At 25.9% G+C, this 59853-nt stretch overlaps 8 protein-coding genes across 8 annotated transcripts in view; 4 read left to right on the top strand and 4 right to left on the bottom strand.

The window, feature by feature from the left end:
- Positions 1 to 8260: 8260 nt before the first annotated feature.
- Positions 8261 to 8467, top strand: OCT59_014662 (uncharacterized protein; the record flags this gene model as incomplete). The annotated part of the gene is made up of 1 exon (XM_066150166.1): positions 8261 to 8467. The coding sequence occupies one exon, from the start codon at positions 8261 to 8263 to the stop codon at positions 8465 to 8467; it is 207 nt and encodes a 68-aa protein (XP_066002360.1).
- Positions 8468 to 8741: 274 nt separating this feature from the next.
- On the top strand, positions 8742 to 9188 carry OCT59_014661 (uncharacterized protein; the record flags this gene model as incomplete). Its single annotated transcript, XM_066150165.1, has 1 exon — positions 8742 to 9188. The coding sequence occupies one exon, from the start codon at positions 8742 to 8744 to the stop codon at positions 9186 to 9188; it is 447 nt and encodes a 148-aa protein (XP_066002359.1).
- Positions 9189 to 11739: 2551 nt separating this feature from the next.
- On the top strand, positions 11740 to 15417 carry OCT59_014660 (uncharacterized protein; the record flags this gene model as incomplete). Its single annotated transcript, XM_066150164.1, has 3 exons — positions 11740 to 13218; positions 13292 to 13931; positions 14099 to 15417. 3 exons carry the CDS (start codon positions 11740 to 11742, stop codon positions 15415 to 15417), a joined length of 3438 nt encoding a protein of 1145 aa, XP_066002358.1.
- Positions 15418 to 19944: 4527 nt separating this feature from the next.
- Positions 19945 to 20157, bottom strand: OCT59_014659 (uncharacterized protein; the record flags this gene model as incomplete). Its single annotated transcript, XM_066150163.1, has 1 exon — positions 19945 to 20157. One exon carries the CDS (start codon positions 20155 to 20157, stop codon positions 19945 to 19947), a length of 213 nt encoding a protein of 70 aa, XP_066002357.1.
- An 813-nt stretch (positions 20158 to 20970) lies between these two features.
- On the bottom strand, positions 20971 to 21300 carry OCT59_014658 (uncharacterized protein; the record flags this gene model as incomplete). Its single annotated transcript, XM_066150162.1, has 1 exon — positions 20971 to 21300. The coding sequence occupies one exon, from the start codon at positions 21298 to 21300 to the stop codon at positions 20971 to 20973; it is 330 nt and encodes a 109-aa protein (XP_066002356.1).
- Positions 21301 to 23414: 2114 nt separating this feature from the next.
- On the top strand, positions 23415 to 25180 carry OCT59_014657 (uncharacterized protein; the record flags this gene model as incomplete). The annotated part of the gene is made up of 3 exons (XM_066150161.1): positions 23415 to 24394; positions 24476 to 24585; positions 25011 to 25180. The coding sequence occupies 3 exons, from the start codon at positions 23415 to 23417 to the stop codon at positions 25178 to 25180; spliced, it is 1260 nt and encodes a 419-aa protein (XP_066002355.1).
- Positions 25181 to 33669: 8489 nt separating this feature from the next.
- OCT59_014656 (uncharacterized protein) lies at positions 33670 to 35752 on the bottom strand. The gene is made up of 5 exons (XM_066150160.1): positions 35439 to 35752; positions 34586 to 35351; positions 34446 to 34514; positions 34272 to 34377; positions 33670 to 34206 (listed from the first exon to the last, which is right to left on the bottom strand). The coding sequence occupies exons 1-5, from the start codon at positions 35540 to 35542 to the stop codon at positions 34061 to 34063; spliced, it is 1191 nt and encodes a 396-aa protein (XP_066002354.1). The 5' UTR covers positions 35543 to 35752; the 3' UTR covers positions 33670 to 34060.
- A 20015-nt stretch (positions 35753 to 55767) lies between these two features.
- Positions 55768 to 59853, bottom strand: part of OCT59_014655 (uncharacterized protein) — a gene marked incomplete at both ends in the record, with an annotated part of 4893 nt that continues 807 nt past the window's right edge. Inside the window, 7 exons of the mRNA XM_025333499.2 lie at positions 55768 to 56143; positions 56246 to 56542; positions 56626 to 56725; positions 56809 to 56833; positions 56917 to 57657; positions 57759 to 57787; positions 57863 to 59853. The exon at positions 57863 to 59853 is cut by the window's right edge and continues 646 nt beyond it. Of these exons, the coding sequence (XP_025190086.2) occupies positions 55768 to 56143; positions 56246 to 56542; positions 56626 to 56725; positions 56809 to 56833; positions 56917 to 57657; positions 57759 to 57787; positions 57863 to 59853 (3559 nt within the window). The remainder of the gene's footprint in view (positions 56144 to 56245; positions 56543 to 56625; positions 56726 to 56808; positions 56834 to 56916; positions 57658 to 57758; positions 57788 to 57862) is intronic.

Below are 59853 nucleotides of genomic sequence, written 5' to 3'. Positions count from 1 at the left end.
GCGTGAAATCCACAATTTTTTTTATGTTGAATACGCCAACATAAATATTTTTTCCCAAACTCGCATTAAATTTTAATTGAAATATTTAATTTTGTTAATTTTTAAGAAAATCAAATCGCCTTTCGCGCATTTATGGAAAAAAAAACTGATTGTATAATACAAGTCCTTGTCTTCTTGCATATATTCATTCTTTGTCTATTGTCTATGCAATAAATAACTATTGATATGAACTTCTAAAGATATTATAATAGAATAAAGTTTATAATTATTTAAAAGTAGGGTTGCATACAAGCGCGTTTTAAAGTTTTTTTTTCAAACAACGAAAAATATTTGTATGACAAAAAAATTGTCGAATTGGTTGTTATGTAGATTTTTGTAGATTTTAGTCGTAGATGAATTTCTTTATAGAATATTAATTGTTTTGCATAATATCTTAATTCATTATTGGTCAGACAATGGCAATATTTTTTTTATTACATGTTTTTGTTTTTACAATTTGAATATTGCGTGTTGTATCACAAAAAGTTCCAACGAAAAGTAGCACGAAAATCACTTCGTTTTCAAATAACTAAAAAACTACGTCACAAAAGATACGAATATGACGTTTTTATATTTTTTTTTAATAATAATCTTATTTAGAGACAAAATAGGTATTCGGTGTAATAGTGTAATAATATAAATCATCAGCTGTTACTTTAATGTTTTCCATTTTTAGAAAATTCCAAGATATTAGACAATAAAAGTTTTATCTTATTTTTTTTCATTTTCACTTTTTTTAAATAGATTTCCTGAACAATTTATAAATAATTCTGTCGTATGTTTTATGTATTTATGTTTTAAAGATACTGTAATTTTCTCAATTCTTAAATAAAAAAATAATAATTTTATTATTCAAGTTATGAGATTCTTATTTTACTGGATCAGTTCCGGTAAACGTGAAGTATCGATATTTTATATTTTTTGTCCGTAAATTCTTCAATTATCAAGAATTATCTCAAATAAAGAGGCTGCATATTAAATCTCTTGGTAATACCTCCTTAAAAATATAGGTAAATATGAATTATAATTTATTAATTTTTAAAGGGTATGGCATTATTTACATATTTAGATAATTAGAAGTTCGCTTATGTTTGAATGCAAGGTTTAGGGTTAGATTAGAGTCCTTATTATCATACCCTTCTATGTTTAACTCTTACCGCTTTATATATATACAAGATATCGAATTTTTTTTACGTAAAAGAACGCTAATATGGTTATTGAGAGCTAAAGTGTTAATCATACTAAGAACGTGTTGTTATGGAACGCCTAAATAATAAGAAATTCGAGATTCATAGTTCTGATGATTTATAATTAAATTGATTTATATATTTTATTATCGAATACTTACGAAAAATTTCTCCTTTCAAATTTTAGATCCATAAATGATTATTTACCTTCATTCAATACGAATATTAAGATATGTATTCAAAGATTTAAGTTTATTATGATTTTATGAAGCGAAATTCGATATAATGGAACCATCCGTTCCATTAGTTAAATTTGTCAAAAAATCCGTTATATCGAGAAATTCGTTATATTATGATCATCCGTTCCAGACCCCAATTCCGATACATCAAGACTTTACTTATGTTCCGTTATATCATGGTTCCGGTATATCGAATTTCACAGTGTATTTATTTTTATTTATTATAATTAATTATTAATTATTATTCATATTTTCCTTTTATTTTGCAGTTCGAGATATATTCAACGGTTAGTACTTTTTCATGCGCTCTGTATGTTCATTTTTTATTATTTATTTTAATTTGTACATCATATTCTTAGTAAGCGCATCTTTATTATCTTTTAATCTTATTTCTTTTTTTCTTTTAACAATGCTTAAATTATTTGTTTTGTTATGAATGAAGAAAAGATACTGATAATCTTTCTCCGTTTATATTTGATTTTTAGATTTACCAAATATTTACATCTTTTGAATGTTTAAATCATTCCATTTTAATTTAAGGTTTGTTATAGAATTACGATTTACATTATTACATAACCATAAAAATTTGGTTATACGGTAACATTTGATAAAAATGGTACAGTTTTTTTTTAACTACTTTTCTTTTTTTAAAAAATTTCACAATACAGATTTTCTCCTAAATTTACATTTATTAAAAAAGAGCTCCGGTTTACAGATGAAATTGGTATACTTAACAAATCGTCATTATATTTTTCAACTTGGCGATCGCGATTTGACAAAAAAAATAGTAAAAATAACGGTACGTAATACAATGAATGAAAGGATAAAGACTTAAAGATGTAAAAAAAAAAACAATCCATTAATATTAACCATCACATTAATATTAACCATCAAAAAAAAAGTAGGAACTACGTCAAGTAATACAACAAGATCTGGTGAATGTGTTCAGAAAAACGAACATTTTTGCGGCGCAGTGATATTATCTCGTGATAACCAACATTGACTGTAGAAGCGGTTTTGTTGTTTCTTATTGGTAATGTTTTTAAATTATTATATAATCCATTATCTTGCAAATATAACCGATATTAATGGTTGTCATATATTTTATTTTAATTTCACTTTATTATGATTTTTCAGTTAACCTTCCTTGTACCGTATTGTATAATTTTACCGCACAGTACGCAATATTCTGTGTAATATTACATATACTAGATCAATTAACAAATAGCTATGATCAAAGGTAATTTGAAATTATTTAATTATTTAACAGTTTTGAAAAAAAAAAGAAATTATAAAGTCTATATTTGCTCAGACTTCATAGCAAGAGAAAGCCGATTATAATGAAATAAAACGAGGCTTAAATTCTACTCCTTCAACTTTTGATCATTTTTGATATAATTAATACTTACTCAAAATTCATTACTTCCTTAGGATATACCAGGATCCGAACAAATATTAAACAATTCCTGCTCAGACAAATAAAAACATTGAAATAACTACCAAAATGGTTAGCTTGATGGGACGCTACAGAAATATTCGCTGTTTCATGATATCTTTTAAAAAATTACAAATAACTTTATATATTTAAAACAAACGACTGTTAAGATCCTATATTTAAGTACAAGAACTATCAAGTACACCTTTTATTTTATTATGTAAGTCCATTAATTTATTTTCAAAAAAAAAAATGTAAAGAAAATAAGGCGCATTTTAAAGTAATGACTAATGTATTAAAAGTTCTCTTTAATTATTAAAAAATTCCAATAATTTTTTTTTTTTTTGAAATTTCAGATGTAAAAGTAATTAAAATATTAAATATTAGTTCAACTGATTATTGAAAAAAAACCATTACTAAATTTTTATATATTTATTTATTTAGAATATAATTTCTTATAATTAATATACTGGTATTTAATAAAAAAAGAAATATATATTTTAGAATTAAAAAATTTTTTGGTTTATACATTATAATTTATATAATTTTATTTTTTTCATTTAATAAATCAATTTATTCAAATTTATTAATAATTTCATTAAATTTATTAAATATTTATATATATATATATTATATTATATTATTATACAGTATAATTTTTAAAATTATATATATACAGTATATAAGTAATAGTGATTTACCAACTAAAATAAATAATTTTTTAAATAAAGAAATTAGCTAGTTTAAATTATATGTAAATATTATCTTGTAATTTAACAAGAAAAAAAAAATTATATTTCCCTTTTTTGCATAACTTTATTAAGATTACCCATTTTTTAAAAAATCCTGGTATGAAAACTTATGCACTTACTATATACTATAAAAAACCTTATATTGACCACTTACAAGTTTTTTTAATATATCAAAAATGAAATTATTATGTCATTTTTGACTTTTATATATAACATATTATAGGGGTATAATATAATACAATACGATAAAAAACAAAATCCTTATTTAAAAATTTTAAAATATAATAATTAATAAAAATTAATATATAAAATAAATAATAAATTAAAAGTCAAAAATACTTTATTATATTGGAAGTTATTTTTTTATATTTAAATAAAGTTATTTAATTATTTATAAAATTTGGTAAAATTAATTTTATTTTATAAAAATGTAAAATTTAAAATTTCTGAAATTTTTATAATTTTTAAAATTTTTATAATCTAAAAAGTAATAATACTTTTTTAATAACAGCTGTATATAAGGTTGCCTGCCTAAACCTCTTCAAAATTCTACGATTAATTTCTCCAAGATTTTACTATAGGTTTATTATAGTTTTGGCAAGGTTTCAGCAGTTTCAGCATTTATAATAAGTTTCGTCAGGTTTCGCTTTTCTCCAGAGTTTCGCTAACTTTTTAATAAGACTTTCATATAGTTTTAGCAAAGTTTTGCTATTTCGGCATTTCACCAACTTGCCAAAACCCCCTAGTTTCTCCAGCAACCTTAGCTGTATATTTATTAAAAACAAGTTAAAGCTATATATTATAATTGTCATCCCATTTTGAAATCTCATGTATATACAGTTAGACATAAGGTTGCGGGCTAAACTGGTTTTTAAATTTGGCAAAACGTCTAAACCTCAGTTTTGTTAATTTTTTTATAAGAGTTTATTATAGTTTTGTCATTTCATATGATTTTTATAGTCAAGTTTTGCCAAATTTTTATTAATATTTTAATATAGTTTTGTCAAGTTTCACGTTTACTATGGGGTTTCACCGCAACCTTAGTCAGGCAGTTATAAAGCTATATAGGTATAGTATCATTTATAATAAACTTTATCTTAGTCCTTTATAATCTCTGTAGTTTAAGTTAAGTTTAATAAACTACAAAATTAATTCTAATATAGATATTATAAAAAATATTAAAAACAAAAAGTAATATAAAGAGTCAAACTTTTACAGGGTTTTTTCATCCATTAGCAAAATGGTATACAAATAATCAGATTCAATACTTTTTATCTTAGGCTTTATTTACAAATAGATGTACTTATCTGAAAAAATATAATATAAATAGCTAATATATTCTGAAATGGAAATTCATAAATATGAGAAAACAGAGTCTTTCTGATACTTTATAATTCTATAACTATAGTAATCTATCTAATTTCAAGTGAATACGCCAGATTTAACTGATTACGCTTTTAAGTAATTTAATATTTTAATTTTAATAATTTTCTACTGATCAACTTGAATTAATAAAAATTAAAAATTAAAATCTACCAATCCCATTAGCAGTCCTTCTAATTAAGCCAATCTATATAAATTTAAAAAAAGTTAAATAATATTAAACTTTTAGCCCAGATGATCAATATTTTAATATCTTCAATTTTTTCAAAAGAAAACTAAAAGTAAAAATACTGAAATTTCAGAAAAAAAGAAAAAATTAAAAAACAAAAAGAAAAGTCATAATTAAAGATGCTTGTCAAAACTACTTTTTCAAAATTTTAGTTTAGTCAAATTTAATCTAAAACTATTTTTTATAATAAATTTAATTAGTTAAACTATTTTTATATTTTTTTTAAAACTAATTATAATTTAGAAAAGTTTTAGATTTACTAATTTTTTTATTAAAAATAAAGTTTTTAAATTTCAGATTTTTGAATTTTATTGTTAAATAAGTTTTAGATAGCAATACTAATCATAATTTTCAGAAAACTTTGAAAAAAAAACTGAATAAAGATACCAAATCTCCATCTATTACTACAACTTTTCAAATGATAATTAATAATAAAGAAAAAGCCCACTTTCTAAATAACCACTTCTATTTCAACTGGTATTTTCTAGAAAAACCTTTGTAATACTTTTAAAGATAAAGAAACTAATGAAAAAACTTTACACCAATGCAGAATTTAAAGCTCAGTTGCTAGTATATAATTATTATGATAATGGTCAATTAGTCATCTATATATAATAATAGTCTAAAATTTAAAATTTTATTTATTTATATTATATAACTTATTTTTAAAATACTTTGTTAAAATATAATAATTGTTGTGTAAACAGCAAAATTTTTTTTTTACTATATTACATGAAATTTTTGTGGATTTTTATGGAATTTTTGTAAAATCCATAAAAATTACATGAAAACTAATCTGAAATTTTATGTTTTTATTATTGCTACTTATTAAAATTATCCAACTTTAACCCATAATATTAATTAAAATTCTTATTAAATTTTATAAAATAACCTAATAGAAATGTTCACTATATATTACTCTATCATTTTATCAGTTTAGTTTTTTCTTTTTACTATTTAATTTACAATTGAAGTCACAGTGTAGTTTATAAGTAACCACTATCATATAACTTTCAAAAATCCAGTAGAAGAAAAACTTTACAGAAGTAAAATTACCTTTGGTAAAAACTGCTTCAAGTTAAGTAATTTCATTAAAACTAGAAATTAAAAGTCCATTTAAATTTTAAAAGAATTTTAAGAAATTTATAAAATCAAAAGCATTTTACAACTATTTAAGTAAGAAAAACTAAGTTTTTCCTTCAGAAATTTTTACTAAAAAAATGGTCAAGTAATTAGTAGATAAGAAATATAGTCCAAAAGTAATAATTGATTAACTAATTTTAAATAATAATATAAATTAAAAAATGATATATTAAATTAAAATATAAAGATATTTAATAAAATTTGAATAATTTTTGATGATTACATCCTTCTGGGTAAATATAGCTCATAATAATTTGTTTGTATGATATATAAACTTAATATCAATAAAGCATATATAAATTATTAAAAAATAAATAAATAAATAAAATAAAATTTAAATAAAATTATTAGTTATAAAAATCTTATGATATAAATTAATAAAAAATTAATTTAAAATAAAAGTATTATTAAATTTTATTACAATTAAAATTTTAATTGTTTAAAGTGTAGCAGTAGTATAGTAAAGAACTATTTATTATACAGAATTAAATAAATTTATAGTACTGGTTTAACTCATGTATTTTTCCTTCCTTTAATTTCACTTATATCACTATATATAATTTAGCTCTTACTTATTTTCTTTTATATTTTATATCACATTTTTTAAACAATACATTTTATACCATTTTTGTAGCTATTTATGTTTTTCTAGTAAATATGTTATTAGAACCCCGAATATTACATATACAACTCAGTGGCAACTTTTTTGCAGATTGACCTAAATTTCACAAAAAAAAAAATCAGTTTTTTGCGATTATCTTGGCATCCAGTGGTCCAATTTGTACAAAAATTTTTTTGTTTTGTAGCTCTCATCAAGCTCTACAAAATAAAAAAATCCGCATGAATCAGATTACTGGATACCGAGATAATCGCAAAAAACGTAAAATAAAAAAAAGAGCAAATTAGGTCTTTTTTGGCAAAAAGTCAGTTGTGAGTTCTATAAGAGATGTCCAGGGTCCTATGTTTATTTTAATTTTATTTAAATCCTATTCTAATTACTTTTTTTTTAATCTCATTAAAAGTAGTAATTTTATTAAAAAATTAAATTTTATATACAGTCAACTTTCTTTATAGTCACACATTTGGGACAGTCCATATTTGGTGATTATAAAGAGATGTGACTATATAAAAAATTTCTTATATTTGTATATCATAATTCCAGCCAAAAATTAACATAATTTTAGCCAGAATTATACTTAAAACTTTATTGTATCGTAACTTCGCCAATATTAATCGTAGAGAAATGATCTTACCGCCATTCGATTCGTCTTGATGAGACGGTTCTAATGGTATAAAATACGTCGAACTCCAATCACTAGATTAATTTCCAAAATTAAAAAGATATTAATGGTTTTTGTGTAATAACTCTGCCAAAATTGATCCTAGAAAGACGATCTTACTACTATTCGATTCGTCTTGATGAGACGAATCTAATGGTATAAAATACATCGAAATCCAATCACTAGATCAATTTCCAAAATTAAAAAATATTAAATGGTTTTTAAGTAATAACTCCGTCAATATTGATCACAGAGAGATGAGCTTACCGCCATTCGATTCGTCTCGATGAGGCGATTCCAACGAGCTATAAATCGTCTTTTTACAATCACTAGGTACCGAGAAATCTAGCAAAATGTTAAATGGCGCAGTAAACGTAAATCAAGAAATATTATAATGCCGATGTTTAACATTTTGTTGAATAACTCGTCAGCCAGTGATCGGAAAAGGATAAAACTAAAAGATTAAAACAACTCTCTCCCGTTGCCCTCACGACAATTTTTACATAAAAATAAAATAATTTTTTTCAAAGTTTTTTATTAATTTTTCTTTTATTTTTATCCTTCCTCTGGCCTATGGCCTCTTCTTATGACTTCTCAACTTTGAGTTGGGATGAAGTTCTTTCTAAACTTCGCGAAGTTGAGGACCTTTGCGCTAAGTGCGCCCTTAAACAAGAAACTCTTTTTGCTCGTTACAACTCTCTTCCTGACAACTCTTCCGCCAAGTCACGTGCTTACCTCGCTTTTGGCCCCCGCCCGCCTGCTAGACGACTCTCTTTCTGAACAAAAACGCCTTTTACACTTGCGCTTGGACTCTCTTTCGTCTACTGCGGATTCAAAAAAGGATTTCGCTATCCCCCCTGTTGACGATCATCCATCACATGATGATCCAATGAATGATGATCTACCTCCTCTTCCATTAGCTATTTGGGGAACTGGCTTCTAAACACGAGGCTGATCCTATATCATCTTAGATTTATGTCCTTCTACACGATGCACCAATCGTTTACGCCCTTCACGGCGTACTCCTAAATTTCTTTGTAAACACGTATCCTCTATGATTTCCCCTGCATCCTTTAAGCGCGCACAGAAAATTAAAACTAAATTGTCTTTTGCGCGTTTGGTTTTATCCCCTTCTACAATACGTTTATTGGTTCCACCTTTACCACGTCCTTCTGAGCCTAAGAATTCTTTTCAAAATAATTTTCCGGATTCCTCTCTTATTACTTCCCAAATTTCAGCTTTAGTAGATACCGCTGATTATGACAATATCGTTCCTCCTCTAGCTTCTCCGGTCCTTTCTTTAAATAGTATTCCTGCGGAAATTTTTCCTGCGACTTCTGCTTCAGCCTTCCCTCATGATCACACACAGTGTTCACCTTACACTTTCACAATACGTACCATCCTGGATGGACAGATACGTCCTACTCGAAATGTTGGCTCTAACCGTTTATATTCTATTCGACGAGGCAACTGTTACTTCCTTTTGGACTCCTACTCCTGATTCGGATAATTGTTATTCGATTCATACCAATTCTCCTCTTCTTTCAACTACTGATCCCTTTCAATTTACATCTGATCGTCCTTCTCCTAACTTAAAATTTATTTTATCAAAATTTTTAACCTTTTTCTTTTACCGACAAAACCGTATTCCCTCTTATGCTCGACGTAAATATTTTAATAGATTACGCCAGCTTTTATTAACACAACGTGTTACCTCTCTTGCTCGTTGGTCATCTTCTCATCGTAATAATAGACGTACTCGTACTTTTATTCAATTTCGATATCATCAATCTTGCTTTTACCTTGGCCTTTATTTTGGTTGTCCGTTTTGCAAGACACCTGCTGCCTATGTTATGTCTCAATTTCGTCATGCTTGTCATATTCACGACAAAAAACTTGTTCACACTCCTCCCCTCTTCTTCCCCTCCTTTCAGTTTACCTTGTAACCGTGTGTCTAAAAGACATGCTGATGGTTTTTATAAAGACGTAACTTCCCGACGCCTAGGAATTTCCTACTGCAAATCTTATGCTTTTCACCATGTTCTTGAGGACGACAATGGTTCACTTTCTGCACGAACTCTTATCTCATATTCTGCTCACCAATCCATCTCCCACCCTACGAAGAAACAACTTGCCCGTCAAGTACGCCATAAAGACCTTTTATCAGACCGGAGTAAATTTTCACGACATGTTGTTCACCCCGATCTTCTTGACTCTTCTATGTGGATGGCTACTAAGGATCCTGCTATAGTCATTCCTCCTACCTCCTATAATTTGACTATGTCTACTACTGATTACTCAATTGTTCAGAATATACGTAATCTTGTATCCTCGCGTTCTGATGTTTCCTTCTGTTTGAAAGAACGTTCACATCAATCTTCAGTTGCATTCGTTTCTTCTAAGTTTACGGGTTCTATCCAAAAAGTGATTTTGAATCCCTCTTCTGTAGTTGCAAGTCATTTTATTACTAACAAACCCACCTCTGGTCCTTTTGTTGGTCCAAACTGCCCTGTTATTGATTATCAAGATTTCAAAACTCTTGGCTTTAGTCGTTCCATTATTGATATGGTCCGAAGGATACTCTCGAATAGTGCTTCCATTTATGTACCTTCTCACAATTTCCTCTGGTTATTAATTTCCAAGCACAATACTTCTTCGGTATCAAAGAAGTATCTTCGCGATGCCATCCAATCTGTTATCACCAAATCGGCCTCCTCTTCAACATTTTCACAATTTTGGAACAGTGATACACGGTTTTCTTTCAAACTAGGTCGTGTTAAACCTTGTGATATCTTATCATTATTGGATGTTTGTGCACGCTTGGTTTGATTCGCATCCATCCTGCTCCTTCTGATTTTCGATCACAGTGGGTTTTACCCGCTGATTTTGTTCATCCTACTTTCTTAATGCGCTAATTGTGCTAGTTCCCTTTTAATTAATTACTTTCTTTTACTTTCTTTTAATCATCTTCCCTTTTTCACTTCTTTTATGCTTATTTTAAGCTTTCCTATTTCCCTTCTCTTTATGAATACAAATTTTATCATTCTGTATCGGAAATTTATATACAGCGCTTTAGCGATTGATGAATTTACTTTATTGAATTACAAATTTTTACAACATTTTATGTCAGCCAGAATTTACACATAAAACTTCGGTTAAAGATTAATTCGACTAGCTTGCTAGTGTGTTCTTTTCCATGCTTGGGAGGAATCGCAGGGTATCTCGGCTGCTTCCAAATTACGTGGCCCTTCTACAAATTCTTTCCCTAATACTACTTCTCCACAACAACGTAACTCTTCTTTGGCGTCAGTTTCTCAGGATTCCTGGATTTCTTGGATATCCTCTTCTATAATTCGGGGTGGATCTTGGATCTCGCACTTGGATTTTCTGCGCCGCTTAACAGTTCAACCTCTTAGGATTTCTTTCTGGTAACGGACTGGATTTTTGGATGTTGGATAGTTGACTCACACTGGCCTTCGGGTAAAGTTGGGGTATGCGATTCTGTAATAGTTCAGTTTTTCTTTGCTTTAATTTTATTTTAGTTTAGATTTCTTTACTTGTATGAGTCGTGAAGCTACTCTTTTTATTTTTTATTAGTTTATTTTCTTATTTCTGTAATATTGTTCGATCACTTTTCGAAGTCCAAAGTATAAATAAAAGATAAAGTCATAAGACTGTTTGCACAAGGAAAAGGATAAAACTACCACCATTCGATTCGTCTCAGTGAGACGATTCTAACAAGCTATCAGTCGGTATGCATGTCACAATTATGCAGAGCAAATAATTTTATTAGTGTGATAAAAAATGATCGACATAGTGCATTTACTATAGATTTACTATATAATCATATAAAAATCATTAAAATACCGTGACTTCATTTTATATTTACGCCAATAAAATCTTTTGTACTACAAATTCTGAGTACATTTCATGGTAGATGAGATCGAAATCTATCATTTTGAAGTAATTTTAAGTTCATATTCTTCGTTTAAGAAAAGAATCTCAGGTACTTAAAATCCCCAATTTTGTGACGACCTTTTTACAATTTCAATATGGAAGCTGTTCCAGAGTTTATAAACCTTACAGACAATGATAACGCCTTGCTTGAAGAGTTTTTAAAAGATAATGAAGAAGAATTATTAGAATATGACGAAGCATTTTTAGAGCAATTAATAAACCAAGAAGATCCGAGATTATTAAATGCTGAGGTTGACAATTCAATTTTAATGCAACAGTTATTTGATATTCAAGAAAATAAACAAAAGTCCAATATATTTCACGCTAAAAGTTTTATTCAAGCATGTAAAACTGTCCAAAATGAAGAAATAGATGAATGCAGTTCTGAAAGTGATACCGAAATAGAAGATGAAAATATTGATTATGAGTCGCAAGAAGAAAATGAATCAGAAACACATGAGAATGAATCGCATATCATGGATGAAATATTATCAACTCCACTTTCGTCATGTGTAATTATTGATACTATTAATGGAAAATTGCAAACTTGTGGTATAAATAGCAAAAAGAATATTTCTCAATTAGTAGGAACTTGGCAAATTGATACAGATAACGCAACTAAATTTTTAGACGGAAAAATTAATTTAGGTGTATGTATGTCACATTTCAATTATGATCAAAAAAACCATAGTAACCAGGCTAAACAATTAAGAAAAACGGAAGATAGTATAATTCATAAAAGGAGATGCTTATTTTGTGGGAAGAATTATTTTTTTTTTAGTCGTGGAATGAATTGCCGTCAACATTCTTGGAATGTCTTTAACAGAAATATACAAGTAGCTTGTAATGGACAATTCAGTTGTAATGCACTCGAGGCATGTCCAAATATATCTAATTTAGTTAAAGAGGAGTTTCCAAATTCCCGGTATATATGCTGCAGCTGTTTTGAAATTAATGGAGGACATCTTCACCAAAAAAGTGGTTCGGGAAAACCTAAATTCAGTTGTGTAAATTCAGGATTGCATAATGAAGATTATAATAAGATGCTCATAGCGTTAGCAAATTGGCTTTTTCATGTTGCAAAAAAAGAGAGTGAGGAAAAGAAAAAAATTATTCTTACGCATATGCTAAATACTGCATTCCATTTTCTTCAAGATGTATTTCTACCAAAAAGTGCTAAAAATATTTCCAACAATTTCGAATTTATTAGTAATTTTGATGAAGTTCGTCGATTATCATTATCTTCTATCAATTCCTTTACCACAACAAGCACAGAATTAGATCAAAATAATACTCAATTACCTACTCTTTTTGCGTTTCAAATTCTTCTAAAAATGAATAAAATTTCAAATATATATTCCCATTTCTCTGAATTGCATATTTCTGATGCACAATGGCCTGATGTAGGAAAAAAATTAGCAGAACGTATTTGGAAGTCACGAAAAGAACTGAACGAAAATAAAACTGAAATTCAAAATCCGGCATCTCTTGAAAATTACCATTCAGCTTTTCCATCATATTTAACCGGTTTTTTTGGAAATCTGTGCAAAGAAATTTTTAAAAAAAAATTAAAGGTATCAAATATTAAATTAAAATCCCGAAACAAGCTACCAAAACAACTCAATGAACAACAATTGACAAAAACAGTTACTTTTTTTTAATTCAGTATTAATAGAAATTGCATTTCCAGGTTTACGCGTTTGGTTTACTCAAGTACTTGCAAGTCTTAGTCGAAAACCAAAACTTATTCAACAATTTTGGCGCCTTCTTTCTACTTTGCAAATAAGTGGACATACAGATAGTCAAGAAAGAAGGCTAGAAAAAACTCGAATGAAATCTATAGATCCATGTCAACGTCTTAATAAAAGTGAAAATGCTTGGAATTTAGCTGTCATTGATAACATAGATTTCAAGGAAGCAACTTTTAGATATGGAAATATCTTTGACACAACACGTACCAGTACACATGCCACACTTCGAATGGTTTTTCAGCACCAAATGCCATTCAATTTACATGAAAATAAGGATGATGAAAATCAAATTACCTCTCCATTAGAATTATTTGGCATGAATCAAGTAATTAGGGATACTTTAGACACCTTTGATTCTGTTTTAGATGACCTTCTTAATGTTAAAATAGATTCACAAGGGATTGCAGAATATCAAACAAACTTTGATATGGCTATTGTGCATGAAAAAATCTTAAATCACGTTGAACATGGATGCAAAGTAGATCCCCCGAATGTGGTAATTTTAGAGCCTGGTGGAGTTCCAAGTTCAGACGAAGGTATTTTTGAATCTTTACAAATGTATAAAAGAGATTTAGAACTAACACCTGAACAATATTTGGATGTAGTTGCTGATGAAGCAATTTTCTGAAGAATAATTAAACAAAAAGATAATTGGCCTCAATTACGTCCAATTCTTATCATGCACGCATCAGGATATGTGCAGGTGTCGTCGTTCTTTTTTCAAGTTATGGTATCTTTGATCTTGCAAATTTTCTTGGAGTCAAATTTTTGGAAAAATTAGAATCTGTTGTTGATTATAGATCTACTGTTCGTGTTCTTGAATTAATATGGACTGCTGTAGCTCTTGCAATACGTATCTACATAAAAAAAAAAAACCTTAATATACATGAAATTTGGGAAAGTAGCAAAGTTGTAAATTCAGCATTTAGAATCTGGTACCTCTACTACCAATGGGCCGGAATATTTAAAGCTCATCGTATTGGAATTCGAGTTGGAAATTATGATTTACAAAAAAATGCTTTAGCTGCATTTGGTGGATTATTTGCTTCAGCAGCTAAAACTCGTTATGCCAGTTCTGTATGCCATTTTATTGGTATTTTGGAAAAATTTCCCAGGTTAGAAGATAAATTACGTTATGCAGCTTCCATTAGAATTGATCATAATGAAAAACGAAAAGGACATTTCTTTGCATATGATGAGGCGTTAGAAACTTTTGGAGTTAAATTCATAAAGCAGAATATATCAGGAAATGTAATTAACATGGAAAGTTTAAAATTACAAATAAAATCAGCACAAACAGAACGGGATCGAATTGGAATCTTATTATCTGAATATCTTAATGACCCAACAGCATCTACTGGAAATCATGCAATAAACCAAAGATATGATGCAATGTGGAAATTAGTTAATATTCTTCTTCAAGAATTTGATAAAACAAATGAATCTTTTCTTAACAATGACATGTGGAAAAATGTTTACCAGACACAACTGACAGTTGAAGGAGTAACTCGGCTTAAAAACTGCTTTCCTGATGGAGTAATTCGTATGCGAGCAATTTATTATGAAGATGTTCTTAAAACAAGGTCGATTCAGTCAGGGAGAAGCAAATTAGGTGTACCTAAATTAAAGATATTAGCTTTTCAAAAAGAGCTTAAGGAATCAACAAAAAATAAAAAAACAACAGAACGTACACAAACTTTAGATTCACAATTTCAATTAAATCAATTGAATGCTGAAGGATCCAATATTGTAGCACAAAATGAAAATGAATTACAAGATACACTTGAATCACGTAAACGTAAACGAAAAGCTAAACGAATTCCTAATTCAGAAGAAGAAAGCCTTTTAGAACCCTTAATTTTGAGTCAAAATGAACCAACAAATGAAGAAATAAGAGAAAAATTGAATACCTTGTCAGATGAATGGGATTTAAGTCGAGTTAAGCAACATGTTCAATATCGAAGAAAGAAAAGAGCAGTAGCAGTACCTTTCGGAGAAACTTCTGAAGTTCGTAAAGAATAAATTATAACACTTTATTAAAGGTTAATGTAGAGTTATTAATAAGTTTAATATATATATAAAACAAAAATGTCTTTTTTTTCAAAAACTATTGCATAAAAAGATTTTAATAAGTACATTTTCACATTCGCCGGGTTTCATTACAGGTATTCAGGTATATAGATTTCTGTCACGAATTAAGCTAGAAAAGAATCTCTCAAATTTATGTCAAATTATACCGTAATTTGTGGTGTTTATAGAAGTCGGGTACAAGGTTTCCAGAAATAAAAAAATATTTGCAATAAATGGAACAGATATTCGTCTATCAATTTCATCATTTTATTTTGTTAGAAAATATAAGTCTTTAAAATGTTTGCAATATACCGAAGTTTTAGCAATTTTGTGTAACACAAAAATTTAATTAGGATCGGCAGGCTTGTATGACATGCATACCGACTGCTATGATACATCTTTGTACGATTATTAGATGCCAAGTTATTAAATATATTCTTTATATAACTGTGATTATAAACGGTTCTTTTTAATATAAGATTTTTGAGGATAGGTGTGATAGTGACTATAGATAGATTGTGACTATATAGGATAGATTTTAATAATAAAGTGTTTTGAACATTCAATTGGTGTGACTATATAGTAGAATGTGACTATAACGGGAGTGACTATAGAGGGAGTTGACTGTATATCTAAAATATTTTTAGAAAATTTCTAATTTTAATTTAAAAAAAAAATTTCAAATTAATTAATAAAATAAAATCATAAGAACAATTATAATACAGTGCGATGCATACATAATAATAGGTAGCTTTATATCTTGTGATCTAATGGTCGAGAATTTTATAAAATTTTAAAATTAGATAACTTTTAAAAAGATAAATACATTAAGCCAATAAAAAAATTTTCTCAATTTTTTTGCTGACATAATACAAAATCACATGACTTAAAATAAATTTGATTGGCTAATGCAATACCTAATGTTAATTAGAATTATGCATAATTTTTTATATATAATTTATTATTCATTATAATTATTTAAAGTAATTTGATTAAGTATATTATCAGAAACTTTTCTGTGGGATTTATATTTTTTTTAGCAAGTTTTCCTGTAATTCCTTTTTGAGAAATAGATATAATATAATTTGTAATAAATAAAAACTACCTTAATAAAGCATAGGTAAATTTATAAGCTAAAATGATTTATTTGAATAAGCACTATCAAATGACTTATTCTCAAATTTTTCCCATCATAATAAATTATCTGAACTTCAAACTTATGTAGCACTAGCAAAATTTATTATTTTTTAATCTAACCCGATAAGTTTAAAAGCTCTTGATGTGCTTTATTAAAATTATCGGTTAGAATTTTAAAATATTATTTTTTGCTAATATGACATCTTTTTGAAAATGTCACATTATGACTATAAAATTGGGTCAGTTATAGAGGTACCGCACTGTATTATAATAGATAAATCTAATCCTTTAACTTAATTTTAATTTAACCTTAATTTAAATTTCTAACTTTAATAAATATTAAAAGGAAATATTTTTTTCATAATTATTAGTTATTTTTATATTTTTTATATTAGTATTTTATCCAATTAACAATATATCTAAAAAGCAAATAATGATTTAATAATATTTATATTACAGATGATGTCTAAAATTATCTGACCACTTTTAAATTTGAAAAATATATATATATTAAATATGATGGAAATAAAAATTTGTTTAATATGTTTATTACATCCTTTATTAAATTTTAAAAAAATTTAGTAATTAATTTTATTTTTATTTGCAGAAATAACTGCATCAATTTTTTAAAATATACTATTGATTAATATTCAAAAGAAATATTATCCCATATATCTTTGATATACTCTGTAAATATACTAATACTAGATGATAGTGATGAACAATGATAAATTATCATGAGTATCATCTTTATTTTAACTCAAATATTCTCTATAAAATTAATATCTAATAATTAAGCTAACCAGTTAAACATTACAATCCTAGCATTTATTACATATAGCTATGGCAAAACTTTGAACAATATAGTGTAGTATTATCTACTTAAAAAATTCTATTACCCTATAGAAAATATTTATGCCAAGTAGGTACAACATAATCATTAATAATTTTAGCATATACTACTGTATTTAGTCAGTAATTTGAACCATTTAATAAAACAATTGGTCTAAGGTCATTTTAGAAAAAGTACTTCCAAAATATTTTACTAGAACTGTATTTCACAGTAACTGAAATACAATCAGGATTTAACTTCTTTTCAGATTCATACCATACTATTCTTTAATAACCCTGTTGAAATTAAGTAAAGATACTTTTATCTGAAAATAGAACTCTTTTTCATTATCTTACATTTTTACTATTTAATTTTCATATTTATAAGTTCACTCAAATTAAGTCTAACAATATGCTTTTATCATTAAAGGTTTACAATAAGAAATATATATTGTGAATTCAACTTTTTTAAAGTTGTGATATATTGTATTATGAGAAATAATAAATTGTTTTATTTGAAATGTTTAAACCATTTCAAGTTTATTTTTTTGAGTTTTTTTTAACAAAAAATTTGAATTTTTGTTAAACCAATAAGTCAAAAAGTAATGGATAGCCAGTTTATTTTTTTTGGTATAAAAAAATGAGTTTCATAAAGATATCTAAGTATATCATCATTAACTGTTATTTTCTTATACTTCAGTTGTTTAGTAATTATGACTTGAATATCTACAATTATAATCATAAATAATTGTACTATAAGTTTTTGGAATAAGTAATTTTATTTTACTAGAAAATTTCAAAAGTTATATATTGTATATTGTGATTATAAATACAAAATTATTATTTATTTATGTTACAATAATACATAATGATCAGCTTAATTTTAGCAACTGAATAATTTTAAGCATTATCTATATAATAAATTATAAATATTATATCTTTGTTCAATTATTATCTAAAGCATTAGTAAAGGACTATTTACTATATTAAACTAGCAAAATTTATTTAAATTCCTATTTTTGTCCCTATCACAATCAATAATTTTATTTCTTTTTTTTTAAATATATATTATAATTTATATAATACAGCCTATTTAATTCTGCCAAATAAATAATAAGTAATGACACATAAATTATGAGTTATATAATATTAAGAACTTAGAATTAGCAGTAGTTTAATCATATATATTATATATTAATGAAGTATTTATTATAAAATATTTTTAATAAAGTAATAATGAATCTGAAAAAGTTTTTGAATATAACTTATTTATTGCAAAAAAAATTTAATAAGAAAATAAAAATTCTTTGCAATTCTCTTACAAGATAAAAGGCTTAGGTTTTTTAAGAGTTTTTATAAAAATGCCATTTTTAAGTCAAGTATAATGAAACCTTTATAGCAATAAAAATACATAAGGAAAAATATATAAAATTATTATTTAATAAAGGCTATATATTTATATAAGGTTATTTTAGAAAATAGGAAAAATATATGTTCTTAAACAATCTTACATCTAATAATGTAAATTCGTTAATATTATTCATATACTATTTTTATTTAAATGCTGTTACAATAAAACTCTATCTCAAATCATATTGTAATATTAATGGTAATATAAATCTATTTGATTACAAGAAAATAATATGTTAGATAAAAAATTTACATTACATTATTAATAATTGCAAATATAATAAAAAATGTAAATATCCTTCAAGTCAATACAATTTATAGCTTAATGAAATAGTATTTATAATTGCTCAAGTATAAAGTTATTTGACAGAACAATCAATAGAAAAATTATAGAATTAATTCAAGAGATAAAATGCATTATTATTATTAGAGATAGGTTCTAATGAAAACATTAATTTGGTCATAGTAAAATTATATGATTTATATGATAACCTCTATAAATCTATCAGGAAGTCATATTAGTAGCATATTATTACTATTTTTATTATTGTATACTTTACTAAAACTCTTAATTTTTTTTTTGCAATATTTTTACAATATTTTTATAATATTGCAATTATACAATAACAATCATAAAACTATAAATAATTGAAATCCATAAGAATATAATTTAGATCTTTATATTTTGATGATTGCATCCTACTGGGTGGATATAGCTTATAATAATTTGTTTGTATGGTATATAAACTACATATCAATAAAGCATATATAAATCATTAAAAAAAAAAAAAAAAAAATTTAAATCTTTATATAATAATATTGTAAAGATATAATATATATAATTGGGAAAAATTTTGCATCGCGCCCTGCGATTTTCTAAAATTACACTTCAGGGGTGCGATACCAACATATTACAGCTTAAAAATAATTTTCATTACATGCGATACATAAATATGTCACTTTATTAAATTTATATTATATTTTACATTCTACAATAAAAAGTAATTACAAATTACATACAATATTTATTGTTGGCGTTCTTTAAGTTTGTCATTCTTATGATATGCTGCATTGTGACCGCACTGTCCACATATACGACATTTATATGTATTTCGGCAACGAACCAACTTTTACTACTACTACCCTTTTAAATGCTCCAATCATTCTATATCTCTTTGTTGGAGGACGGCCTTTAGTTTTAGCTTTTAGTGGATTTTGAATATTTCCAAGTTCTTGAAATTCATTACTTATATTGGTTGATTCATTAATATGATTTTGTTCCATTTCAATTTCTGTATTGCTTTCTGAAATCATTTCATAGTTTCGCTTCTTTTTATTGATATAATCTTGTAATATAAGTTCCATTTCGTTATCATTAGATTCAAGTGCAAGTAAAGTAGCTTCACGGGCCATACCCCATAATTTACCATACTTTTTTCTTTTTTCAATAGCTTTCTTCATTATAGGTACAGTTTTTGGAATGGTAATAGCTTTACGAGTTGGAATCCTTATTTCTAAATCATTATTAGTATTATTTTCCAGGTTTTCATTTTCATGAAGAAAAATTAATCCAGTTTCTTGCGTCAATGGTTTTCCTTGATAAACATCTTGATACCATCTTTCTGGAATCATTGAAATATGAAAACCAGCAACTTTTGAAAACATCATTACGCGAAAATAATGACGGCAAATTATACCCCTTGATATTGTGGTTAAACATGTACATAGAAACGAAATTTCATTGGAAATTACAATATAATGCATATGATCTTTTTTATCAGGATGAATATCGCAAATTTTCCAGATTTCTTTTACATCTTCTTTACCAATTTCATCAATAATTGACTGTAAAGTAATTTGCTGTGCGTCGTAATCTTGATAAGGCAACCACATTTCATAACAATAAAATAAATGTTACAGTTAGTATGATACTTAATCATGAATTCTTATTTATCTATCAAACCTTTAACCCATAATCCATACCCTAACCTAACACTAATAACACACCCTAATCCCGTACCCTAACCTAACCCTAATGCCACTAACCCTAATGCCATACCCTAATCCCGTACCCTAACCTAACCCTAATACCATACCCTAATCCCGTACCCTAACCTAACCCTAACCCTAACCCTCTAACTCACGATTAATAATTACCTGTTCTTGAGTAAAATCCAGTTCTGAAAATAAAGCGATAGTTGCTTGGAGATATAGACATTGTGCCATTTCTACTTTAATAGCAGTTATAGTATTTATACATAAATACTTTTCCATTATCTTAATTACAGATGGAAAAAGATCTTCTCCTATTGATACTGAAATTGAACTAGTAGTTGAAGATCGATATTCATGAAATCTTCCCCATTGAATTTCTGAAATAAGTCGTTCAGATAATTGATCAACAAGTTGACACAAAGTGGAATTACTTCTAACAGTTTTTTTAATGATTGCATTCATTCCTTCAACTCGGGAAGTACTTTCAATGCCAGCTGTAAATATTTGTTTCAAATAACAGCGTGCCCATGATTTATTTGATGGCCATAATACTCTAAGAAGATAATCTTTAGCTAATGGAAAATTTTCTAACAAACTAGTCCATCGTGAAAAAAATAAAGGTTCACAGAGACTATTGCGACATTTATAAAACTTTTCAATGAAACTATTATACAAACTTCCTAGTTTTGCTTTCAAATTTTTTGGCAAATTTTGGGCAATATGATATATACAATGTGCATGATAACTGTTTGGAAATTGAAGAGGAATTGCAGCATCCATTGCTGGATCTGCATCTGTAAAGAATACTATTGGTTGTTTTTCAGTTGCTTGAAGTGCACACTGCAAAATCCACTGGTATGTTTCAAATGTTTCGTCACTTACAATAGCTTGTGCAAGTAATCTTGTGCGTCCATTATTATCTATACCAACAAATAAACTTAATGGCATATTGTACATATTTGTTTTAGCTGTGTTGTCATTAATAATTACATCATGATATTTAATCCAAAGAATAATTTGTTCAGGAGTCATCCAGAAGACCCGCACAAGACGATTATCAGCATCAAGTTCAAATTTAAGAAAAAAATGAGGATTTTCTTGCTTTTTTTGTACAAGACCTATAAGAAGATCAGATGCATTATTGTGCATATTACTACGGCTGATAATCTTGATTCTTTGTATGGCGTTTGACAAATCTGAGTCTGTGTAATTAATTTTTGGAAATCGTGCCTTTAAAAGATTGCGTTGTACGGTAATTGAAAGGTTTGCATGTTTAGTCATTATTTCAATTTCATCCATTATTTCTTTTGAAATTTCTCTATATCTACTATTAAATTCACAAGTATCTGATCTTAATTCATGATTGTGTTCATTTTCAAATAAACTAATGGTAATGTTTGTTGCATGTTCTGGAAATGTCAAATTTATGTGCCAGGGGCACTGACGCTTTTTAGTTCTGGTATTTCGTTGATTTCCAGTTTCCTTTTTATTTGACTTGAACTTTCCACCAAACTCACATGTAAATGTTCTTTTTGTGATTAATTGACTGGATTTATTTCTTGATATTCGATACTTATTTATAGAGAAACCATTACGACGCCTATATTCCTCAAGAAATATTTCAGCTTCTTCCCAAGAAGCAAAAGTTGTATCAAGACTAATATTTTCAGTGGCAATTTTAAGAGAGGGTTCATTATCCAAACCTTCTTGAATAGTATCGGAAATATTGTTATTGATATTTTCTTGAATAGTATCAGAAACATTAATATTTTCTTCTTTATCTTCATTAATAATAGATACATTATCCATAATGTGATGAAAGGATAAAAAAAAATATGATAAAGGTGAAAAAAAAATATTTTTATTTATCGTGGGAATAAAAAGGAAAAAGAGATTACGTGTATTATACTATGGGAAAATTTGTATATAAACTATCAATAATCAATCAGTAAAATAATAAGGCGATATTATTAATCATCGCCCAATAAAAATTTTATTTAAGAGCGATGCATGATAATCATCGCATGATATATTTAAGAGTAAGATATAGAATTTGTATATGAAGTGATAAATATGGAGATCACACCCCGCGATGTATACATTAATTCTATATAATTTTATACTAATTTAATATATAATATTATACAAATATTGTAATATTATTATAAAAACTCTTACCTGTACCGTTCACGTCCATTTTTCACACAAGAAATATTACACTTTTTTCTCGTTAAATTACTAGAAAAATAGCACTTCAGTATTAAGACAAAAGTGTTCCTTGGTTTAAACAACACACTTTTTATTATCACTCTTTTCAGTTCGAATAAGTTTACAAGGGCTTAATAGTCCTTTAAAGACATAAAAGTTTTGTTTTCTTGCGAAATTTTTCAAAAAGAAGGCGTAAATACGGTGCACCAATCAGATAAAAGATGCTGAATAAAGAAATTTTTATCGGCTATACTTTTTTCCATCCAGAAAAAGTGAAACAGTACACGGGGGCTGATACAATATATTCCACCCGAAAAGGAAAGTCCTACATCCTTTTACATGTAGATTCGTTACAGAAAGAGAAAGATATGTTGATGATTATTACCAACAATAGACATATAATAAAGAAATATGATATGCCTTATTTGATTAATTCAGATCGGCCTATGATGAATACTAAATACAGGATTTTAAAATACTTGACGAGTGTATTTTGTGGGTTACCTATTGATATAAAAACTAGAAACAAGTATTTTTTAAGAATACGTCAATTATTATTGGATAAACTTGTAGTTATTGAAAATAGATTGAAGAAACAAGAAAAGAACAGACAAACTACAACTTATATTAAATTTAGTCATAGTAGACGAACATGGTATTTGGGGTTCTATATCCCATGCTCGTTTTGTAGTAATGTCTGTGCTTATGTAATGTTAAGAAATAGAAAAGTTTGTCAAAATTGTCGTTCAAAGGTAATAGTAACTCCTGCACCTCCGCCGCAAAATGTGTTTAAGGATTTTAGTAAAGTTAAACAAGTAATAAGTAAACGCGTTGGCATGTCTTATACAAAAAAAGTTTTGATGGATGGTAGAGCACGTAAATATGCAGTTACGTATTCAAATTTGCAGATAAATAAGCAATTTAAGACGTTGAAAGAACAAGAGAAGTATAAAAAGAGGTTTAAAAACAGCCTCAAGAGTAATAAAAATAAATGGCAGGTCACAAATAATGGAATTGGATCAAAGGTACTTATTTCCAAACATAAGTTGAAACGTAGATATGATATTCTTAAGAAACAATACATATCAGAAAAAGAAATGGAGTTTCTAGTAGATCAAGTTACAAGTGAAGTTGGATACAAAATGTTAATAGATGATATTTTTATTAATCATTCTTTTAACGAAGAACATTTTTTTGACTTAAGAAAGAAAAAAGATGCTTCTTTTGATAGAAAAGATGGTAAGTTAACAGAACAGTCGAGTAGTGCTGGTCAAAGTGCTATGATAGACAATATTATTACGGACTTTCAAGAAATAGCAATTGGTGGACAGAATAATGTCGCTCCTTAGTAAGAAATACTCAATAGACGAGAACCTATTTATACAAGGGCAGAATTTCATCAGGGTTTGAATAGTATTAGAAATAAAAGTCTTTTAACGACATATTGTAATGGGGTTAGAAGAGGAAGGCGTGGACGTGGTGTTACTCATGACTACGTGGTTAATCAGTGTGCAATTAAAGCTCGTAAATTAGAGCAAGGTATGTTATATTAAGGGAACATAAATATATAATTAGTTATTCTTGTTTTGTTTTTCTATTTTCTTTTGTGGGATGGCTAATTATTAAAAAACAAATTATCAAAAGGGAAAAAATGAATAATTATTTTAGGATTTAAATCATTCCTTATCTGATAATATTTACATAAGGCTATTTGGTTAGAAAGAAAAATATATAGTCAGTTTTGTCTATTGAATTTATTTTTAGTTTCACATCATTCCATATTTGATTATATTTACATATGGCAAATTTTATTTGAAAGAAAAATATATAGACTTCCCCAGTAGTTTTAACGAATTATTTAGAAAATGTTTTCATTTATTTCATCATTCTGTATCCAATAGTATGTACATACAGCTTTTTTAATAAAGAAAGAATCATACATGCACGTTATTTATAACGTGTAGTAAAGGAAGAAAAGCGGTGCGATATTAGCGGTAAAGATAAAAAAGCTAAGTCATATAGTAAACGCACTGAAGTGGGTGTTAAAAATGTTGGCTGTAATATGTTAGAAAGTAATTGGAATAAATGGAATGATTTGGCATTTCGTCGTGGCGGTCATTGGGCAAATTTTTAGGTAGATCATGACAGTCACCTTTGAATTTGAGGTCGCATCATGGTTTTTAACAATGATGTGATTGTTTAGGTGACAGGTCGACTTGTTCTTTATGAAAAGTAGTCTTGTTTCATAATGCTTAATTCTTATATGTATTTGTTTATCTTATATTTTGTAAGTTTATATATGTAAGTAAGCGTGATTATAATAGGGCATGATCGCATCTATAATAAAGTATTAAAAAAAAAAAAAATTATACAAATATTGTAAAAATATTAATAACTTTATTATGTTGTAGATTTATTGTAAAAGTATTTTAAAAACTTGTAAAAATAATTTTATTATATTGTAAAATATTTTAAAGACTTGTAGAAATAACTTTATTATATTATAAACCAAATACATCAATAGGCTTTCAAATTATTTAGAGAATATTAGAATTATAAATAATATTAAACTTAAATTAGACTTCTTAGTTAACTTTTACCACCTAACTTTAATTTCACTTTTATTTATTTTAGTGAATAAATCAAATATTTGTAAAAGATTTTCTATTAGTATAAAATCTATTTTAAGGGTGATATGAGTTTATTTATTTTAGTAAAAAATAGACAATTCTTGCTTTAGAATTTAATTCAAATAAATTATTTCAGGATCCAAAAATATATATATGGGGGTCAGGTAATGAAAAAATTTTTTTACTATGAACTGTACGCATTTTTTCAGAGCTGGAATTATGATAATGTCAGTCGGTTACTATAATAAAAAATAAAATTCTGACTGGCATTATCAAAAATTATCTAAAAAAGGAAAGATTTTCATGATTTTTTTAGTTTAAAATACGCAAACTTAAACCTGACCCTTTTATATATATTTCTGGATCCTATTATTTCAGTAATAACTTATTTATACTAATAAGAATAATTTAAAAACATAAAGAGACAAAAGTTTGAAGAAATAATATACTTATAAAACTTCTCTATCACTTGAATTTAATTTCTTTGAAATATAGACTGAATGCTTTATATAATACATTTATCAAGCAAGACAAATACTTTAGAACTGGAATATATATTAGCTCTAGTATAAATATTTTACTAAATATTACTATAACATATAAGTCTTAGATTATTCATAGCCTTAAAAGTTAAAATGGCAGTTTTATAACTATATATTTTTTTTACTTTAATATCCTATCTATTTGCAATTTTCAAATTAATGTAAAATTCTGGTTAAAGCATAAGCACGTACTTGTTTTATATTTTTCATTATTAAGAAAGGACAATCTTTAATTATAATAGATCCTCCTGACTCATAAATAGAATATTGAATCTAATTGTATATTAAAATAAGTAAGATTCTTAATACTTAAAGTTATTTATTTTAAATAATTACAAATACTTACATTATTAAAACATGCCATCAGGTTTGACCAACCTGAAACATATTATTTTTTCACTTCTTTAATCTTCTTAAGAGCTATTTCTGATATTTATCCTTTCTGAAAAAGTATAGTTTTAAGAAAATTTTTTGAATTAAAATTTTTCTTACTTAATATAATCTGAATATTACAGATTAATCTAACTACCACTCTACTCCTAAATAAATCCTAACATGCATTAAAATTGACTTTTGATATTATATTAAATCAATTTTAGTATTTATAAAATAGTTAATATTTTTTTTTATAATCTTTGAGGATTTCAAAAGGATTTTCCTGGTTTTTAATATTGAATACAGATTTTTTCATAAAAATATCTATATTCTCAATAATAAAATTAATCATGCAAAGAGTATCTGCATTTTCAAAGTTGATCTTAATTTTAAGATATTCTCTTTTTCAAAGACTTCTATAATCTTAGCAAGTATAATACTTTTATTATTGTAAAGAAACATATATATTTCTATCTATGTCAAATTATAAAATCTTTTTACAATAGCTTCTTATTCATTAGTTGAGAAAGAAAATTCTTGCACTTGCAGAACAGATTTTCTATTTAATATATTTAAATGTCTTTTAAAGTTATATCTTGTTTTGCTTAATTTTGCAATTTCAAATAATAAATTTAACTAACTATGTGCTTTGATATTGACAGCAAATTTCTCCTGAAATTTTTGATCTTTGTTTAATACATCTTGAAATGAGTTATGTAAAAATTTTTTATTTACTTTTAATAGACAAATACTATGAAACATGTCAAGAGTAGATTAGAAGTATTTTTAATATATTTATTAATCACTTCAGTTTTACAGAAAATTTCATAGTAAAAGCAAAAACTAGTCAAAATAATAAAGCATTTTATATCAGTCATAAATAAATTAAAAAATTTAAATATTTGAAATGGATTAATTTTATATTCACCAGGGGTGAATTTACCTCTGATGAAATTCACCAGTAATATGATAATTTTGGTTTTATATTAATTTTGTTTGTATTACGTTTTACAATTTTATACATGTAAATAAAAATTTTTTTATGAATTTTTTTAAACTGTAACTTTTTTTCCAAACATACTATTAAACCCATACAACTCAATTTTATAAATTAGAAATGAAATTCATAGAGAAATTTGTGTTTTTTATAATACTACTAACTGTTTAATTCAAGTTTTATATTTTTTATTTAATAACTTTAGAGTGTAATTTCACTACTTTAGTCAAATAAAATCAATTTCTTTTATTAATTAAAAGTTGTTCAATAAAACCAAAACTACTTGTATATTATTTTTTATAAGTGTAGGTATAATACATATAAAGAAACCCATCATATGGGTTGATTTGTCTACTCTACATTAAAAAGAGTTATTGATTGATTTTCACAATTTTTGTTACTCAAAATTGTTTTGTAATACCAAAAAATCATCTGATTGATGATCACTTGACTAAATAATAAGTTGAACAAAAATTTACATTTGCGAAACTTAAATTATTAAATGTAAAAGAGCTGTGAAAAAACCCATTTCTCATATATATGGAATTTTTAACATATATTATTAAAAAGTAAGTATATTTTAATAAATATAAAGTAAAATAAAAATTTATATAGCCTTAGTAGCTATAAATGTTTATAAAAGTATAATAAAAATATCATATAAAAGATGGTATCATAATAAATATTTTCAAACAATAAAAATAATTATTTTATATCAGAGTTTGTATTACCATCTTTAAACGCAAATATATCAAGATTCACTGATCCGTTTTCTATAATTTTAGGCTCGTTGGAAAGCCCTTGTTCTGGGCTTTATAGGCGAAAAAAGAGCATGCCGATTGAATCATTAGATCCGGAGATATTTACGTTTAAAGTTGAGGTATGAACTTTTTAACATGCTTAAATGCAAATATCTTGGGATCCACTGATCCATTTTTTATAAATTTAGACTCTTTGAAAAGCTTTTGATCTGGTCTATATGAACGAAAAAAGAGCTTGCCAATTGGATCACTGGATCTGAAGATATTTACGTTTTAAGTTGAGATACAAATTTTTAACATATATAGTAAGTGCTAAGAATTATATTAATTTAAAAGAAATATTTACCAAATTATAGTATAATAACATTAAATAAAAATTTTTTAATACTCATTTCCAATTTACTGTATATTATATAGTATTTTGTATAATAAAAATGTAATAAAATTAATATTTTAATTAAAGGTAGACAAATCAGTCCATATGTATTTTTTATAATGGTACTAACTTTCAAAATTGTTTTTTTATTTATTAACTTCAGAGCGTAATTTCACTACTTTAGTCAAATGAAATCGACTTTCTAAATTAATTAAAAATTGTTCAGCAAGGTCGAAACTACTTGTATATTAATTTTCATAGGTATAGGTATAATACATATAGAGAAATCTACATTTTTCATAACATTACTAACTTTTGAATTTTTTTTCTGTTTATTAACTTCAGCGTGTAATTTCACTACTTTAGTCAAATGAAATCGACTTTCTAAATTAATTGAAAATTGTTCATCAGGGTCGAAACTACTTGTATATTAATTTTCATGGGTGTAAATATAATACATATGGAGAAATCTACATTTTTCATAATAGTACTAACTTTTGATTTTTTTTTTCTATTTATTAACTTTAGAGTGTAATTTCACTACTTTAGTCAAATGAATTGACTTTCTAACTTAATTGAAAATTGTTCAGCAAGGTCGAAACTACTTGTATATTAATTTTTATTGGTATAGGTATAATACATATGGAGAAATCTACGGTTTTCATCATAATACTAACTTTCAAATTTTTCTTTTTTCCATTTACTAACTTTAGAGCGTAATTTCACCACTTTAGTCAAATGAGATTTACTTCCTTTATTAATTGAAAGTTGTTTAGCAATTAGCAGTATAAAATCTATTTAATACTTGTAAGATTTATCCCATTTTTTATAATAATACTAACTTATGAATTATTGTATAATACCGTATATTATTATATTTAAACTATATATTTTATATAAATATTTTTATTTATAAAATTATTAGTTTTTTCAAAACAAAACAATTTAAATTTTAATAAATTATGTAATATAGGTGAACTTTACCTTGAATGAATTTACCCTTGGTGAATTTCACTACTGGTAAGCGTTAAAATCACTCATTTGAAATATATTTATATATTTTTTAAAAAATAAGTTTAATAAAATTTGCAAAGTACGTGTTTGATTAATAAGCCAACTAGTAAGCTATAAATAATATAATAAATTATTTATTTTCATTATTATAAAATGAAAATATATTTGATAAATATGAAGTGTAATATTGGATCTTATCATAGATAATTAAAAAGATATTTTTAATTTTATTACCGTAAAGTCCCGATTATAAGCACCCTCGAATATAAATACCCCCAGATTTTTATATTATCCAAAAGTAAGCACCCTTGACCAACATTATGATAATTTTGGCCAATACTACAATATATCAAATATATAAATTTACCCAAATATAAGCACCCTTATAACAAAAAAAGGTTGCTTATATTCGGGACTTTACGGTATTAATATTTTTCATAATATTAAGGTGATATTCTTTAAGGACTTCTATCTTCATATATATTATTTAGAAGATTTAATATATATTTTATAGATAATTCCATTTTTCAAATTTAGCTAGAATTCTGTTTTATAAAATAATAGAAAAATAATATTCATTCACTATATCATAAAATTTATAGGTAATAAATTGATAAGTTAATGATGAATTTAGTTGAAAGATTAACCAAAATTTAAGTTTATCTTATATTTAAATTTTTTAGCCATTTTAAAAAAATAATTAAGCAATACCAAATATGCAGTAATACAACTTTATATTGACTGCTTTACAAGTTTTTTTGCTTTACCAGCTTCTTTTTCACAATTTTATTTTTCATTTAAACTGATATATCTTCAAAGAGGACTCGTCTACTACTAAAATATATTACCGGTAGAAATTTTACTTTTATATAAAACCTTACCTTAAGATTTACTTAAATTCTATTGGTTAATTAACTAAAAAGGAAAAAAATCATAACAATATAATATAAAATTTCTTTTTATAGTAGGATTTTAAAAGAGTTTTATATATAAACTTTATACTTATCAGTGGAATTAAATTTTTAAATTATGATAGACGTAATTAAAATGCCGTAATTTGCCATAATTATATGTTTTATTAGTAAACATTTGTACTGATGTAATTGTTTTTGGCTATGCCGTAATATTTTGATATTGACTTTTTAATTCTATTGAGAAGTATAGTAAACTTTACCTTAGGCCACAGGGTGACCTATCTTAATAGTAGACAGGTTCCTCTTCAAAGTCTTTAACTTCAAAATTTAATGGTATAGTAACAAAATACAGGCTATAATTATAATATATTATACCCTGGATGGATATTTCAAAACAGGTCATGTTTCACTGCTAGATTGGCCCATTTTTCATTAAAAAATCGTTTTTTGTAAATATCTCGGCATCTGAGCGGTCCACTTGATGAACTTTTTTAAATTGTGAGCTAAATGAGGGCTACAAAATAAAAAAAATTTCATTAAAATTGAATAACTGGATCTGAGATATTTACAAAAACGATTTTTGTTTCAGCAAAAAAGGAGTGTTTTTTGCAAAAGTCCATTATGACCTTTATATTAGATATCCGGGGTCCTATATTAGTTGTGAGTTTTGTCACAATTAGAAGTTCTTATAATGATTGTCATACTACTAAATACAATATTGGGGGTCTTCACAAAAAACGTGATTGAGATTGAGATTGAGATTTCATATAGAATTTTCAATCTTAATATGTTAGTAAGATTGAAATTCTATACTAAATTTCAATCTCAATCTCAATCACGTTTTTTGTGAAGACATATATGCCTAATCTTCTTAAATGTTCATATAAATTAATAAGATAATTTTCATTTTTTCTAAAAAAGTTATATAAAAGTAAATTAGAATTGCTATTCTGAAGTTCACTTTTAAAATATTAACACTATAAAATAATATATAAATTACAAAAAAAAATTGTATTATTTGTATATTATTTCATATAGAAAATCCATTAATGAACAATTTTGCTAATTATTAAAAATTGTCATAATTTTATTTTTCCTATTAATTAAATTTTACTTTTGTTATAGATGTTAAACACCATAAAAAATATTTTCAATTTTAAATTTTACTTATTGTTACTCTTTTTGAAATTCTTTAACAATATTATAAATTCCTATATATATTCAATTAACCAAAGTTTTTCAACAATAGTATTAAGCTTTAATATAATTTTGTATTTTTGAAAATATCTAATTCTATTAAATTATGTATAAACTATAGTTATAGCAAAAAAAAAGATAAAAAACAAGTTATATTTCTATTTTGTGATTAAAGTCATAAATATAACTATTTTCAAACTACTATACTATTTTATTTGTTTTTAATGATATATTTGCTTTTAAGGTATCAAATGCTGATGAATTTCATCTGATAACAAAATATTAAAAATATTAAAGCAAATAAATGTTGTAATATTATTTTATATAACTTAGATGCTCAACAATACTACACTAAATTGCTAAACCATATTTTTGTATTTTTTTCCAGCCATTTTACTCTAAATAAAAGAAATATCTTTTATTAATAACATTAGGAAATTCTTTATATAATACTTTAATTGCTGCTTTTTCAAAATCTGTAAGAATAATTGATGGTTTAAATTAATATTGTTTTCATTTGCAAATTCAATCAAATTTTGAAATAATAACTAATAAAGTTCTTTTGATTTTCCAGTCATTAGTATATATACCAGTAAAAGAATCCTGATTCCTAAATTTATTTTTTGCACCAATAAAATATAGATGTTATATAATTGATAAAAAATTGTTGGTATTATTTTAAAAGTACCATCAATAATCTAGTATGTTAATTGGGATAAATGTTGAACATTAATTTTGTAGTGAATAAAAAAATTTTATTATTATTAATTTCAGAATTTTTTACTAAAATAACTTTTCATTTAAAGTATATTAGTATAATTCAAGAATATTAATCTCAGTGGTTCTGAAGGATTATTTACTCTTCTAATATGATTCATCTTCATATGAAGAGTATTTTTTGATGATATATAAGGATAAATTTCTTAACAATATTGTTTTGTATGATTTGCACAGGATTATCACTACTTTCTTGAGTTTGATGCTTGATTTAAGCAACAACTTCAGCATTACTAGCTTGAGAAGCATGATTATGATCATTAAATTTTCTAAGGTAATGTAAATCATTAAATAAAACTGTTGTTGCTCAACCTTTGCAGTTTTCTGATTTTCTTTTTTCACAACACCAGTAAAATAGATCATCTCTATTTCACTCTTTTACCATTAAGTAGCCACAAACATTAATTTTCTCTTTTTCCTTTTGAGAAGGTATAATTTCATCCATTCTTAAATGAATTATTATTCCAAGTTTATTAGAAAAATAAATTTTCGTAAATTTTATTTATTTGATTATTTTTTTTTTCTAAAAAAAAAGATCTTGCTTTTAAATTCAATAAAAATTTAAATTATTGCATCATAAAGATAATAATTTTTTTATTTTTTTAATATACTGATTAAAGATTTTAATAAATCATTTTTTAGAATTTCTTATATTATGTCATTATATTTCAATTGCTAGGAGGATAATTTCGGGATAATGAATTTCGGGATAATGAATAATGTGGTTAAGGGATTCTGAAGTTTCGTGATTATGATTTGTTGGGATTGTGAGCGTCGGGTTTGTGTTGTAGCGGGATTCTGATTGTTCGGATTTTGAACGGCTCCCTTAATACTTAATAAAATGTAATTAACAGTTGAACTTTAATAATTTAATTATTGGCCATAAATACCATAAATATAAATATATGGTATAATATTTAAGTATCTATACAGTACCTACATTATAGATTTTTTTAGATAACAATAATTATTATCTGAAGAAATTGAAAGTTAACTTATATAAAGTTTTTGTTATATATCGTTTATACAAAAAGAGAATTCATGAAAAGTGTTTTCTTCATATTTATTTTAAATTCAAGATTTATACCTTAATACTTAAATCATATATTTAAAAATTAAAAATAACAAGATATCTTACAACTATAAACATATATAATTTAGCGAAATGAAAAACGGGAAAAAACCCCCGCAAGATAAAACATAGTAATAGGGGAGAAACTTAGAGTGGCATAACAAATATAATGAATCGAACGAAAATCAAACGAAAATTTTTAAGATAAATTTAATAATTTTAAAATAAAAAAAATAAACACGAAAATAAACTATTCGAGTAGTGTAAAATAAAATATTTACAAAGGGGATTAATTAAATCACGAAAAATAATTTTTAGAATTTTACGCAATCGACGTGAATATACAAAAGTTTAAATAATCAATCATCAATTATCTCAATAACATCATTATTTTCAGGCACGGGAGAAGTCGTTAAGGTGATATTAGTTGAACTAGATGATGATTGTTGCTGATCAGTTTGTTGCATAGCAGATAAAGTACGATTCCTTGCCATTTTGGCGAAGTCTATATAAAAGGAAAATAATCTTAAAATAAAGGATGTGAAAGAAGGCAAATTTTATTTTACTTACGGAGACCACAAGCGTTGCAAAGTGTTCTTGCACCATCAGGACCACGACGCCACTCGGGAGTTTCAGATACATTACACGAATGACACCGTTTAGGAGGCGCAGCACGCTTTTAAATTTAAAATAGCTAATTTATTAATAAATTTATTAATATAATGACTTTAAATCAAAACTTACGTTTCGCTTCCTGTATTTTGTTCCAAGAGTTCTGTGTTTTCGAATCAAATCAATCTCGTCTTGACTTAGCTTAAAATGAATATTTTTTTAAAAAAAACCCTTGACTTTTATTAGTTAATTACCGGAATAAAAATCTTTACCTCAATTGAATGCGGTCTTGCAGTTATTTCGCTTTTTAAACTAGATACAATATTTAATACATCATAAGCCCTATTTATAACATTTGCTAAATGGGATTCAGTTATTTGAGGAGTGGTAGCACCATTCCATGGATTATAATTGGTTTTCATATCACGATATTGTAAAGCAAAATGAACAATTTGATTACAATAATCAACAACTTTTCCCATTTTAACAAGAGATTGTTCGACAGTTTGTTGGATATAAGGAGAATCATTGTCATAACCGTCATCATCACTACCATATGAAATTGAAGTAGCATATGGGGGAAGATAATCCGAAACATTAGAAGTAGTGACAGATGGACGAGGATGATTATTAATTAGTCTCGTGGATTGTTGTTGCGATTGAGGAATGTACGGATATTGCAGTGGAGGAGGAGGATGAAGTGATTGATGGTAATACGAATTAGTGGAAAGTGGCGGAGACCACATTGATGAAGTAGTATCATTTGGTGATGAATATGGAGAGGACAAGGAAGGGGAAGTTAAGTTCGACCTTTGCGCTATTGATTGAGAAATTGACTCCGGGGATTGTAAATAATTCATTTGCGAAGGATTACTTTGTGGAGTAAATGATTGATGAGATTGATGAAAATTAACGTTATCATGACGTGGTTTTGGTGGTAGTGGAGTAGGATTAAATTCGTGCAGGGGAGATACAGGTGAACGCAAAATAGAAGTTAAAAGAGGGAGTGAAGATCTATTTTTTTTCTCATTCACCGTCCTAACAAAGAAGAAAAAATAAGTAAAATCCTTTTGAAAGTGAAAAAAAAAAGTCAAAAAGGTACGTATATGCGCATATTATACATACGGTGGAGAAGGCAAATTCTGCACAGTAGAAACGGCTTCCGGGATTTTCCTCGGGACAGATTGGTTTGAGATAGGAGGCGACGAGCACATTGCCATAACATCCATATTGTGAGTTATGACTTAAAAAATTTTAACAATATATATACATCCGGTTAATAGATATATAGTTAAATATTTTTGTGTATATATATTACCGGTTAGTATATAATTACTTAAACAAGATACTTTTTGAGAAAAATCCACAGCAGTTGATAATATATATAATATACGCATATACCGTACGTATATATATATATGTATGTGTACGAAGAAAGAAAAAATGAAAAGAATGAGGAATAAGTTGAGTATATATAATGTTAAATTGTATTGTGTAATAAATAATATACGAGATCTTATTAAATGATTGTTTTGCTTTTTGTATGCAAAGAAAATCATAATACAAATTAAGGGAAAATGTAGACATGTAACACTAAAATGAGGTATTTATGCCTCTAGGTCACATTTTGAACCAACATATAATATTAATAGCATTGCTGATCATAAATAAAATTCTTTTATTTCTTTTTCCTCTTATTATCCACGTATGGGAAAGATTATGATATATTCTCATGTAAGTTTAACAAGTAACTATGCCTTTTCACTATTCTCATGTTAATTGTTACCCCAGACTTTTCTATAATTGATCATCACATTTCATTACCAGGAAATTTTGCCCGATTTTCTTGGTTATAGCGGCAATTTAGCACGTTTACCTACCAATTTTAAGGGATATCACTAACATTTGACATAATCTTGAACACAATCTAATTAATTGTGTCGTGGTACCAAATTCCCCTTTTTGTGTATGATTTTTATGGCAAAAATCTCTCACAACCATATCCGCTTATGACATGCATTAATTATATCATGAGAACATTGAGAAAAAAACGCCATTATGCTTCTCTAGGCGTTATCAACAATGTTTTTTATTCGCTATATATGCAAAGGATTAATAATTTTTTTTTAATCAGTATAACCAATCCGTGCTTTTTTTATCGATTTGTACGATAAGGAAAAATTTTTTTTTTTGTGGCACGCAGTAATATTCATTGTTTATATTTGTTTATATTGCAAACTTTTAATAAGCAAATATTTTTTTTTTGTTTATATCCCCCAGTCATTCAAAAAAAACCCCGAGCTAAATTGATTACCCGAATTGAAAAGCTCCATATGAAAGTCACAGTGGGATGGGAACACTCCCGCCGGAATACTATTGACTGGATACTATTTTGAAATTTACTACGGCTTTAGCCAAGAATTTACACTTTTCAATTAAGATAAAGATATCCTATTGTAATTATTGGTAAACACAAATATGAAAACTCTCTCAATATAAATAACTTACATAAATATGTTTATAACAATATTGCTAATTTGATCAATAATAACTTTGCTATAAATTTCTGAAGCTATATATTGTAAATTGTAAAATTATAATTCCATATCAAATATCAAAATCTTTAAAAAAGTTCTTTTAATTTTAAATGGTACAATGTTTAATAATCTTTTAATATAACAGAAAACATGAAATTTGTAATACTATACTCATTAAAATAAATATTATATTCCAAAAAAAAAAATAAATAAATAAAAACAATTATTATTAACTATTATAATTAAATAAAAAAGTAAATTGAAGTATTGAATAAAAAACAAAAATAATACATGTAAGTTTAGCTTAAGCTAAAAATTATAGTAGAAAGTATAATGGTTAGTAAAGTAAAACTAGCCAAGTAAATAAATTATAAATTTATAATATTATTTAATCTTATAGAATGTATAAACCAAATTATTGAATAAATTGCAATTAATAAAAAATTGCAATTTACTAATATTTAAATTACTGATAATTTTAGAAAGTTACAGTTAGAGTAATTATACTAAAATATTAAATAAAAAATAAATAAAAAGTATTATTTCAAAAATTATAAATATTTTAAATTTATTATCCTATAAAAAGCATTTTTATTAAATATAAAACTAATTTTAATCCAAGATGATTTAACCCTACTAGTAAATTTTAAATATATAAATTATAATTACAATAAAAAATAAGAAACATTGTTAAAAATATAAAAAAAAGTTGGCCATTATACTCTATAATATCCAAATAAATAAAATCTATATAAAGTAAAATAAATAATAACAAATAATTTTTTTTAAAAAAAAAAAATATTGATGTAAAAATATAAATTTAGAGAAGTAATTTAACCCATATTATTCAATCTAGAAAGTAACTTAGCAAAACTCTTTTATTAAAATATATTTAAAATATATTTAAAATATACTAAATGTACTTAAATTTTATTTTATATTTAAAACATATTAAAGATATACTGAAATAAAAAAATCAAATATAATTTAAGTATATAAAATTAAATGTAATTTAAAAGCGCAAATTTAACTTTTAATATATTTTAAATATAAAATAAAAAAATTAAGTATATTTTAATAAATATTAAGTATAAATACTTTTTATTGGATTAAATAATTTATTAATTGTTTAGGAATATACCACAAACTTAATTAATAGTTTGGATTTTTTTAATTTTATACTATCTATATAAATATAAAATTATATATTTTATAAAGATTTTTACTTCAAATCATCAGAAAATTATCACCGTTGGCCAGAATTATCAATTTTTACTGGCACTATATTTTTTAATGCTAATCAATTATCATAATTTCAGTTATTAGTGATCATCATCTTCACTCTTCAGTAATAATTAGAAAATTCTTTTAAAATTCAATATATAATTTTTATATGCAATTATAATAAATTCAATTAGTATATAATTTATAATTATGTCAATATTATATTATTTGCTAATTTTTATTAATAAAGTTATTTAAAAAAATATTAATAATATATTAAATATTATTCTTATTATACTTGTATTTCTTATTTAAAGAAAAAATCATAAAAATTAAATCTATGCTAAATAAATTGCACTTTACCTGCTAGCAAATATATTTCATAAGTTAGTTTACATAAAAAAATTAAAAATGAAATTTTCAACTAATTCACTAAGTTAAATGTATTAAATATTAATATAATATAACTTAGCTAAAAATAATATTTTTTTTGAAATATAATTAAATTATATAAAATACTTTTATTATACTTTTGTAATATATTTATAATTATCTTATTAATGTAATTAACTTTAATGTTATTTAATATATTAATTTAAAATAATTGCATAATTATTTAAAAACTACTATATCTAGGTTATTTATAATAATATTTCAAAAAATTAGTAATTTTTTGTAATTAAAACTATATAATAATTTTAAAATATTTAAAAAAATTTATTTTATAGTATTATTAAAAACTTACAGATATTATGTAATTATTAAAAGCGAAGGAATAATCAAAATTTTACATTATACTTAATAAAATTATATGATTTATAAATATTATAATTTGATTAGTTATTAAATCTAATAAGAGGAAAAAGGGAGTAAGTTTATATTAAATTGAATATTATGTAATATATGTAATTTTCTTTAATAGAAATTTAAATAAATTATAAGTTATATTTTTAGTAAATTAAAAAAATTAAAAATTAGAATTATATGATCTTTTTAATATCCAATAATTCAAATTTAAAAAAAAATATTTATTAAAATTAAATAACTAAATAGCAAAAAAAATAATTTTTTGAATTTTAGTAAAAAAAGTTATTTTAATTAAAAGTCTATTGTAATATTTAGTTTTATTAATTATATAAAAAAAAAATTATTATCCATTTTTTTTATTTATAAATTTAAAATAAATTTTTTTATATAAATTTTATTTTATTTTATTTTTAGTAACCATTGCACATTTATTAAGAACAAATCAAGTTATATAAGTACAAAAGTGTATAAGAGGATTACCTAGACTATCTATTAAAATAAACTGCTTGTTAATTTAAGACCTTATATATGTACAATCAAGTGGTTATATAATTATCACAGGTAAAACGCCGACCAATCGGGTACCTACCCGATTGGTAACTTTTTTTTTGATCGGTCACCTGATTTATTCAATAGTTAGAAATTGGTGTACATTTCAATCGGGTATCAATCAGATTAATACCCGATTGATAACTAAAATTTACTGATTGATTTCTATTATTCTTATAATAATCAATTAGTATTCATTTAAATAAACTATTTTTTTGATAAATAAACTATTTTTTAAACTATTTTTAGTATAATGCTTATCAATTACTGGCATTAAACTTTTTTATATTATATAGCTAGCTATCTTCCAGAAATTTATTGTTTCTTCGAAACTTAGCTATTTTTTAATTTTTCTTTAAAAAATTTTTTTATAACAAATAATTACATAGGATTCTATAGGTTCTTCCTGATAACCTCCGAATTTAATTTATTCTAAAATAATTTTTTTATAGGCTTTAGATGGAATCTATAATAATTTTTAAAATTCGAAAGTTTCACTTTCAAATCCTATTCTTTAAAAAAAAAACTTTTATTATAGGTTCCAGATGGGAACCATTTGATTATATTCAAAATTTCATTTTTTTTCTATAGAAAATATGGGATTATGTTCATCAGCCATCAATTCATCTAATTAGCAACACTTGAAATGAGGTGATTTTTCATTATCCTATTTGAAATAGTTTTATTAAAGAGGCGTGTGATCAGAATCCGTTATTCAACAAGATATTTTATCCCGTTAGTTAAATATTAACGTTTATCTTCGGATTATCTTTTAAGGGTATATCCATTTAAATTATAGGGTCCAGATGAGAATCTATTGAAGTTTCGGACTGAAACTTCTGAATCATTTTTTTTAAAAAAAAATTTTTTATACATTTAATAGATTCTGGATAGGAATCTATTGGTAATTTTAGAATTTAGAGGTTTGTCAACCTCCAAATTGATTTTTTTTTTATATTATATGTTCCAGATGGGACTTTATTAGCTGATAATTATTGGAATTCAGAGGTATGTATAACCTCTGAATTTTATTTTTTTTTTAATTTTTATATTATATAGGTTGAATTCAGAAATATGTACAGTCACGTCTGAAAGTGACGCCCGATTTAAAATTAATGCCAAAAATGGCAAAACTTTATTGATTTTCATTAAAATTCACATAAAAAATAATTACTAAAAATGGTTAATAATGTGTTGGCCCTCCCCTGCTTCTTAGTACTGCATTTATTCTTTGTGGCGATTAAGCAACGCAACCTCTTCAAAAATGGAGCAATCCAAATTTTCCCATTCTTCACTTAGTGCAACTTTAAGTTCATCCACAGTTCTTGGAAAGACTTTACAACTCTGGATATTGTCCTTTAACTGCTTCCAGATGTTTTCTATTGGATTTAGATCAGGAGAATTTGCCGGCCAATCAATAACCACAATTTTATTCTTCCTCAACCAATCCTCGGGGTTATTTTCGCGGTATGTATGGGTGCATTATCCTGTTGAAAATTGCAGCCCTTCCTGTTAACTCATGAACTGTATGCTGAAATGGATACAGATATGAATTTAGGATTCTAATGTAAGTATTTGAATTGATTTTTTCATTTTTTTCTTTATTTTCATCACAAAAAATTAATGGCCCTTTTATCCCTCCTGCAAAACATTCCCAAACCATGACTGATTTTCGACCACTTTTAAAGATAGGTGTCAAGCATTCAGTGTTAAACCTTTCCCCTGTGTGTCTCCAAACTCTTATTTGTCGTGACTGCTTGCCAATCTCAACACTTGATTCATCTGAGAAAATAACTTGTGCCCAATCATAAGCTGTTTTTTCTTTATATTTCTCACACCAACTAATACGAGCTAATGCATGCTTTTCTGAGATAAAGGGTTTTTTTGCAGCAACATGGGAATAAATTCCAACACTATGTAATGCTCTTTTAGCAGTTGTAAGGCTGCAATTTAAATCTAATGTATTAATGACTTCATGTAAAGGTTCGCGTCGATCTTGTGTAACTTTGTTTATGAGTGCATTTTTCTCATTATTATTGAGAGCAGGTGGACGTCCCGATCTAGGTAAATTTTCAGTTTTCCCTGTCTTCTTGTATCTGTCAATAATTCTTCTTATTGTGGTGGGGTCACGACCCATTTTTCTTGCTATTTGTGCAGGGTTAAAATTCTCCATATATGCTAGTATTTTTCCTTTATCTTGAGAAGTTAACTCAGTTCTATGTGACATTATTTTTTTAACTTTGCAACGCGTTTATTAGGTTATGAAATTGTGAGAAAAACATTTAAAAATAAAAAAAAGGGGTATAAATAATGTAAATTTTGTGTATCATGTAACACCGTACAAAATTGGGCGTCGACTTTCGGACCCGACTGTATATTTATTTAAAAAAATTTTTTTTAAATTATATAGGTTCGAAAAAAAAAATTATATAGGAACTTTTTTTTATATGTACAAGTTAGGTTCTGGTATTCGGATTGTTCAGATGGATAATCAGATATCTGATGAGTCCGATTAAGAAAGATCATCAGAAATTCGATCTTTGGTAGGTGATTTATTTTTTATTTATTTTATTTTTTTTTGAAAATGTTTTTAACATTATTTTTTTTTTATTTTTCTTGTAGGTATTTTCTGGACGAATTTTTACGAACTGGACTTTGTTAATAAGGTAAATAAATGGGGGGGAGTAAGATTGCTTGTCTAAACCTTTTTAAAATCCTACGATTAGTTTCATCAAAATTTTACTATAGATTTATTATAGTTTTGGCAGAGTTTTGGCAGTTTCGGCATTTATAATAAGTTTCGGCAGTTTCGCCATTCTCCAAAGTTTCGCCAGTTTTTTAATATAACTTTAATATAGTTTTGGCAGAATTTCGCTTTTCAGCGAAACGCCATCTTGCCTAAACCCCTAGGTTTCAGCAAGCAACCTTAGGAGGGAGTTTGTTTTCTTTATATTTTAGAAACGTTTTAACGTTTCTTTTTTTCATTTTTGTAGGAAGTAGACGAAAGCGATGAATTGGATTTTGTTAATAAGGTAAATGAAAGGGAGGAGAGAGTTTGTTTGTTTCTAGAAATGTTAATTTATTTTTTTCTTTTTCTCATAGGAATTTCTGGACGAAAGTTACAAACCAGACTTTTGGATAATAAGGTAAATGGGGGCTTTCGTTTTTTTTGTATTTTTAGAAACATTTTTAACGTTTCTTTTTTTTCTTTTCTTATAGGAATTGCTAGATGAAATTTACAAACCGGACTTTGGATAATAAGGTAAATAGAGGGCTTTCATTTTTTTTGTATTTTTAGAAACGTTTTTAACGTTTCTTTTTTTTTCTTTTCTTGTAGGAATTGCCAGATAAAAATTACAAGCCGGACTTTGGATAATAAGGTAAATGGGGGCTTTCATTTTTTTTTGTATTTTAAGAAACGTTTTTAACATTTCTTTTTCTTACTTTTTTTATTTATAGGAAGTGCCAGATGAAAGTTATGAAACGGTTTTAACATTTCTTTCTTTTGTAGGAAATCAACTCTGAATTTGGGATATCGGATTCCAATAGGTAAAGTTTTTTGAAACTTAACAAATTTTTTTAAAAAATTTTTCTTTTATTTAAAAAATTTTCTCTTTTTTTATAGGTATCAGTTCTCTTTCGGATCCTTCCTTAGATTTGGATTAGTAAGTTTCGAAAAGTTTTGTTTCGAAACTATTTTTTAAAAATATTTTTAAGATTCTTTTTCTTTATTTTGTAGGAACTATCAGCTCCGATCCTGTACTTGGATTTTTGATTTTTTGATCGGTAAATTTCAAAATGAAATAATTCGTTTCGAAACTATTTTTTTAAAATATTTTTTTTAAAAAAAATATTCAATAATTTTCTTTACTTTGTAGGTATAACACCGATCTTTGTTAATAACCTGACTAGCCAAGTAACCCGAATACTGAACTTGAATTGGTAACGGTAAATTTTGAAAACTTTCATTTTCAAAACTTTTTTTACTTTTATTTAATATTTAAAAAAATATTTATTTTTTTTCTTTATTTTTTAGGTTACTATCAGCTCTGATGTTGGACTTGGATTTAGATCGATAATGGTAAGTTTTGAAAAGTTTCATTTCGAAACACTTTTTAATATTTAAAAAATATTTAATTTTTTTCTTCATTTTGTAGGTCTATCGGTTCTGATCTTGACTTGGATTTGAATCGGTAAAGTTTTGAAAGTATAAGAATATGACAATATTAGTAATAAATATATATGGAATTATTAAATAATGTAAATAATTTAGTAATTAGTATTTCTAATTTTTGTAATTTTAATGTAATTTTAAATAAAAATGCATTGTTATAAATTAATTGAAAAGTAATCAATCTAATCAATCAGTACACTGACATTTAATCAAAAAGTTATCAATCGGTATACTGATATGCCAAATAGTAAATATCCTATTGGTAACTATTAATACCCGATTGTACATTATTGAATATCCCGATTGGTACCTGAGTATCCTCCTTTTGCGCCATCTTTTGGCAGCAATTGGGTTTACCGATTGATGAAAATTTTTAAAAAAATAGGGACCAATCAGGTGGAATTCGGTCACCTGATTGGTCCCCGATTTGACATTGTTCGACTAGTGTATATAAGTACAGTTCATATAAAATAAACTTTATTTTAGCTTTATTGAATTTCATAGTTTTAGCAAATAAATTATAAAATTAACACCAATATGGACTATATTATTATTATAAAAATATCAAAAATAAAAATTAAATGCAAGATCAAACCCTTCTACTATAATTTCTATAGGCAGTGATCAGTGTATGAAATTCCGGTCAAATGCTTGTTGCGCAATGCGCAAAAAAAAGTCACGTGCAATTTGCAGAAAATCAACCTGGACTTGCGCATTTGCGCAAATATTTTCAGAAACGTTTTGCGCAAAATTTTTTAAAAAACATTATACATTAAATGGGTAAAATAATACATATGGGCCGATTCTTGGAATCTAATTTTTTACACAAAAATAATTTTATTAAAGCAAATATAAATTATCATTTATATAAGAATAATAAATTTATACTAGATAATGCAAAAAAAACTAATTAATTATATAATTTTTAATTTTTTTTTAATATAAGATATCATTAAAATTTAAAAGATCAAATATAACTCTCATGACAAAATTATTGATAATTCTTCGTAGAAATAAGCTATACAAATAAATTTACATTCATTTGAAAGAGAAAATCGAGATCTATCTAATGAATTTAAAATCAAGTGAATTGAATCACTAGTTGTTCAGTAATCACGTTCAGTATATTTATTGAATTTTATCTAAATTTGATCGTTAATTACTTCACATGTAGTGATTCAATTTGAATGATCTTTGCTCCCTAAGGTGATGCCAACTTTTATCTTTAAAATAAATTTAAAATAATTCGTTTAATATATGTAGATGTTTAGGAATCATCAATTATATTATTAATATAAAATTTTATAAGTTTGATAAAATCTGATATAAAAAAATTTATTAAATACCTGTAGATGCAAGCTACACGAATGAAATTATATTCATTTGAAAGAGAAAATTGAGGTCTATCTAATAAGCCTAAAATCGAATGAATTGAATCACTGGATTGTGAATAATTACGTCTAATATATTTATTTTTAATTTTTAAATTTGATTTGACTTTGATCGTTAATTACGCCTCATCCAGTGATCCAATTTTCCTGATCTTTGATTCTTACGATAGAGCAAATTCTCAGCTTTCAAATGAATGTAAAATGATGACGTTAGCATATCTCCAGGAATAATAATGCACGATTTTGTCACCTGCATAAAGTCCGATCTGAAAATTTTATTTCTTACCAAAAAATGCTTTCATAAGAGAATCCCAAATTCTTTTACTTTATTTAAAAGATTTTATTTGCCATTTAAGGATTTTAATAGAATAAATCTAATAAAATAATTTTAAAAGATAAAAAACAAATATATAATTAGTTATTTTGAAAAAAAAGAATATCTTATTATTCATTTTACAACTATTTTACATCATAATTATTTTTTATTTGCATGTATTTTTTACAAAGAAAAACAATAAATTAAAGCTAAAAATTAAGAAAAAATATGTCTTATCTATGTATATAAAATATTAAGTTTTTTCTTTTACTTACCACTTAAAAATAACTGCTATATTTGCTTATAAACTTTTTTGTCATATTTAATAAAAGTGAATAGAAAAATGATGGAAAAGTGATGGGCAGTGATGGGGAAAAAGAAGTGGTTATTACCGTTATTTTTGAATATTGATTAAAAAAATTTTTTTTATTTTTTATTAAATCTGAGTTACGTAAATATGTAACACATATTTAATTTAGATTTGTGTAATGTTAATCTTACTAAAATATTAAATTTTTATAAAAATCTTAATTTAGACTAATTCCAAAAATCGGCACATATGATTTATTTGTTAAAATTATATTATAAAGAAAAAAAAATCAAAAATGTTCATTAATTATAAATTTATATCTCAATTTACACATTCACATTAAAATAGAACGGGGTAATTGTGCCCAATAGTTATATGCTGCTTCAAAATCAAATGAATTTAGTGATGGTCCATTAATTAAAATATTTAGATGAAAATAAAGTGTTTCCAATTTCATCTTATTTCGTAGTTTACTTTTAATTAAATTTTGACGTGAAAAAACTCTTTCTACTGAAGCATTAGAAAGTGGAATTATTAAAATAATATGAATAATTTTTGAAATATTAGGATATAAAGTAGAAAAATCTGTTGTTGAAAAAATTCTAAACCATTGCTCAACAAATTTAGATTCTCTAAAATTAGCAATGAATTGTCTCACAACTATCCATTCATTTTTTAATTCTTTTTTATCAATTATTGGTTCATAAATGTTGCCATCTTGATCAGTTTTTTGATTACCATAAAATTCTCCAACAATTTCAATCTCTTTTTCGCCATACTGATTAATTAAAGTTTGAGTTAAAGGTAATTGTTGTGCATCAAAAATCCGCATTGAATAATGAAAATCAGAGTCAGGAAACCTTTTTTCAATATTTTGAATTATAGATGAAGAAAATTGTGAGAAAGAGTTCGGAATTGAACTTATTGATAAATTATTGCTTTCAATATACTCAAGTAAGTGTTTTCCATATGTTGGCGGTGTATTATCATCCCCAATAAACATTGTTTGAATCGCTAGAATCGTGGAATTTAAATGATAATGCACATCAGATAGTGTAATAAAATCTCCTTGAAATGCTTTGATTAATCGTTGTAAAACATCAAAGAGGTCAGCCAAAAATTTTGTTGCTAGAATAAAATTTGGATCTAACTCTTCTAACAATTTTTTCGCTAAATCAGCTCCATCATCATTGACAAGAATATCTGTTTGTAAAGATGATATAATGGAATTTAATGTTTGATGCAAATTGGAGACAGTTTGTGATAATGACAGCCATCGTGTTGAAACTAATTTCAATATTGCAAGTCGGGATCATCATCATCATCAGCTTGAATCATACGTAAATTTTTTAATCGATTATAAGATCTACTAAAATAACTATATAATCTTTTTAAAGTAGATTCGTATTCTTTAAAATATGGTACATCATTTGCTGAATCTTTACCAACAAGTGCAAATCGATGTGCTATGCAATGAATTGAAGTCGTAAATGGGTTTTTATTTTTTAGTTTTGTAACCACTCCATTGTGTTTTCCTAGAAAAAAAAAAGAAAATATAAATATAAATATTGTAAATAAATAAATTATAATTAAATAAATTACAGAATTCACCTGTCATTACGGATGCTCCATCACTTCCTATATGAAATAAAGACTTAAATGAAATACCTTTCGCGTTTAAAAATATCTCAATATCTTTCGTAATTGAATTTGCGTCACATTCCTCTAAATTTATCATACCAAGATATCGCAAAACTGGTTCATTTCCAACTATATGCTTGCTTATTATCGCCAAATGTTTATCAATAGTGATTGTAGTACTTTCATCTAAAAGAATGCTCCATCCAGTGCTTTTGTTAATTTTGTCTATTACTTGACGTTCAATTATACATGAAAATGATTCAATAAAGTTAAGTCCGGCTTTAGAATTTTTGTATGTAGCATAATTAGAAGAAGTTGAAGTTGAAGGTAATGTTTGTAAATATAAAGGAGGTGGTAAAACTTTTGTAGGTGGTTTTTGATAATGAATTTCGTCATAATTTTTTATTTGATACTCTACAAGATTATTAAGATCAGGATATATGTTAAGTGCTAAATTATGTTTAGAACAAAAATATGCATTTCTCATTAAAGCGATAATTTTTGATTTTTCTACTCCTAATTGCGTTACAAACCCGGCAATTATGTTTGGTTGATTTGTATTATTTCTTAATTTTGCAATTGAACTATGCGTATCAGTTTTTATATGATTATCAAGATAATCTTTTTTGAATTTATTACAACCCTTTGTAAAAATATTGTTTACTTTTCCCTCTTCACACCAAACACAATACATGAAAGGGTTTTCCTCTTCGTCCTCTCTTCTCATTAACCATGGATATGTTTGCGGCCATTTTGGATCCCAGTCATTTCGTTCTTTTTTATATTTTTTATTTTGAATTTTTTTATGTGATTTAGAAGAATCACCAATGGGATGTTCAATATTGTCACCTTCTTTGCGTTTCCCTTTGAGTTACTTGCACTTTGAAAATATTTTTCCATTTGAATAAATGATAAGAAAGGTAATAATTTAATTATTCTTTGTTTGCTATCTTTATATATAGTCATGGCGAGAATAATTGCCTAATTAGATAATTTTTAGGGGGAATATTTGCACAAAAATTTTGCGCAATTTGCGCAAATTGTGCGTTTTGCGCAAAATTTGCGGGAATTTGCGCAAAATTTTAGTTGCGCAATGCGCGATCATTGAAAGACGTGCAATTTGCGAAATCAAAAGTATGTTGCGCTCCGCAAATTCTGCAAATAGATTTCATACACTGGCAGTGATGTAGCGGAACAGTGTTTTACAAAATTTTAATGTCCTGTCCAAGTTCAATTTCATTTGTCCCATCCTGTCCTATCCAAAATATTGTCTAATTTTACAAGTCAAAAGGTGTCAAATCAGTCATCAATCAGTCATTAATCGGGTATCCGATTTGTGACTGATTGGTAACTGATTGTCTCAATCAGATACCAATCGGGCTGCCCAATTGGCATCCGATTTTCGCCAAAATCTGACACCAACTGGGCAGTCTGATTAATGATGAATTGATATACCGATTGGTGACCAATTGGTGTCAGATTGGTGTCAGATTGATGTCAGATTGGTGTCAGATTGGTGTCAGATTGGTGACCGATTGGTGTCAGATTGGTGTCAGATTGGTGACCGATTGGTGACTGATTGATAGTCAATTTGATGGTCAATTTATGGTCAATCGATGGTCAACTTATGGTCAATTGATGGTTAATTTATGGTCAATCGATAGTTAATTTATGGTCAATTTATGGTCAATTTATGGTCAATTTATGGTCAATTATATTGATAGTCAATTTATGAAATTTATTACAGCACATTATAATATTTATTAAAATTATAAACTTTACAAACAATAAAATACATAGTGTCTTTATTTATTAATATTTAAAATAAAAACCATTCATAATCTTTTTTAAATACTTTATACTACAAAATGATGTAATATTTGAAAACAGATGTTAGTATATAACTGATAAAGTTAGTAATATTTAATAAATAGTAAAGTGTAAATATAAAAGTTAGTAATCATAGTAAAGTACAAATACAAAGTTAGTATTATGAAGAGTTTGATAAAAAAAAAGAAAAATACGTAATGATATTAGTAAAATATATAAAAAAAAGAATAACATTAGTAATATAAAAAAAAAGAAATATAACATTACATTAGTAATATTAAAAAGTGATAAAGTTAATATTATAAAATAAAATATAGTCAGTACAATAAATTTAATGACAAAAATACAATAATTAATATACCTGTAAAATGTAAAGAGAATAAGAAAAAAACAGAAAAGAAAGAGCGTGTATATTTTTTGAAAAATAAACAAACTCTAGTTTGGTAATTTATATGCATGTTAAGATCAGGTTATGTGCATAAAGATCAGACCGAATTTTAATTGGTTAATAATAGATAAATATCGAATTTACTCGTCTCATAATTTTAGCTTATATATATCAAATTTTACCTTGACTTTTGGAGACCTAAATTTTTTTAAAATTGTTTAATAATATTAATTTATTTAATATAAATTTAATAAAAAGTATATTATTTTTTATTTAATGTTACGAATTATAAAAAAATTCTCTATTAAAAATATCTTATACAAATTCTTAGAAAATTTCAAAAAAAGAATCTCTATTTTCTATACGAATCTTAGGAAATCTCTTAAAAAAAATTTTCTATTAAAAAATATCCCATACCCTTCCCATATAAACTCTTAGAAAATCTTTCAAAAAAAAATTTTCTATCAGATATCCCATACGAACCTTTCCATACAAACTCTTAGAAAATCTTTATCAAAATATCCCATATAAACTCTTCCCATACGAACTTTTAGAAATCTTAAAAAAAAAAAAATCTCTATCTGTCTATCAAAAAAAAATTTTTCTATCAGATATCCCATACGAACCCTTCCCATATGAACTCTTAGAAAATCTCTTAAAAAAAAAATTTTCTATCAGATATCCCATACGAACTCTTCTCATACAAAATTTAGAAATCTTAAAAAAAAAACTCTATTTATCAAAAATATCCTATACGAATTTTAGGAAATCTCTTAAAAAAAATTTTCTATCAAAAAATATCCCATACCCTTCCCATATGAACTCTTAGAAAATCTTTCAAAAAAAAATTTTCTATCAGATATCCCATACGAACCCTTCTATACGAACTCTTAGAAAATCTTTATCAAAATATCTTATATGAACTCATACGAACTTTTAGAAATCTCAAAAAAAAAAAAATCTCTATCTGTCTATCAAAAAAAAATTTTTTCTATCAGATATCCCATATGAACCCTTCCCATATGAACTCTTAGAAAATCTCTTAAAAAAAATTTTTTATTAGATATCCCATATGAACCCTTCCCATATGGAGTTTAAAGAGTTTTAAAAACTGTATAAAAAAAAATATTTTAAATCATGTTATTAAACCCGTTATTGAAAAAATCTAACTAAATATTATACAAGTTCGGAAATATAAACAATTTTACCTTCCCCTTCCCATATTCTTACATTCCAAGTCCGGGTTCAGCGTTCTACAAAAAATAGTAGTCCGACCTACAAAAAAAAACAAAAATAAAATTACAATAATATTAAAAAACCAATTCCCCTCCCCATTCCTTACATTATCCAAGTTCAGATTCGTTTCCAAGAGTCTGGCGTCTTAATCCTATAAAAAAATAAAGAAAGAAACGTTAGTACGTTTCTTTAATATTTAAAAATCAATTCCCCTCCTCTATTCCTTACATTTCCAAGTCCGGATTCGTTTTCAAGAGTTTGGTGTCCTAGCTCTACAAAAAAATAAAGAAAGAAACGTTAGTACGTTTCTTAATATTAAAAAAAATTCTCCTTCCTCTTTCCTTACACACATCCAAGTCCGGGTTCATTTCTAAGAGTTTGGCGTCCTAGTTCTACAAAAAAGAAAAAGAAAGAAATGTTAAAAACGTTTCTTAATTACAAAACATATAACCTTCTCCACATTACCTTTATTATATAGGTAGTTCGTCCTGGTCTCTAAGGGTCTAGTGTTCTACAAAAAATAGGAGTCCGACCTACAAAAAAAAATAAAAATATATATATATATATTTTTTTTTTTTACTGTGTACTGTGTATCAATGAGTTATAGTCATATGACATACACATAGTTTGATAATCTGTAGATTATCTATTATAAAAAAGGCTGGATCGGGGATTTAATAAACGTTTCTTTTTTTTCAGGTTGCTGGACAAAAACTACGACCAGACTTTTGGATTATGTAAGTGGAAAGGGGGATAATATTTATTTTTTGAGAAACGTTCCTAACGCTTCTCTTTTTCTTTTTTTTTAGGTTACCAGACAAATAATACGAACCGGACTTTGAAATTATGTAAGTGAAGGAGAGGAAGGATAATATTTTATTTTTTTAAGAGAAATGTTCTAACGCTTCTCTTTCTTTTTTTTTTAAGTTGCCAGACGAATAATACGAACCGGACTTTAGAATTTAGGTAAAAAAGGAGGTCAGGAAGTTGATTTTTTTTATTATATTCTTTAAGAAACATTACTAAACGCTTCTTTCTTCTCTTTTTTTAGGTTTCTGGACGAAAAACTACGAACTGGACTTTGGAATTATGTAAGTGAAGAAAAGGAGGGATAACATATTTTTTTTTAAGAGAAACGTTCTAACGCTTCTCTTTTTCTTTTTTTTTAGGTTGCTGGACGAATAATATGAACCGGACTTTGGAATTTAGGTAAAAAAGGAGATCAGAGAGTTAATTTTTTTTATTATATTCTTTAAGAAACGTTACTAAACGCTTTTTTCTTCTCTTTTTTAGGTTTCTGGATGAAAATTATGAACCGGACTTTGGAATTTAGGTAAAAGAGGGTTGGAGAGTAGGTTTTTTTATTAATTTTTTAAGAAACGTTATTGAACATTTCTTTCCTTTTTTTTTCAGGTTGCCAGACGAAAATTACGAACTGGACTTTGGAATTATGTAAGTGGAGGGGAGGAATAACATAATTTTTTTAAGAGAAACGTTCTAACGCTTTTCTTTTTCTTTTTTTTAGGTTGCCGGATGAATTATACAACCCAGAAATAAAAAATTTGTAAATCGGAATGCTGTTCATCTTTATTAAATGAATGTTTTTTCAAAAGCCAATCAGTCACTAATCGGCTATTCTTTTGGTAGCTGATTTTCTTTAATTAATACAATTTTACATATTAAAGTAACAAATAAAAATTCTGAACTCTTAAAACTATCAGATATTGCAAACCAATTAGTAACCAATCGGTCACCAATCGCTTATATCAGATTGGTGACCGATTGGTGACCGATTGGTAACTGATTGTTAATAATAAATTTAATATATTTATCAGAACAAGTTCAAAAGCTTGGATTATGTATAATTTGACTTGCTTTACAAGACTATAATGCTAATTTTTTAACTTTAATACGTAAATCAAATATTGTAAACTAATCAGTAACCAATTAGTTACCAATCGGCTATGTCAGATTGGTGACCGATTGGTGACTGATTGGCAATTTATGCCTGATTGGTGACCGATAGGTAACAGATTGAAAGAATCGGTCACTAATAGGTAACCAATCAGCTTTCAATCAGTCACCAATCGGTCATATGACCGATTGGTGACTGATTTTTCATATTTCGACCTGTGTTTATTAATATTATATATAAATTATATATCCTCTTATAATGAATTTTTGTCCTGAACATCAACAATATCTTGTCCAAGTTCTGGATTGTCCTATCCTATCCTATTCAAGAACATGTTCCAGTTCTAGTCACAATACTGCTCATAGGGTTCTTCCATCCATCAGCAAAATAATATACAAATGATCCAGATTAATACTCTTTGTTTTAAGCCTCATTTATTAATGGATATGTTTATTTAAAGGAAAAAAATATAAAGAGTTGGTATATCAGGATGAAAATTCATAAACTTGAAAAAATGGAGCCTTTTTATAATTCTATTTAATGGCTGTGATAATTATCTTAAGTCTATAGATACATTAAGCTAAGTTTGCTTGCCTAAACCTTTCCAAAATTCTACGATTAGTTTCTCCAAAATTTTACTATAGTTTTATTATAGTTTTGGCAAGGTTTTGGCAGTTTCAACATTTATAATAGGTTTTGTCAGGTTTCACTTTTCTCCAGAGTTTTGCCAACTTTTTAATAAGACTTTCATATAGTTTCAGCAAAATTTCGCTATTTTGGCATTTTGCCAACTTGCCAAAACCCCTGAGTTTCTCCAGCAACCTTACTGATTATTAAGCTCAACCTAAAACTTTTTGCTTTAAATAATCTAATGTTTTTAATTTTGATGATTTCTTTGCTAATTAATTTGAATTAATAAAAATTAAAAATTAAAAATTACCTAATTCTATTAGCTTTTCTAATTTGACTAATTTACATAAATTTAAATAGTAAGTAACATCAAACCTTTAGTCTAAATGATTAACATTTTAGTACCTTAGCTTTTTTAAAAAAAAACTAAAAGTAAAAATACCAAAATTTTAGAAAAAAAAGAAAAACTAAAAAATAAAAAAAAAAGTCATAATCTTGAAAACTTTTAAGAAAAAAGTTAAGTAAAAAAAATAGTAAATACTAAAATTTTCATTTATCACTACAACTCTTTAAACATCAACTAATAATAAAGAAGAAGTCCACTTTCTAAGTCATTAAATGATCATTTTTATTTCAACTTGTACTTCAAAAAGAAACCTTTGTAACACTTTAAAAATAAAGAAATTAATGGAAAAACTTTACACTAATATAAAGTTCAAAGTCTAGTCATCTAGTGTGTAATTATTACAACTGTCAGAAACTGCAATAGAAGAAAAGTTTGCAAAAGTAAAATTATCTTTAATAAAAACTACTTTAAGTTACCAAAATAAGAAGTTAAAGGTCTATTTAAGTCTTAAAAGGATTACTGACTAATTTTAAAAATACTTTACAATCAGTAAGAAAATTCAAGTTTTTTCTTTAGTAACTTCTGCTAAAAAAATGGCTAAGTGATTGGCAAATAAGAACTGAATGTGATTTTTATAGATTTTATTTTATTAATAAATAAAATCCTTAATTATTATAAAATTTTAATAAATATAATCAAATATAATAACTTTATTAAATTATACTACTAGTGTTCAATACCATATAAATATATATTTTTATAAAAACTGTAACTTAAATAAAAAATTTAAAAAATTGCATTTTACTGGTATTTTATATAAGAAATTATGAGCTTTATTGGCTGAATTTTAAATTATATGATATAAAATTAGTTCAGAAAATTGAAATAAAATTATATTATTGGTGAATATAAACTTCTAGTACTATATAATTTTTTTATTTTATATTATTAATAATCTAATTAACATTTTTTATTAATAAAATATTATAATTAATATTGATAATATTTAATATTATAGCATATATACTTTACATACTGTAAAGTCCCGAATATAAGCAACCTTTTTTTATTATAGGAGTGCTTATATTTGGGTAAATTTATATATTTGGTATATTGTAGTATTGGCCAAAATTATCATAATGTTGGTCAAGGGTGCTTACTTTCGGGTAATATAAAAATCCGGGGGTGCTTATATTCGGAGGGTGCTTATAATCGGGACTTTACGGTATATTTTTCTTAGTTTTTCAATTTTTTTTCTTTATTTTGTAATATTTGTAATATAAAAAAAAGAGTATTAAATAAACTTTTTTTGGAAAATAAGATAAAACATAAGAAAAAGTAAAAAAGTGGATTTCAGTAGCTACTACTTTATAAAAATTATATAATAATAAAATTCTTTTGAAGAAAAACTTTGCAAGAAAACAAAAAATTTTCTGTAAAGGAAAATAATAAGTTCTTATGAACTCTTTTAAATATAAAGGAGGGATAATAAAAAGTGTGTTGTTTTAACCAAGGAACACTTTTGCCTTAATACTGAAGTACTAGTTTCCTATTATTTTAATGAGAAAAAAGCGGTTTATTTCTTATGTGAAAACTGGATGTGAACGGTATGGGGAAGAGTTCTTTTAATTTCTGTTTTTTATAATTAGTTTTTTATAATTAAATTTATTATAAATTTTTATTGTCAATTATTAAAATAAATTAAATATTTTTATATTAATAAAATTTTAATAACATTATTTTATATTGGAAAATTATATCAAAATTATTAATTTAATAATAAACAATAAGAATAATGCAAAAAAAATGTATAATATTGCAAGCATAAATATTTCTTATCTATATTAAATAAAAAATCACTTTGTATCATATTTCAGTAAATATTGATTATTACTATTAACCAAATAGTATAAAATTTATTAAATTTAGATTATTAGTTAATTAAAAACAGGGGTATGTAGTTTAAAATTTTTGAAAAATACCCCTGAAATAAGCAAACTTCGAGTGTAAGATTTGTTCGGGTACTTTCTGCTCTATTGAAAATATCTTAAAAGTTATGAAATTTGTGTAATTAAGATATTTAGCAGTTCTCATCATTTTATAAAATGTACAAAATTGAATAACAAATTGATACAAATGAATCAAATACATCATATAAAATTAAGGATTATTTTTAGCTAATTCTATCAATAAGTTAATGTTTTTCTCAATCTCGGCTAATCTATTTTTATTTCCAAATGGTTCATTGTTTTCACTATTCACATAATCTTTTTTGGTTGAGTTGTTGGAATGAATTGATTCTCTTCTGTCTTTTCCACCATAATTTGAATAGCCAATATTGTTCCTTCGTCTACATTTTTCTAACCAACGGTTGGCTTCATCACAATTAATTATAAAGTAAATATGTCTTGGAAATAAAACTTTATCATGTAATTGTCTTTTAGTTAAGAAAAATACTTCCACTTCAGCAATTAATTCAGCTCGTAACTTAAGAAATGCTCTTTTACCAATTTCTTTTGCTTCATCGACAACATCCCTTAAGAGAGGAAAGAATAGAAAAATTAATAAAGTTCGACTACCCATAAATCAAATAATTAAAATAAACCAACAATAACTTTTAATAACTGTTAATACTTACGACATTAAAGCAATTAAAATATTTTGCATAATAATAACCAAAAATAAACTACCGAATATGCTTAAACCAACAACAGGCCAAAAATTCCATTGATCTATTTGATCCCATTGTCCATTTATCCAAAAATATACAGCTTTTATTGACGTAAAAAAATTATGGAATAAATTATCATTATCACTATTTACGTCAATGTTTTGTGTTAACGTATAACTTTCTTGTGTTGCAGTATTTAATAAAGTGTAAGTATTTTGATCTGGTATAAGATTTATATCATTCGGACGACTTAACAAGATGAACCTGTTTGTTTGTAAAAAGAAGTAAGTTAACAAAGTGATTAAATAATATAGAAGAATTTTAATATTTTATAACTTTATATTTACATTGAGTGGGCTAGCCCACAGATTACAACAAGCATAGTGCCTAGAAAAGGAGCAATTCTCTTTGATAGATTAATGATTAAAAACACGTATTCTCCGATAACTATAAAAATATACAAAGAGGGAAAAAGTTAAAAAATCTTATTAATTATATGCGTCAAAACGTCAAAAATGAAATATACATACTTTGTAAGGAGCGCATTCTCATTAACTAAAATAAAAAAAAAAAGAGGGTTATGAGCTATTAAATACAATAATTATATATATTTATATGTGAACACTATAAAAGCTTACCAACTCAATCCATAAAGTGAGCATCGTGATGGATAATAAAATCAGTACTATTGAATCAGTTTTGATATTTTCGAACCCATTATTGTTTAATTTCCATTGAGAATATGAAAATACTAATAAGAGTGTTGTAGAAAGTAATGGTAAAATTCCACTTAACAGATCAAAAAGATTATAAATTCGGAAATAATTTTTTTTAAGAAGTTTCCCTTGACTAGCCTCACAAATCAACAAAAATATGCCAAATAATAATATCCAACAAGCAAAAGGATAAAAAAAGACCCATTTCCAATCATTTGAAGACAAATGTGCAATATAAGCATAACATAAATACGTAAAGCATAATTGGTAAAATCCATAAAGAGCAAGAAGGAAGTAAATAATTTTTTTAGCATATGTACACCATTTAAAGTCAACTATCGCTTCCATTGCGGGATTATCAAATATAAAATCCATATTATCATTTGATGATGATATCACCATCTGAATAAAAGTTGATTGTTTTGAAGTTTCATCCTTTTCATCTTTTGGTACGGTAAAATCTGGCAATGGGACCATACACGCCATTACCCATGGGGCCGCATTTTTTAAGTCCAATAGTTTATTATCAGTGGTGTTTGGAGATTTGTTTAGTTTGGTTTGAATATCGTGAAGGACGTGTAGAGAATTCTTTGTACCAGGAAGAGAAATTTCTGACATTATACTCGCTTCACTCAAATGCGGCGCTTCTTTTGATCCAAAGATCTAAATTTGGAAAAAAAAGAATGTGGCGCGGTAAGTAAAGATGATATTATTACGTAAAATGCAAAAAGACGCGACTTGATTTGGGTATACGGAATACTGACAGGTTGATAAAACAAGTCCACTACGTAATCTACAAAAATTTTCAAGTTACTAAACGATCAAATTAAATCACATTTTTAAATATATTATTTATACATAAATTTACCTGAATTGTATTTAAGTAATTCTAATAATTCATCAGACACGGTAAACATCCAGCCAGTATGATCCATGGCAAGAATTGAATAATATCTTACAAGACCTTTGACTGCATTTTTGTTTTTATGATCAATAGCAATTTTCAAATCACTGGGTTTTCTCAAACAATCACCATTTAAACGCTTTTTTTCTTGCTGAGGAATTTGAGGAATTTCCCGATTTAAAATTTTTCTCTTAACATCAATTAATCTAATTAATCTATTGCATTCATCACTTTCTCTTTTGGACCAAGCATATCTTCTTGGATTATGTAACATTAAATCTCTCTTTTCATAAACAATGTATGAGATTAAATCATCACATCCGGCGGCCACCAAATGAGACATAATACATTCTTTTATATCTAATAATTTCCAAGTTTGTGGTTGTTCGTTAATAAATTTTTTTATAAGTAACCTCGTCTCTTGAATAGTTTTATTCAAATATCTACGTAATTTGTTATCTAGATATTTAGTATGTTTCATTTGCCACTGTAAAAATTCAATTGCATTACATGCAGATTTAATATAATCTTTTTCTCTCGGTAGATGCTTAGAAATATCTTTATCACCGAATGAGAATCTTATTTTATATTGATATTGATGATTGGAAAATTTCTTTAAAATGAATCTATGTATTTTACAATGATCGGATCTAGAATAGGATAGGGAAGAAATAAGGGAATCTGTAGGTTTATTGAAGGTATCAATGTAATAACTTCGGGATAATAAGGGAGCCCAAATATATACAAGTTTTTTATGTTCTTCCCATACTTGTATAGTTTCATTACCAATAATTAATTGGATAGTTTTTTTATCATTTAACCAAACTACTATTTGTGATTTATCATCACTATTATTCCATGGTTCACTATCCTTTATTATAAGCTTATGACGATCGAAACGGTCAAGTAATTTTCCATTATGATCAAAAACTTTATAATGATTTTTCTTGTCGTTAACTTCATTAATATTAATTTTAGTAACATATTTATTCCAGCGGACTTCCTCTTGATCGAACGGAATTAAATAAACTCCATTGTTTCCATTAACAAATTGAGAAGGGTAAACCAAATAATTAGAAAAAATTCCTAATGGTCTACCTTTACTTTGTTTATATTTTCTCATTCCATAATCGATGGGTTCTTCAAGAGATTGTAAACTAGAAGGATCCAAATGAGCTGTATATGGATTGTGTATATTACAATTAAATAAATCCCATATCGTAGTATAGACTTCATTATTTCCTTCTTGTGTTAATACTACCAATTTTTCATCATTATCATAAAATTTCATATCAAGAATTTTTGCCGAGGATGAATTATCACTATCAGACTTATTGCAGAAATCATGAATCGCTACCATTAAACTATTTTCTATCAAGAATATAGCAATGGATTTTTTACAAAGACTAACGGCCATCAATTTACCATTTTCGGATATAGCATATAACGGAGTTCTAAATCCTCCATCATTATTATATTCACATCCTAAATTGTCAATTCCAATTTTTTTCGTATGAAATACATGTTTTAATTCAAAGTCACGTAAATCGTACATTTCAAAAATATTATTTTCTCGAGTACTTTTACACAAAAAAAAGTAATGTTTCACAACAGTTCTACTTAGTAACGCCTTACTTGACTTTAAACTGCACATTTTTAATTCACGTATCATTGATTCTTGGTATTGAAATTGATCCGGATGTAATGTAAAATTTAAAATTTTATCTTCTTCAAGAACTATTCGAGTAAATTCTGTACCACGGAGAATTATTAGTGTATTTGAATCGATAAATTCGACTATTCCTCCTCTTAATCCTCTAATAGTAGAAGAGTCAATTATTCGATTGGTTTTATCAGCTTTAACGTGAATTATAATGATGGCATGTTCTTCTCGATAACTAGGTATGGAGTCAATTGAAAATGCAAAATTACTTGAATCAACAGATAAATTATGT

This window comes from Rhizophagus irregularis, chromosome 22 (genome assembly GCF_026210795.1).
Source record: "Rhizophagus irregularis chromosome 22, complete sequence".
Classification (NCBI taxonomy): Eukaryota; Fungi; Glomeromycota; class Glomeromycetes; order Glomerales; family Glomeraceae; genus Rhizophagus; species Rhizophagus irregularis.
The sequence above is the reverse complement of the archived record's forward strand: the minus strand, read 5'-3'. Positions and strand labels throughout refer to the sequence as shown.

Bases quoted from the DNA above. Each gene is read 5' to 3' on its own strand.
- OCT59_014656 (XM_066150160.1), bottom strand. From the start codon at position 35,542: ATGGATGTTATGGCAATGTGCTCGTCGCCTCCTATCTCAAACCAATCT. The intron at 34,515-34,585 runs GTAAAGATTTTT...ATTCATTTTAAG, and splicing joins CAAGACCGCATTCAATTGAG to CTAAGTCAAGACGAGATTGA. The intron at 34,207-34,271 runs GTAAGTAAAATA...CCTTTTATATAG, and splicing joins TTGCAACGCTTGTGGTCTCC to ACTTCGCCAAAATGGCAAGG.